General features: G+C 39.2%; 2 protein-coding genes and 1 long non-coding RNA gene across 9 annotated transcripts; 2 read left to right on the top strand and 1 right to left on the bottom strand.

Moving 5' to 3' along the window:
* Window positions 1-4,671: 4,671 nt before the first annotated feature.
* LOC116782653 lies at window positions 4,672-5,947 on the bottom strand. Its single transcript, XR_004355299.1, has 3 exons — window positions 5,872-5,947; window positions 5,645-5,740; window positions 4,672-4,784 (listed from the first exon to the last, which is right to left on the bottom strand). It is a non-coding gene; the product is annotated as an uncharacterized LOC116782653 (long non-coding RNA).
* Window positions 5,948-14,785: 8,838 nt separating this feature from the next.
* On the top strand, window positions 14,786-37,413 carry LOC116782651 (interleukin-1 receptor type 1-like). Of its 7 annotated transcripts, XR_004355298.1 has the most exons (14): window positions 14,786-14,896; window positions 16,288-16,369; window positions 18,051-18,315; window positions 19,281-19,423; window positions 21,213-21,447; window positions 23,028-23,217; window positions 24,146-24,320; window positions 25,521-25,586; window positions 27,398-27,518; window positions 30,411-30,556; window positions 32,114-32,257; window positions 32,549-32,713; window positions 34,146-35,054; window positions 37,133-37,413. XR_004355298.1 is itself a non-coding variant. In XM_032679488.1 (13 exons), exons 4-13 carry the CDS (start codon window positions 19,363-19,365, stop codon window positions 34,520-34,522), a joined length of 1,677 nt encoding a protein of 558 aa, XP_032535379.1. In that variant the 5' UTR covers window positions 14,786-14,896; window positions 16,288-16,369; window positions 18,051-18,315; window positions 19,357-19,362; the 3' UTR covers window positions 34,523-36,377. The 7 variants fall into 7 exon arrangements, 6 of the variants coding, with proteins under 6 accessions (XP_032535379.1, XP_032535376.1, XP_032535374.1 ...); XM_032679488.1 differs by lacking the exon at window positions 37,133-37,413 and having other exon boundaries at window positions 19,357-19,423; window positions 21,216-21,447; window positions 34,146-36,377; XM_032679485.1 differs by lacking the exon at window positions 37,133-37,413 and having other exon boundaries at window positions 19,357-19,423; window positions 34,146-36,377.
* Window positions 37,414-49,509: 12,096 nt separating this feature from the next.
* Window positions 49,510-65,297, top strand: LOC116782570 (interleukin-1 receptor-like 2). Its single transcript, XM_032679348.1, has 11 exons — window positions 49,510-50,058; window positions 50,641-50,829; window positions 55,536-55,779; window positions 56,089-56,275; window positions 57,064-57,226; window positions 58,903-58,968; window positions 59,561-59,681; window positions 61,752-61,900; window positions 62,266-62,409; window positions 63,781-63,942; window positions 64,414-65,297. Exons 2-11 carry the CDS (start codon window positions 50,817-50,819, stop codon window positions 64,803-64,805), a joined length of 1,641 nt encoding a protein of 546 aa, XP_032535239.1. The 5' UTR covers window positions 49,510-50,058; window positions 50,641-50,816; the 3' UTR covers window positions 64,806-65,297.
* The last annotated feature ends 5,996 nt before the right edge of the window (window positions 65,298-71,293 follow it).

Here is a 71,293-nt window from a genome sequence, read left to right as displayed (position 1 = left end):
TAAATGTTTCATCTTGGCTTTTTTTCTTTTTTCTTTTTTTTTAAAATACCTTTTTCTGTAACTTCCTTACAAAATTTTTTGTTTCTGTTGATTCTTGCTTATTTCTCTTCTATGTTTTATATTGCTTTTCTGAGAAAGCTATGCACACATGGCAACTGCTCCACTCATATCCTCAATTCTTTACAAGTTCAAATACTCCTTTTCGCCTCTTCTTTTATACATCAGGTTTGGGTTCCCATTGTCCTTTTCTGATTCATTTAACCCAACTCCACTTGCTTTCATCATTAGGAGAAATTAGAGACTTTGAAACTAAAATACCATAAAATATTCAGTGTTGACAGCTCATTTATGAAATGCATTTGAAAAATATGGAGAGATGATGTCAGATGTTAAATGTCAAATTCCTGCTTTTATAGAAAATGGAAAATTCCCCAATACAATGTTTAGGAGAGTCTTTTAAGGTTTAGCAACCTACAGTACTGAATATTTCAGCCTTTACTGAACATGCTTCATTGCTTCATGGCTGTTAGTGCTGAGCAGGCAGAACAAGTCTGCAGAACAATAGGACCCTTCAGTCTAGGAAGAAAAGTGGGCATTTCCTGTATTTACTTTACTACTCAACAATCAACACTACTATTGAGAGAGGGAAACTTCTCTCCTTGGCTGTCCATGCCCATCCTACAGCTGGCAAGTGGGCATCAGTAATCAATCTGCATGAGTGCACGGGGGACTACACCTGGGCCAGAGGGAAAGGAGTGGAGGAAAGGACTATATGGCATGTCTCAAAGAAGAGGTTGAGGGATGTGGCTGTGCAGCAGGAGACCTGGGGCAGACTGGGCATGGAGCCTAAGACTTAGAAGTGAACTAACTCCTGTTAAGGTTAGATCAGGAGCAAGTAGTTCATACTCCAGTGAGCAGTTTGAAGGAATAACAGAAAATAGCAAAAGGGGGTAGGAAAGAGAACCTGATAAAGAGAAGAAATTTGGAGAAGCTCATGGACTAGCTGTACTATGGGAGCCTCCAAAAACAGGGAGACTGGAGGCACCTACTTTGGAGGATGAGGGAATGAGATTATATATGAAAGTAGACTATGGTCTGGGTTAGAAGTCAAAGAAAACAGAGACTATGACAAGAAACTCCATCTCACAAGACTGAGGAAGTATGCCAAAAGGTGGCAGATAAATTTCATGTAGATAAATGTAAGGTAATATAAATATAACTAAAAATAATCTAGCCCATGAACATAGAACTGGCATTTATAGCTCAAGGAAGAAATTGTGGACTAACGTGATGAATGCATTTTTGCTCTTCATAGCTGCTGACAACGCTGACAAGGAAAAGAAGGGCATACCATGAATCTGCCAGTAAAACTTGGTTTACATATTTCAGGTATCTTAGCATAAGGAGAGCTATTATCAACTAAAAAATAAAAATTATGAAAGGCCAAGCAAAGGTGAGATGCATGAAACTCAGGTAGTACAGGTTGCTTTGATCTCTTCAGAATAGGGGATGATTGAGAAATATGATTTTAGGAATGAAAAGGAGCATCTGCCCATGGGTCCCAGCTGCTAGTCCTTACACAGGTCACATTCATTTTGCGTATGTGGACCTAGAGTTGAGCATAGATGTGAACTAACTTTTATGTATTGCAGACAATCAGGGAATTAGCATCCTGTTTGACCCAGATTGAAATACTTTCAAATATCTAAAAATGTGGGACTGAAAACTTGCAAGATCTGCAAGTGCTGATGATACTTTTATTGTTTATGACCATAACAGTTCTTCCCTTATTGAGTGTTACAGGGAGAGGCAGGAAGCCTGACCAAACACAGAAGTATAAGCACAGTGTGCTGGTACCTTTTGAGTAATGTTCCAGTTGCAGTCTAAACTGCTTTAGTGCTGCAGTGATTGCTACTATGCCCTACATTTGATGTAGTAGACGTGACTGCCTTTGTGTAACTCTACTTGTGGCTGAAAACCTCTTGAATGAGAAATTCAAAGAGTGTTCTTGTGATTTCCATGCAAAATTACTCTTACCATGAGGAGCTGTTTTAGTCTGCTTTTTTCAAGGTTTCCAAAAAATATTTATAAACAATAAAATTATGGGTTTAGTCTATTTTTCCTAAGAATGTCTTTCAAAGACTGTTTTTCAAGTAGCCACTGCAATGAAAACGGAAAAGGCCATCAATCTTTCATATGTAACTGATTTGTAAACAGTGTGTTTTGGCCAATTTTATTTTAATGTGTTATAACTGGCTGGCATTAGGCTTCAGGGCTCCACCACAGGGAGTTACAACGACAAGAATAATTAATACATAGTACCATGAAGGGGGTTGATAGAAACTCTGTAAGAGTCATCTCTTTTTAATAATGTTTAAATTATTCCTTTGGACAGAGATCTTCTATGTTCCATAGTCATCTAAGTTTATATTTTATAAAGGAAAGTTACCCAAATCCATTCAAAAATTTCTAAAATTATGCTAAAGAAGAAAAACACTGCGTCTTCATGCTTTAAAGTCAGGAACAGAAACACAGTCAGGGATGTGTAGCTTGCATTTCTCTGAAGTGGTGTATGGATTTGGTCAGCTTATAAATCATTGCATATTTTGTCTTACACATGCTCATATTTTCTGAGTTCCCAGCTAAGCCTTTTGAGTTTTTTTTTTTTAAGATATTTTATCTGATTTCAGTGGCGGAATGAAAAATAAAAGCTAGACACGATTCCAGTATGGGGAAACTGGAATGCTTTATTGAACACGAGAACACAATTTTAAAGGCATCTGGGGCTGGACATGTTAATGAAGGGGACAATCTATGTTAATTGGGGAGTTACACAAGTTTTTACTGTAATTTCCAAATAGTTAATTTTTCTTCTAGTAGGATTACATGGGTGATAGAGGGATTACAGGGGTTTAGACATGGTTTTAACAATCATCTCAAAAAGTCCTTCCTTAATTCTGCTTGGAGCCAGGTTTATATCTCCATGTTGCACATCAGCAGGTCTCAGGACAAGGGTCCAAACTTCTTGAATCATGAGATGTTTGTCGGCCTTGTTTTCCAAGGTTTGTGATTCAACTTTACTGAGCCTCCTTTTGCTGAGAGCTGGTTTTGGGCTCCTACAGATTTCTGTCTATGCTCTGTAAGCTTGCTTTCTGTGCCAGGAGAGAGGAAAGAGTTATTGCAACATCCTCTCCATAAGTCATTGATGCCATCCCTTTCCAGAAAACCTAGAAAATCATGGATCTCAACTGCTGTAGATACCAGTGCAAGGAAGGTGAGGAGACAGCCTGCAATTGCTCTGTAGAAGGCCAGCTGGGGCTTTGGGCTAGTTTCTCCCCCATGTTCGAGTGCCTCTGAAAGCTGCCCTAAAGAGTAGCTCCTTCGTAGCCATCTATCAATGCCACCATACAACTGCTTCACATATGCTTTTTCTTTTCCCTTCTTTTCTGCTGTGGCTTTCCTGATGACCCCTAAGCCTAAGGGTCACAGGGAGGTCCAGGGGAGGAACCTACTGGGCACAGAACTCCCTGGAGGGGCAGGAGACCTCCTGTGAGTGGGGCACAGCCTGCTAACCATGCTCCTTCCCCTCCTCGGTGCTTGCATTTGAACACCTCACCCAGCTGGTGTAAAAATATGTCAGATTTGTAATGTTTTCAGTAAACTGAAACACGGCCTTGAAAAGCTGCTCTCGAACAAAGCAAAACAAGCTTTGATAAGCTTCTGCTAGGTAAAAAAAACAAGGGAAAAAAAAAGTTTTGCAACTTGTAAAATCTGTGCACTTAACTTTCTAAAAAAGGAGATAGGGTCTGTTCCATGATGACATCTGTGTTGGAGACAGTTTATCTCAAGTACATATTTGGCTTCTTTCCTTTATCTCTGTCCTTTCATTTGCAGTCATTTATATCTTTTGCCTTATTTGCTCCTCCTCCCAAGTATGCCATCATTCTGCAACTGTTCCCTGCAATGCTGCTGAGCAACACAGCACAAATAACACACTAATGAAGGGTGGGGACATAAAGAGAGCACTTGTGGTTGAATCATGTGAACAAAACCCACTGTTTCCAGTTTGCCTACATGTAACATGAAATTCTACCCTTGGTGTGTCCTTGTTTAAGACAAGAAAACAACAAAGTGCTGTAGTCTGACTCCTCTTCCCCCCCTTCAGGCTGACACTCAAGAAATTGAAATCAGGAGGACATGAAGCTCGCTCCTTCTCTGGTGGCATAAGGGAAGCTGGGAGTATTCAGAACTTCAGAACTGGTTCTTCCATTTGCTCCAGGGTGGAAGAGATGCTTCCTCACATGGTATCACCTTCCCAGTTCTGCAAAGAGTGGCCACTCTTTGACCTGGAGAGGCCACTTTGTATGTGTGAGGGAGACTGGTCATTACAGTAAGATGAACTTTTTAATGCATCTTAAAAAAGCACTAAAAAAACACAGCTGCTTTGTCAATTTTAATTCACTTTCTAACTCCATGCTTAGTACTCATGAGAGGTTTATATTACCAGTTTAATAGCTTACATTACGACCAGCTCAAACTACTAGTGTGATTTAGAAAGCTGGAAGAGTGGTATTGAAAAAGGCCATGAGCATGGCACACTCTTTCAATTCATTTTTCCACCATTCTGTCATTCTGGACAGCCCCTAGATATTCCTCTGAGTTTACCTAGGTACAGTGTATGCTTGGCCTGGTGTGCTCTGGATGATGCCCTCCATCTATGCAATACACCATGCTTGACGTGGTTATGGTCTCCACAGACTGGTGAGCTGGTCTGAAGGATGGTCCTGGCAGGAGTCATAAGATGTACGTTAAACGTATTCAAAGAAATCTTCTAATCTTCTTCCTGGGGAGGCTTTATAAGTGGCTTCATCTCCCTAGTGCAGACTACGTGTCACCTTGTCACAGGTGAATTGTTAAGAAAAGTCCTCATTGTGGGGTTAACTAAAAGGGGCTTATTAATCATTAAACCATGATGAAAGGATAATTAGGTGATGACAGAATGAAAATTAAATTTCAATCAAAATAGTGATTAAGCAACAATTGAATGGTAATTAAACAATGATGTAATAACGATTTGATGATGACGTCACAATTATTTAAAATATGGTTAAAATGATAATTTAGACAGCTGTCAAACACTCTACTACTTACTACACTTCTAATTAAGCTAGAGAGGGATATATAAATGCTGCTAGCATACAGTAAACTCTTAGGCCTAATGCAAAATATTGCTTACCTTGTTCTAGATATGAGATCCTGGGTCAGGGATTTCTCAGACTTGAAAAGTTACCTTGAGAGGTGTCTCTCCCCAAGAGGAGGTCACTGCTGAGGAGCCTGTTGCTGTACAGGATTGCTCAGTAGGTTCAGGGAGGCTACAGGTATTTATAGTATCAAGTGGCTGACTCATAATCAATCCCCCCATTTGGTGCGTGTACTGGAGTGAAGCTGTCGCAGTTTTACTTTTGTCTAGTCCCAGCTCAGGCTGGTACCATTAATTCCTGGTAAGACATGGCCTAGACTCCTTAGTCCCTGAGAAGGCCTTGTAGAGTTCTCCTGGCTTGCAGAACAAGGCTGTTTTCATTTCAAGTTCTGACCCCCGAGACACCTGACCACAGCCCCCACAAATACAATCCAGTAAACATACCAGCAAAGAAGGTGTCTCAGTCAGAGTTCCAAGACATCCCTGATAAACTCAGTTGAAACTTCCTTGATGGGGAGTAGCGGGCAGAACAAAGAAACCCTGATGGGTGCAGGACAAAGAAACTGTGACCTTCCAGGAAAACAGGAGTCAAACAACAACTGTTCCAGGAACAGATGTCCTACACACAGATATTTATGCCATAAAGGTGTAAAAAGTAACTTGCTGCCTACCCAAAATGAGCTTCTCTGCAAGAGGTCTCCTGGACAGACCGGTCACTTGCTGGGGATGCAGCATGGAGTCTGGGGCTGACTCTGGACTTCGCAGTGTGGATCATCTTTATTTGATTAGACCCACTCTTAAGAGAAGTTTGGTCAGTGTCATGCTGGTAACACCTTGCATAATATATTTATAGGTATGCACACAGGTAAAGGTTTGTAAGTATGTATTTGTTTCACTCACTGGAATACAGCAGTAACTTCTAATATATCTATATTTGCTTTACTCCTGTAATATATATACTTGTTTTCATAGTAGTAATTTTGAAATGACTTGTAGCATATATTTATATGTTTTTACTACTAGCAGTTTTTGTAGTAATTCATAATAAAGAAATTCACAGAAACCCTGACCTCTGTGTCCTTGCGTACTCCAGAATTCTGAGAACCTCATGGTCACCATCTTTCACACCCATGAGTCAGCTAAACCCCACAGGTTGTGTCCATGACTGCTGCAGTACCATCACTGGAACCTAGAGAAAAGACAGAAGACAAAAAGAGCACATGGAAATCCAGAGAGGGAAAGCATTTGAATTAAAGGAATTTCATTCATTTTGGAACACAGCAGCTTCCTATGCCATCTGCAGCTGTATTTACTGTGGGTGGAGAGCTGGCTTTGATTACCAAAATCCAGGCAAAATATTATCCTTGCCCAATAACTTGATAAACACAGCACCAGTATTTTACTGTAACTTTCATACCACAGGTCAGGCGCTAACACAGTAAAGCAAGGACCATGGGAACAAAGGTGACTAGCTGGGTAAAAGACCACACATAACATTGTTTCCTCTACTCCTATAGCAAGATAGTCCTCGAGTGACTGCCAACAGGAAAAATGAAGGAATTTTAATGAAATTCAGCAGAAAATCTCCCATGGCTGTTGAAAATAACAATATCGGAGCTTTCTTTCCCGTTCTTTAATTTTTTCTTTTTCTTGATTTTTTTTTTCTCCCTATCTTCAAAATGCCAATTTATAGCCGTAGTCCATTTGTATTTTATAGCAATAAAGCATAATGAATATCTCCAGGGGAGAGAGGATGATGTTAAGTGGGAGCTGGGATTGCTTAACATCACTGTCAGCATCTGTCAACTCATTTTTAAAGGTTTCACTCACAGAAAACCAGCTCATGAACTGCTTCTGTATTCCACATTACTGTTTGCTTTCCTTTGTTGAGGAAAACCCAGCACTTCAAGCAATGGAAAGTTTCATAGGGGAACAAAAAAAGCACCTGAGGATATTTCTGGAAGCAACATGAAATTACTATCTCAAAACATAATGCAACCCGTGAGGGAAATTGTTTTCCTTCTCTTCTGTAACATATTCCAATAAAAGGAATTATCATAAACCAAATGATTAATTAAAAAGCATAAAATGTATTAGAGATGCTGTAGGCTGTTCAGCCAGGTCTGAAGACTGGGTTCATCTCCAGTGTAGACATCCAGAGTACAGATAAATTTCTATGGCTGAGATAATTTTGAAGCAGACAGAGGGGAGCAGGTCAGAGGACTGCTCCCCACAACTCCTGCTGACCACAGATGGATTGTCTGCTGAGATGAACCCTGTCCTAAGTGCTTAAGTCAGGCTTTGGGAAAGCCTGACAGATCTGGGATCTGAAAGTCCTGAAGAGCTTGCCATGAAGGGAAGGTTATAAAGAGGAATGCGACATGTACATCCAGGGAATGGGAAGAAGGAAGATATAAGGAGTGTGGCAGGGGGACACCGACATCTTGGCAGAAAGAAAGCTGAAGACTGTTTTAATTTCTGCTGCGGGCTGTAGGATGAGAATAGGATTAAGGAGAAGCTGTTGTGCTGTAAGGAGTTGGTCTCCTTGGGGTAAGATGACAGAATTGCAAATTACTTTAAAAAGGTTTGAGCTAATGTTTGTGTTTGAGGTAGGTGTGGAAGGAAAAGGAAAGAAGCAAAACCATCTGGGTAGTGTTATGTGTTGTGAGTGCTGCTGATTACTAAAAGCCTACTGAAAAAATAGTTGTGGGTGATCAGTGTGCTACAATGAATGACAGGAATGCCACAGGGAGGGGACTGTCACAGGTAAGATTATTTTTGTTTATATGCAAGAATGGCAATGAAAGTCTGCCTCATAGGCTTTAAATATATCCATTTTTAAGGCTGATAAATCTTAACTAGAGCTAATATACTAGCACTGAGCAAAAGCTATGTCATGACACAGCCATGACAAAACCATTCTATTTAAAATGGTTTTGCTCAATTCCCTCCAGTTTCCCACCAGTTTCTACTTCTTATTTCAAATTGGACTCTTTCTATTGTCCTTCCTGTTTGCACACAGCTCCTCTTTTTGCAACCTACGTTTATGGTAAGGTAGGTACACAGTGGCTGCAAAGAAAAATCGTTGTGCCAAGAAATGTATTTTAGACTTTACAACACATAATCATATAATTATGGAATGGTTTGGATTGGAAGGGTCCTTAAAGATCATGTACTAAAGGATAGTGGATAGGTGTTATTAATAGAGAAATAACAAACTAGGAATAAGCATTACTAATTTTTGAGTTACTGGTAGTAAGTATGACACTACAGTTCCAGATGTGTTCACCACTCCAGATTACTTGAGCTTTTCCTAAGACTTCCTTGCAATTAGGTTAGCATCAGATCCCTATTTAGGTTGTGCGCAAAGCTTCTGATGACTAATCAATTAAAACCTATTAACAATGGCTGTACTGTTTATTTGTTACAACATTTTAGCAAAAACAAGGCTTCTGCAGGAGCACAGTGACAATGCCAGTACAAGACCCTGAAACATGCATCCAGCAGACAAAAAAACCCACTGCTTGGCAAAATATTAATCGAAGTATTCTGCCTAGTCTCTGGAAGCATTTGAGGCAGCACTTAGCACAGTGATTTATGTTCAACCTTGGAAAGTCAGTAAATTACCCTCCAAAGGCAAAGGGTACATGCTCCAGTCATGGGAAATCAACTGCCATAGATAATTAATTATTTTATCATGAGCATTATCTTCTAAACACTAATACTTTGATTTTCTTGCTTTTTAGGTGAAAGGGATGTCAAAGCTGAGGTAAAAATAGTTTTGAATTTTGTTTCCTATGTCTCATGCTGTTCTGAGCTTTTACAGTGGTTGAAGAAAGCAGCAGTACAATAATTTCTATGTGCTTCTAAGGCAACTAATCCTTCCTGCTAATCTAGGGTGAAATCACCAACATACCCTAGTTTCTCCTGAGATAAGAGTTCTATTTTTCAAAGCTTAATCCTCTGCAAGTTACTGCTTCTAAAGATTCTTTCTTTTTCAGTTACCATATTTCAGGGCCTTCTGCAACTGTGTGCATCCTTTTTGTGTTCTAGCAACTTGAAGAATAGTCTTGTACGGGTTTCCTTGGGCCATTTTGCTACTCTGGTTTACTTAGTGCTTTTGTTCATGTAATGACAGGACAAGGGGTAATGGTTTCAAACTGAAAGAGAGTAGGTTTAGGTTAGATATTAGGAAAAAAATCTTTACTGTGAGGGTGGTGAGGCACTGGAACAGGTTGCTCAGAGAGGTTGTGGATGCCCCATCCCTGGAAGTGTCCAAGGCCACGTTGGATGGGGCTCTGAGCAACCTGGTCTATTGGAAGGTGTCCCCACCTATGGCAGGGGGGTGGAACTAGATGATCTTTAAGGTCCTTTCCAATCCAAACCATTCAATGATTCTATGAATTTTAGAGGTATTCTAGCAAGATACTGGATTATCTGATTAGACATGCAGCCATTGTACAGTTTGTCCAGATTTTATTGTGTGAGGTCCCTTTCTGACTGAGTGAGAAGGCTAAATCTAGAAATCCTTTGCTCACAGTTCGAGGGTTTTTTGATGCATGTTGGCTCTTACTGTACAGTATTTAAGAATAATTTCTGAGCACACATTGTACAAATTAATGAGCAAATAGCAAAAGCATATGTTAGAGAGCTGGTCTATGATAACAGCGGACAGATCTTGGTCATAACAGACGAGTATGTTTTAAACTCTATCTATCTATCTATCTATCTATCTATCTATCTACTTATTTATTTATATATGAGGGATAAACTACTGCATCCATCTTACAGACTTTACTGAAAATTAATTACAGCCATTTCAGCTGCACTTCTGCTGACTCCAAGAGCTCTAACCCACAGAACAGGATAAGATCTTGAGGTGGATGTGTGTCAGGCAGAGATAGAGATTGTGAAACTTGATTTTCATTTCAATGACTCAACTACTTGCTAGTGAAGGTGTCACTTGCTTTGGTTCTGATGTGTATTGTTAGTGCTAACATATGTCTCCGCCTCAAGGAAGTCCTAAGGAGACAAATCACCCGGAAGCCATTCCAGGATCTGCCTTGAAAACTGTTTTGGTTCAAACCAGGACTACTCAGGTAATGTCAGTAATACAAGCATGGCTGATTTAGTGAAGCAGCAACGTGGTAAAGCCAAGAAAGTGGGGCTTTGAACCTACTTAGTCACAGTGGAAATCAACAAAGCTATATAGCTTCTTTGTGCTGAAGGCAAAAAGGATAAGTTCCCAATCACTATTCTCAGGAGGCATGGAAAGGAGTCACAGAAAATACAGAGAAGAAGCATTCTGTAAAGAAATCCACAGCGATCTTGGGTGGGCCAGGAGGAGAAAGGTGCTCTGAGCATGCATTCCTGGCTAAGTGTTGCAGCGACAGTCTCTTAAGTGCCAAGAACTCCTCTGCTTAAGCAGCAGTTGCATTTGGAAATGTGAAGAAGTGATTTTGATGTAGAACTTAAGAAATATTTTCTAGCTTTTTAAAAAAAAAATAAAATTAAACATTGATTTTTATTTTAAACCAGATTCCAAATGCTGTCTGTTGAGTTAACTGGTATATTCATGTTTCTCACTTACTTAAAATGTCAATTTGAGATCAGTTGTTCTATCCAGTATAAATTTGCTTCAAGTGCAGATCGATACACCTGATCAAATATGAACTATGCACTCCCTCTCTTTTCTGTGGAAATGCCAAGCAGTATATCTGAAAAAATCTCAGTACACGAGAACCTGTTCCAGGTTACTGTGACATGTACTAAATGGATCTGACATGCCTTTGCAGGAGTAACACGAAAAGCACTGAGTACAATGTGATGTGTGTGTCCTTATGTTTCTGTTGCTACCCTGTTCTCCCTAAGAAGAGAGAGTTTTGTACAAGAGGGTGTTAAGGGGTGGGATCTAGTAGGATATGTAGCTACTCAGTGTTGATTTGGACTTTGGACTTGGGTGACCAGAAAATCAACCACCTCAAGATTTAGGATTTTCTGGAATAAGGATCTTGGTGGCCACAACCCCTGTTGGTGTGCTAAAATAGGTGGATCAGACTGTAGGATACTCAGAACTGGTGTGTGTTTTCAATGATTTGTAGCTTATGGTGCTGCAGTAAGCTGTAGCAAGATTTAACTACGTATAAATAGTCTCTCTGACAAAAATTAGTGTTTCTTTCTTGCCTTCCACATTAACCCATATTAAACTATAAGTCAAAAGAGTCCTGCGCAGAACCTCAGTGGAATGACCAAACAGCCTTTGAATTAACTACTGTGACATAGTCACCACTTACAACATCGCTGATTGTTGTGTGGGGAGAGGAGCCGTACCTTTCAGGCCCAACTGGAACAACGCACTGTGCTGTTCTGAAGTTCAGCCAGGCCAGTTACTCCTGGATACTGAAGGACACAGACCCCTGTCTGGCTTCTTGGTGTTGACTGATTTCTGAAAAATGCAGTCTCGCTAGCAGCCTAGGCACCGGTCCAGAGGTCTGAGACCTGAAACATGCCTCAGAGGCCTACAGTTGGTAGCAATGACAGGCTTTTCCCAATTACGTGTTTATATGGTGCTTAGGTACACTCAGACAGTTGACTGAGTAATTGACATAATAGGTTAGGTTGTAAAACTCACCTGGGAAAACAGCTCTACGGTGGAAAACCAGAAATTTGCAAATTACTGCTTTCTAACTGGACTCTTACTAATGTTTCAGAATCAATTCATTCACATCACTCTTAGTAAACTCTAGGAAACATCCTCTGCTCTGCAAAAAATGCATACTTTGCTCCTGAGTCACAGTTTGACAGTGCTGACAGTTGCGTGCGTTCTTTTGGAAGTGTACTTTCAGTTCGTAGTGATTAGTTTCTCTAAAATGAGTGCCAGAGAGTACTTTAGGGGGGTTACTTTAAAAGTGTGGTCATGACAGATATGGGATATCAGATTTATGGATATAGACATGTGCACCACATTCTACAAATGACTGTTTTTTCTTCAACATTTACCAAGCATTCTATACATCAAATATATAAGTCATTACACTTCCTTGAGACTACTGATTTCTGGCATGCTCCCTATTCTCTTGCTACATGATGGAGAGCTTTCCTGATCGTTGCTAGCTACTGGGAGACACTTCTTTCTCTCAACCCTCCTGAGTCACTGTCCTACTCAGAACAGCTGGGCCCAGTTCATCACTGGATGGGTGTAACCCAAAACTGTGTATTCTATAGCCTTCCATGCCATTTCCCAGAAACTGTTGTCAATAGACTATTTGCACCCTCTGCCCAGAGCAGCCTGACTCATCAGGCTACAAACTAGGTGCTAAAAAACCTTCGAGATAGAAGGGTGGCCCATTGAGGAACCCTCTGCCCTGAGGGAATTACTGAGCATTCCTGCCTGAACTGGAGAATATATAATCTTGGAGTCTTGGGACTTTTTTAACCACTCGTGGGATCCAGAGGAAGACTGCAGGCCACCGCTCTCAACAAGACTGCAGCCACCACTCTCGACTGGACTGCAACCACCACTCTTCAACCAGACTGCAACCACCACTCTTGACCAGACTGCAACAGCACTCTCACCAACAGGTTTTTCCCTCTCCTTTTACTTTCGACTCAGGGGGCCCAACAAACACCACTCTGTTCATGCCCCAGGGTTGTGGGTTAAAACCAATTGTTTGTCTGTATAATCGTACTTACTGTATTATTTTATTAAATTGTTATTCTGATTTATAATCTCTCTTTTGAGTTGAGTTCATTTGCCCTGCTGGTTTACCTTTAAATCAGCACAGTCACCAACTATCAAACTTTGTGCAGCTTCATTTGAAGCATTGCAAAGTATTGGGCAGATAAACTCTTAGAAAACTCTATCATCTTTGTTCTTAAGATTGTTATGGCCTATGAAATTTCCCCAATTTAGCCAGTCACCTTAACACCCCTTGACTCAAAAACAGTGAAGGCAAAAGCAGATAAAAACAATTTTGCACAGCTAAAATACAGTTTGCAATGGCTTACAATCACACACAGCAACAGGAATAGAAATTTCCCTGTCCAGCTTAAAAAGGGTTTTCTCCCCAATTATATTATCAGATAAGCTGGTAAACATTTCACAGCTTTCCTCTCTGAGAGGTCCATGGCTCAAGCCAGCTCTTCATCTTGGTACTGACAACACAGAAGAAGTCAGTATGAGAATCCCTTATTATTTCCTTTAATTAGTGTTAATGAAACCAAGAAGGAAGAAAACTAACCTTTCCATCCCAAAATATCCCAAGCTTCCCACTTGGAAAAGGGTAATGGTTCTGTAAGTCTGGATTGGACATCTCATCTACCATTTAACAAGTAAAACATGCCTTCCCACATTTTTCCAAATCCTTAACCAAGTTGACAATTTGGAAATTTTTCAAACCTCAAATGAAGCTTCTTCTTACATTTCATTTTTATAATTCCTATTAAAATGTATGTCTACTTCAACTGGAATACAAATAAAATTAATGAATGTGGATCTTGAATAAAAGCAGAGACAGGGATAAGCAATTACTGAATAGCCTATAGTCATCTCTTTGAGAAGTGACTAAAAATAAGCTTACAGGAACCAAAATGAAAGAGGTGAAGACAAGCAAAGAGCAAAAAGGCTCTGAATTTAAAACTGTGGTCAAGGAAACAATTCCAGGGAAACTTCTCCCTGGAAAATTCGCATTTCTATGTTTGAATAAGTTTAGTTTTACCATCAGACCGAACAAGGAGAACTGTATAGAGTTTCTACATAAACCTGAAGGAACTATTGTTTGTATCAAAAAAGTGGTACCCTGGCATAAGGGAACGGATAGCACATCAAACCAGGAAAAAAGTAAACACTTAGAATCATAGAATCATAGGATAGTTTAGCTTGGAAGAGGTCTTAAAGATTATTGCTACTTCCGACTGGAGTTTACATGATGACGAGCAAACAGAGCTCTGCTCCAAAAAGAGACTGAGCAACTGCAGGTGCTGGAATATAGGAATGGTGTCAGCAGGCACTGACATTGCCTGTTCTGGTAAATACCAGACAGAAGTGAGTCCCTGCACTCAACTCGTGAATGGGGTGATGGATTTGTCAAGGACTGGTTCCACTTGTGCGACAATTTCCTGGAGCAGAGAGTTAAGTCGGTCATGCCCTGGATGCGCTGCGGTGGACGGGTAGATCTGTTTCTTTGAAGACATGAAATGTCTGCTCCCATCGGGTTGCCAAATGGGCATTAGCTCCACTCCGCGGCAAAGCGCATCGCTGAGCTGGCCAAAGGGCTCTCATGCTTTCTTAGGTCAGCTGGGTCAAGGCTTTCCATGAGTCCCGAGGGCAGCCTAAAGAAAACTGGTGTCCACATCGCGCTGAAGTCAGCTTGGCCGCCCCGGGGTCACAGCCTGAAGGGGAACTAAACCCAGGATGTGGGTTGATGCCAGGGAAAAGGGGGTCACCATGAGGACCCAGCTCGCCCTGTGCCAGGTGCTTCACGACCCCGGGGTTCAGCGGCGCTGCCCGGACACCCAGCGCCGCACAGCCCACTCCGGCTCGGGCAGCGGGCGGTGCAGGCGGCGAGGCGGGCGGCCTCGGGGCGGGGCGACGCGGCGGCCGCGGCTCCCCGGGCGAGGCGTGGTGTGCTTCCAGCCCGCCCGCCCGCTATGTGGAGCGGACCGGGGTGGCCGGCTGGACGCGGGGAGCAGCTGGAGGTGAGGAGGGGCGGGGGGCGCCGTGGGGGCAGCGCCTCGCTCCCTGCCGAGGCTCGGCTTCGGCTTGACAGGGAGGGCAGCGGGGTGTGGGCTGCGGCGGGGCCCGGAGGCGGCTGAGCTTTCCTTTCCCCGCGTGTGTCCCGTCGCGCCGTGGCCCATTTGCCGTCCTTTGGCACCGTGGGGAGCGGGCGGCGGTGGGAGGGTCCCCCCGAGCCGGCGCCCCCAGGGCGGTCGGGGGTCCGCGGGCAGCGGGGAGCGGCTCCTCGGCAGGTTTAGGCTGCAGTGGCTGATGGCTTCCAAAACCACCGACCCCAGCCCCTGGGTTTGTGTTACTTTTAGCCGTGTTTTGAGGCCGTGCGTGTTGCTGCGAGGTGTGCTGACACAGTCTCCCTACCTCTGTTTGTGGCTGCTGCTGTCCCGTCTTTCACGGCACTAAACAGCGTCCTTAGAAGTAACTTTTTTATTTTGCCTTTGTGTCCGCTCCCTCGTTGTGCGTCTAATTGTACAAGCCCAGGTACGAGTGCAGTGTATAAATAAAGGCTGTAGGAGTGCTAACGCTGCCACATTTTTTAAAGTACTTGTAACAGGAAGCGGGATAATGTTTGGCGTAAATCTTCTTGACCTAGTAAACGCGGCAGAAACTATTTCTGTATTTATTTATTGCATAAGGATGACCAAGAAGGGCTCCTTTTTTTAACTGTTCATATGACAAGAACAAGGTTTTGGGTGATGCCTGCAGAAATACCTGTATCAAACCCAGCAAGGAGCTGCTGCTCTAACAGTCCCAGACCTGTTCTGGCCGCTTCCTAGATAGCTCTTGGCAGCAGCCTGGAGAGCCATAGCTTGGTAGGAGTGAGCTATCCATTAAAAACTACTAAGCTGAATCGAGGTTCTGGTTTATTTCCAGCAGCAGCTCTTAAGTTTGGAGAGTTTCTTCAGGGACTCAAGCAAGCTGCTGGATGTGTTTTGTTTTTCTTCTTGGGAAATTCAGCATCGTGCTCTCATTTGACTTGGACGATTTGTATGTGCTTGGATCCTCAAAAAACAGGCTAAAAGGTCATGAACAAAAGTTATTTTAGAATGCAGAATCTTTAATTGAGATATTTTAATTCACATGTTTTAAATTAATCCTTAAATGAGAAATACATGTTACTTTTTTTTTTTGTAAAAAATATTACTGATTTCCTCTCTGCCTCTGAGAATAATACTTTTTTTTTGTTAACACTTTGCATCACTATTTTTGATACATACAGTTTTACCTGCATGAGCCATTCAGGTCCTTTTAAATACTTCTTAACAGTACTTTGAAATGATAATGAAAAACGATCACTTACTTTGGATTTAAATAAAAAATGGGTGACATTAAAATTCTTATTACTTTACAATAACAGGTATCAGAAGTTGAAATGACATAGAAAAGTCTTCAAAGAACAGACTGTGAAATTAACTCCTTCCACTTGATACTGAAAAAAGGTACTGTTTTTAATTTATTTGAATATTGATAAGATCTGCTCCTTTCAAGGTGGTTTGGATACTGTCATTGCCTCCAGTTTGAAGTGGAAGAAGGTAGCACTTCACTGTACTAGGGTTAACCAGTAGTGGCCAGTTATGTACAGCTACAGATAGTATTTTTGTTTCCTTCTTCCTGTTCATTGGTGAAAGTTGGGGCAGTACCTGAATTTGAAGAAATACACTTTCTTCAAATTCAGATTTAGAATAGTTAGTACTTATCTCAAGACTGAACTGGAATTAAGCTTGCAAAGACTGAACTGTTGCAGGCTTCTTTGTGAACATTGTTTGACTGTGTGTTGATGTAGCTTCAACATAATGCCTTGGATAATGAGTTTTCCTTAAAGGTACAACTTTTCTGTAGTTCTGCAACTTGCAGGATTGTTGGGAAGGGAGACATTTGAGGTCCAAAGTTACTGGTCATCACATCAGTGTCAGAATACACCAGTGGATAACCAACTTGACTGGTCTGATAACTGTGATATTTATAATCGATCACAGTCAGTTATAGATTCTGTGAGCTTCTTGAGAGTGCTTGTGCATCATGTTGTGTGACACAGTGTTTGTACATGCCCCTGTAAAATGATCAACTGCATTCTGTTTATATATTGAGTATGTTAGACAGGAAATTTGTGATCTCAGGAAAGTGGTAGACTTGAAACAAGTCTGTTAGAAATTTTAGCATGCTTTGCTGTCATGCTTTAACTGTTTTTTGGTAACTTCAGCCACAAACGTTACAAGTGGTGTGGGATTTTGTTTGTTGTTGGCTTTTTTCCCCTTTATTTCTTAAAAGATTTCATGTGCATTTTTCCTTCGAGGCCAGTAAGCTTTGAACTGAAAACAGTTTTCCAGACTATGTAGACAGTGTCATCAGTGAAACTGGAATTCTCTATACATGGAATTTTTGAGCTTCTATCATTGTATCCTGGGGACATCTCATAGTGCTGAGACTGGGATAGGAGGCACTACCAGGCTGAAGTTGTTGAGTATGTGATCAAACATCTGCTTTCTAAGCAAAGTTTGTTGTTGCACATTTGTGGATTTTGGGTAGTGTTTCTCTTTGTATTTCGTTTAAGAAAAAATGTAGAACCCTTGTGTGGTCACTTGAAACCTTACTGACCAGGATAAATATGCTCTGCATACTTTGAGGCATTGCAGCTGCAAAGTTAAAGGCTTCTTCCTGTCTTTATAGAAGTTTTAAACTTTACTGCTGCAATAAAAGTTGTGCTTTAGCATACAGTATTGGAAAGCCATCTGCTCTTGGTACTGGAGGCAAATAACGAGTGCAAAATGTAAAGCTGAACTTGTTGGATTGCTTAGTTGTTATTATCTTGCCCAACGTTTAAGTATTCTTTGTTTCCTTTTAGTGGTTAAATTAGTCTTATGAAGTTGCTTGCCACCTGTGTAATATTACGTTGTTTTTGACAGAAACTTCATTGTCCAAAGATCTTTGCTAGAATTCTTGGTTGATCTCTACTGCAAGTTTTGTTGTTGCTCTATTAAGTCATCTCTCTAGTGTAGGGAGAGGGATGCTCTTGCTTTTACATTTTGGATGTCTGTAGAAAATTTGGCTTTGTATGCGTATGCTGCTGTCCAAATGATGGGTTTTGTAAACTCCTTTTCCCCCCTTCTCTGCTTTTTACAGATAAACTGAAACTTCAGGAATGACGATCTGCTCATTGGCAAGTTACAGGAAAAGCACATATAAGGCAACTAAATAAAGTCTGTGGTATGAGGGCTTTGTCAGATAAACTGTCCAAAAGAAGTACATACTCAGAGGCTGTTATGTTAAAGTGTTGAACTCTGCTTTGTGTGTCCCTCCCTACTACCCCAACACTTCTACATGTGAAATGTTTCAGAAGAAGGAGCTGGTGTGGCTTATTTGTCACTGAACTACATTGGATATAAAAGTAAGTCAAGGCTGACTTTTTCAGGGAATATCTTGTTTTCTTTCTGCCATTTCTAGCTGGGTAGAAAGTAATATTAACTAGGACCTTTGCAATGAATGTTTTGCAATGGACTGCTTCAATGGAAACCAGTTTGTTTTAGCGTGAGAGGCAGCAGCACACAAAATAGTCAGAAGCTGAGGAAAGACACGACAGCTAAATGCAGACCTTAACTTACAAGGAGCTGTCAGAAGATAAAGGATTTAAGTGTTTCCCAGCTGGCTGACAGTAGAAGGCTTGGAGAGATCTCTGATGACACCTTGCCAAAAAAATGCAGGTGCATCTGAGAGGGGAGTAGGACTTGGTCAAGGTTTAGAGGTTTCATAGAAGCCACTTGCAGGCCATGAGGGCAGTGTGTGTCTGTTTAGTCATGTCTTTGTTGGAGAAAACTGAAAACAAGACCTCAGGTGTGAAGTGAAACTACAATTATGGACACTTTTCTTTTGTGTCTGACCACAGCAATTCATATTAGCTGCGGTTTCTACACATTCGACTTTAGATGCCACTTTAAGTGCCAGGTCACACTAAAGTTAGGGTGCTTATAAAGAATTGTAGGTTATCTGCTCTTAAAAGCAGTGATGCCTCAGTCATACAAAAACAGTTCAAAGAATGAAACTTCATACATCTCTCTGATTGTGTCACTTGTAAGCATGTGGAAAGACAATCAAGCTTGGTTTTTAAATTATGTGGTATAGCTGAAATCACTATGCTAGCATAATTCTTCTGTGCTTCAGGGTTGTGGGGGGTTTTTTTAGTTAACTATGCTGGCAAAAGATAATTATACTTTATGCAAGAATTACTCCAGTAGAATAGTTATAGTTCAGGAAAAGTTCTAGTAGAAAGCTGAAGACTGAGCAGCTTACCAAATCTATTTTTTCCCTCTGCAAGATGACTAATGCTTCTTCTGATTTTTTTTTTTTCTTTTTTAGAAGTAATGCAGGGTGCAGAGGACAGTGCAGCTTGAACAGTCTTAACCCAGCATTTGAAAAAGCTTCTGTTTTGCAGCAAAATATGACACCTGTAGTTTTGCTCATTGGTCATCTCATTCTACTGATACCTCTGTTCAGTGCTGGTAGGTTACATACTTCGTTGAAATTACTATTTTAAAAAAGAAAATCTGCAAGAGATAAGTTGTGTATGTTTAGTAGGAAAGAGATATCAAGAGCAAGTAGTGGATCTGGGGTTTGTTTTTGCTTCAGTGTATTAAAAATAGCTGAGTGCCTCTTCTGGGATTAAAATTGCATGAGGGATGGCATGGACAAATGGACATAAAAGTTTTTAAATCTAACCACATAAACATAGGATACTGAGGCTTTGATTAGCCTTTCCCATTTTCTTGTGAAGAAAGTCTAAAATGATTGGCTTCCTTGACTTTGTTAGCTGTTGAATGCCTTAAGAAACATGCTGTATCTCTACTCCTGAAAGCAGTAGGGCTGAGTTTCCTTTACAATTAATTAGTAATATTTTTAAGATAGGCCTATTTTTTCAGTAAAGTTCAGAACTACATAAATTAATGATGCTTGTCTTGCTACTCTTGGCATAAGCACTTTTATATTAATGTCTCTGAATTAGTTTAAGCTACATAGAGACCTACTTGGAGATCTTTAAATTAAGTGGTAGTAAGATAGTGATACTGAAAGGATTGCTGAAGACTTTTTTTATTTTGAAATGGAATCTGTTGACTTTGTATTTATACAGTCATTCAGCAGATTTTTAAAATCGGTTCAGCCAGATGTTTTGCAGTTTCATAGGAATTCCATGTTGCATACAGAATCACAGAATGGTTTGGGTTGAAAGGGTCCTTAAAGATCATCCAGTTCAACCCCCCTGCCATGGGCAGAGACACCTTTCACTACACTAGTTTGCTCAAGGCCCCATCCAACCTGGCCTTGAATACTTCCAGGGATGAGGCATCTGCTTCTCTGGCAAATGTACGCAGAAGTTAGAAAGTTTTACAATCTACTTTATAGCCTAATGGCTAGCTCTGTGTTAAAATGGTATTCTCCAGTAAGTTTTTGCTTGCAGATTTGGGTTCTTGATAACTTTTTGCAGTATCTGTCCTACTTTCTCTGATATTTTTTGGCTGATGTTTAAAGAAATGCTTGCTAGGCTGCATTATTGTGCCATGTCAACTTGTTATAAAAATTCTGTTTATGCTGACCTTTTATATGATGTTCAGAATAATGGGCCTTCTGCATAAAGGTGCAAATATAGTAAGGAAACAATACGTTATAGTCAAGACTTCTTAATCTAAATACTGTGCCTTTCCAGATTTTTTTTGTATTGTAACATGTTGGTTTACAGACTTCTTGGATGTGTTGAGGTCTTGATATCATTCCATACTGTCTTTGGCTTCAGGTTAAGAAACACCTGGTTTTTTTAACCCCTGATTTGTTTTTGGCCCCACAGTCATAATGGCCAGAGTAGTGTCAGGAGCTCTATGCTGCTAGTGTTTGCACTATGCTTTACATAGGTAGTATTCACATTAAGAATCTGGAAATTCTGCAAAAGTACTAACACACTCAAATAACAAGGACACGACAGGTGAGTTGGGAAGCTTGGAGTTGCCTGGTGAATCCCATGGATCTAATACTCTGGTTTGTGCTGAGGGTGTTGGACTTGCATGTGCTTGTTACCGAATACCTTAACGGAGGGAAGTTGTGGCATAACCTTGTAAAATGTGTGTTTATGTCTTCAATCAGAAGGTGCTAAACAAAAAATAATAACCTTGTGATGTTTTAATGGTAAATTGTTACAGAAAGTTTATTTTCTAATTCTGTGTCACTTGGAATGGATATTGATACTTCTAAAACATATAAGTGTATAGATTAAAAACATTGATAATTTTTATCTTTTTTTAGTAGAGGAATGTGTTCTTTGTGATTACTTTGTGCTTGTTGGAGAGCCTACAGCTATTACTTGCCCCATTATTACACTGCCAGTGCTTCACTCTAATTACAATCTGACATGGTATAAAAATGCTAGTGCTATACCAATAACTACACAGACAAATGCCAGGATCCACCAGCGAGAGGGCTTGCTTTGGTTTATTCCTGCAATGCTGGAAGATTCTGGACTTTATGAATGCGGTGTAAGGTAAGGAAGGAAGGATGGAAACAATTGGGTTGCTAATGCTTGCAAGTTTGATAATGTATTTGTGGAACTTGAGCATGCAAAAGTTTTTTTGTTTTAGGTAGAATGCTTAAACAGTTAAAAAGCACTATTTCGACCATGCTTTATATTTCTGCATGATGCCTTTCTCTTCCACCTATTTACCATTGCAAAAGTGGTTCATACAGAAGACTCTTTATCTTGAAGCATGGTAACACTAACAGTGTGAGGATTGCTTGTTTGTTTGTTTTGGATGAAGCATAAGGTCATAGGAAAACATCTTCACTGCTTCAGCTTTTCCTGTGTTCAAATTGCTGTTTGATACTGACAGATCAGAAGAACATTTTGTTTTCTTCATGGGACATGGCTAAATGGAAGAAGGATCTAAGAGGAGCAAACTCTGCATTTTATGCAGTATCACCACACACAGATTTTCTGGAGAGCTTAGCAGCTTTTTGCGAATCTTATTAGAAATTTACAAATTAAAAGGCAGAAAAGCTTTCTTATGATTTATTTTAAAATATTACCAATTGTTACTGGGCAAAAATGAGAATGCAAATCAAGAGCAAAGCAATGTGCTGGACAGCTTTAGAGACAGTGAAAATGATGTGTCAGTAATACTACTCAAACAATCTGAGTGCACAGAGAAGAAATAAAGGGAATAGATTCTTTGAAAAGAATCTTTATCTAGCTTTTTTTGGTACTTTAAAGCTCTTGCTGTATCTACAGCTCAGATTAGTGCACTGGGCTTAACTACTTCGGGTTGTCAAATCTTTTTTATAATGGTTGAAATGCACTGTGTGCTGAACAGGAAATTAATTTTGGGAAGATAGACAGAAACTGTTCCTTTCCTCATGGTCTTGCCACAACACACTGAGAGCAGCCAATACAGGCTTTTCAGGTGGCCCAGAATTTGTTTTAGTAGTGTGTAGTTATGTGTAGTGGTGTGCATACAGTACACCAGTTATCTTGGAGGGGTTTGAGTTGTGAATGTAGTAACAGTGATCAGCAGAAACTTCCAATGTCGTGGGCCTTTGCACGTTCCTTCTCCAGAGCTGACAAATGAAGCTGAAATTGGAAGTCAGAAGACATGCAATCCTCTCAAAGCTACCCAGTTATATAATTTTAATTTAGTCTTTCCTGCTATGCTTCTAGTTGCTTGAGCTATGAGATGTGTTCCTGTGGGCACCTCACATCCCTGGCTTGCATGATGTCAGCAGGACACAAAACTTGCTAATGTTCAGTTGTGTTAACTGTAGGCAGCGTTTTGTGCATCAGTCACTTAAACCTTAATTGGAGTTCTGAGAAGTCCTGACATCCCCACTGGTGCTTCCAGAGCAGACCCCACTTCTGCTCACAACACAAAATCAGAGCTTATTCCCATCTGTTGATCTGGAACGGGGGTGAGGGGCTGAGGATGGTATTTATGAGCTAGGAGGATACAGCAGGGGTGTTAGAGGCAAGGCTGGTGAAGATGCTGAAGTCCCTCTCTGTAAACTCCTTGACTTGCTGGAAAGCAGGAACCTTTCTGTTAATGACTGTCTTGTCTGCTGTTCTGATTACAGGAGCCTTAACCACTCTAACAAAAAAACTATAAATTTAACAGTTTTTAAGAACGATAATGGCTTGTGTTTTAATGGAAAAATGAAGTTTGAACAAAAAGTGATGAGCACAAATACTGGAAAGATTATATGTCCTGATCTAGAACAATTTAAAGATGAAGACAATAATCAACTTGAAGTACATTGGTATAAGGTATTTTGCATGTGTATTTCATATATACAAGATACAATATGTATTATTTAAAATGTCTTGTGGAGTACTTGGGAAAAGCTGCTTTTGGAAGGGAAGGTTTATTTTCTCTACAGTTTGAGCAAGGCATGAGTGTGAATAAGTTTTGTGAAAATCTGGTTTATTTGATTATTTTATGTAGATAATAAGTTTTAAAACTTGTATGTTTCTGTAAATACAAGGCTTTGGATAATTATTTCAGTTTCTCAGAATATTTGGCATGTCCTGTCTGTTGACCATGCTGTGGTATTCTTATGCTGCTTGCTTTGGTTCTATGAAAATACTCTGTAGACTGTGCAAGCTTAGAAACATGTATTTTGTCTGTGTTAAGGTAAAATTATAAAGTAGTTCAGCTCTTAATTCTGATGCTGGTATTAAAGCAGCATCTATGGGCCATAGATGTAAAATAACCTTGGTGCTGCACTTATACATCTTTTGAGATGAAGGGTTTCTCCACTGCTTGTAGGTCAAGGAAGAGAAGGAAGTTTTTCGCTGTATTCACATTGCCACAGAAACCCAGACAACATAAGGCACTGCATCACAGTGAAGCAGGGATGCAGGCATGTATTCTCATAAACTCTGCTACATGCATAATAACTTCTGTTATACCTGAGATGGATAACTGCCATGCTATTAATGGAGGCAGTGAACTAAAGCACAGCATTTGAAAACTGAAAGGATTGGCTGCAGGGATTTTTTAAAAAGTGCAAATGGAGCAAGATGTCATCAGGCTTCATGTTAGAGTGTAGTGGTGCTTGAATAAGAACCCACATAATGGCTTGCAAAGAAGTCAGTATTTGGCAAGTATTTTAATAATCAGTAGAGTTCAGTAACTTATTCAATTGTCAGGTTTTTAGTTCCCTTAAGTCACAATTACTTTTGCTGTATTTAGGAGTGTAAGTCTGGATTTCTTGAAGACAAGCGACTTCTTTTGGCAGAGGGTGAAAATGCTGTCTTGATTCGTAACGTAACTGTGCAAGATAGAGGAAACTACACGTGCAGTATGGTGTACACCTACATGGGAAAACAATATAATGTTTCAAGAACCATAAGTCTGGAAGTTAAAGGTGAGTGCCTGAGGTTATTCTCTTTTTGGCTCTGCTGTAAATATTTGTATGCAGGCATAAGATACCTGGCATATTACCTTTCAGCTCTGTGAAATTAGAGTTGCAAATCTTCTTTAATTAATTTATTCCTGAATATAAAATTAAAATACAGTGAAGGACGTTGCTATCCTTAAGGATTGCTTTTGGGGAAGAATTGTCATGGGGAAATGAGTATTGCGGGCTTAGGAATGAGAATTAGAGGAAAGGAGTGGTTACTGGGGTGTGAGGGCATTGTTTTTGCTGAAACAAATAATGGACCATTAAATTAAATACATTTTGAAATAGAGTATTTTTTTCTGAGACTATCACAGCAAACCACCTTCTTGCAGCCCTGCTGGTGAACTTGCTTACAGAGTTCACTAGAATCTCGGTTGATGGGAAAGGAGATGTGACAAGCTGTATAAATACTATAAATTAAATCTTGCTGTAGAAAGGATTGGCTTACCGTTGCCACTTAGTTGTGCTTTCCTGCACACAGGATGTGGAACTGGCTGTCTCACTCTCCCAGTAGTGTCCTTTATTGCTGTTATCATTGTGATTGTGTCTTTGTGAGCAGTATTGCTGGTGACCTGACTAGTAACATGGTAGTAGTCCTATCAGAATAGTTGGCTGGAAAGAGCATGTACATCTTTTTAGATTAAATCAAAATTCTGACTCAGGCAGATGATATAAGAGCAGTGGGTTGTTAGCAGCCAGTCTAAACATGATGCAGAATGATACAATTCCAGCCCAGTTTAAGCATGTGTTTATTTAAACTTTTACTTAAATAAATATTCACCTTATCTAGGAGGTCATTGATACAATCCCTCTTCCTCTTCCTTATCCATCTCTCTGAAAATGTTAATTGCATTTTTTGGTTTTGTCTTTTTCTTGTTGTTTTACTGGGAGTTGATATAAAAGTAAATTTGAGAATTTATTTTTTAAAGTATTTTTAAGGTAAGCTAAAGCCTTTTGTTAACTTGGGAGCTAAAAGAGAATAATTTGGAGAGAGTACAGCAAATGTCTTACGAGATATTTCTGTTGCAAATTTGAAACTGGTAGTAAGTATGACACTACAACAGTACCAAACAATAAAACCAAAACCACTGTAAAACTGTCAGTTGAAGTAAGTTGTGGAACTCTTCCTGCCTGAAGTTTTTGATTTTTCTTTGTTTTGATTAGAAAAACCACCACAGATAAAACCAGAGTTTATTTATCCGAAGAACAATACAATTGAAGTAGAACTTGGTAAGTACTGACTATTTAAGAGGTTATTAAGTAAAACAAAGCTCCTGGTCTTTGTGAAATAACCTGTGAACAGTTCCATGGACTTCAGCAAGACTGGAAGATTAACATGTGGATTGAGGATATCTGGAAGACAGATGAGAGATGATAGAACATGATTCCCGCAAGTAGTTTGTTGGGGGAAATAACTATGTGCCTAAGATTGGAGTATCTTGACCAGCAGTGTTGTGTGGGATGAATTTATTTATCTGTTTATTTATTTATTTATTTATTTATTTATTGTTATTGTCATCTGTCCTTTTTACCACATCTAAGTGTCCCTGTCTTAATGTATCTTCAGTATCTGTGGAAATATTGCCCCCCTGTTACATGGGGACTAGGTGAGACACTTTACAAGAATTTAAAGGAAATTGGTTGGTTTGTTTGTTTTAAAAAGGCATTGCCATTCAAAAGTAATATTCTCTGTCCAGTACCTTTAATGGGATACTGGAAGAAAAAAAAAATAAATCTTTGCTCCTATTAGATGTCTGGCTGTAGTGCAGAATATTTAAACACCTGCATGAACGTGGAAACAGCTGTGTGATTTTTGAATGAGAAATGGCAGGAGAAGGTTGTGCAGAAACTTAACAGTAAATTTATGAATGCATGGAAATGGAGAGCACGGAACATGCATTTGAGGGTTTTTTTTCCTTTTGAAGAACTGTGCAACACACTAAACCACATCTTTAGAAAAATTCATTATCATGATGGAAGGACAGGAGGGAAGAGATTGGGGAGCATCTCTGATTTCTATGCAAACTCTTGTTCAAGTAACTGCTTTGCATGTAAGGTAAAGGTTTATTCCATACTTTCGTTAGAGATTATTCCTTGGTAGAAGCATCTAGATCTGATGTGGTTCTAGGAAATGAAACACTAAGATCTTTACATAGGTGAACTGAGACAGCCCACCTTCTCCTATCAAATCATAACTTCCATGGTTAAAATACAGAAGGAAAGGAATCCAAGAAAGCTGCTTACCTTCCTGTACGTGGAGCTCTCTGAGGTACACTGGAAACAAATATGTTTTGCAGCTTGATTTGCGTAATACTGAGGCATTCTGTAAGATCTGGACTCTTGGTGGCAAAGGACCTGAGTGATAGGTGAGCTTGCTCTGGGAGTAGAATGTGACAATATTCAGAAACCATCCCAGTGGACAGTGCTGGCCAAAAGACTCTGATGTGGAGTAAAAATACGCATGGTCCCTAAGAATGGGGTTCAGCTCCAGGGTGTAGTTGTCTGCACGTGGGTATCTGCATATGATCTAGTGTCCTTACCCCATGCTGTTATCAACAGGGGCTCAACTCAGTTGCCTACGCATGGAGTGCTGTTTTGAGCAGTCTGGCTACTCTAGCAGTGCAGATTTCTTGAAGATCTGGAGTCCTGTCTGACAACTCCGTATAGATACCTTGGATGTTGCCACAGTGTGTACATGCAACTGATTTGAGTCCTGGAGATCTTTCAGTGGAGTCTGGAGAGCCATTCAGTTAAGGTATCTACTTCAGTGCGTGGACTTCAGCAGAGCTGAACTGTGTTACTAGCTTAGACATCTAGCTTACATGTAGATGTGAACATTTAGACACCTGCATTTAGGGTGGAATTTATATCCAGGTCTTAGGCACCCAAACTTGGATTACAAATGGATGAGTTCTAGGACTCTGGTTTTCTTAAGGTATTTATTTTTTTTATATCCCTCCTGTTCCCAACTGTTCTTTCATCACTTGATCCTGCTTCTGTTACAAAACCTTCAGTTCCTATGTTTAAATGTTTTTTCGTAGGCTCTCATGTAGTTATGGAATGTAATATATCAAGTGGCATAAATGGCTTAATTCCATTCTGGCAAGTTAATGATGAGGATGTTGATATCTTTGATAAAACCTACAGGGAACAGTTTTATGAGTAAGTATCCTTATACATTGAATTATAAGTGCATTTGCAAAGCTGACCTCCAGTCAAATGTCAGTAGTCATTGAAAGACTGATTAGAAGTCTGCATCAAACACAGTATATTCTTTTTGCTTGGTTTTTAAGAAATGACATTGACATTTTATTATAAATACTGATGTATTTGATAAAAATGTAATGAAGCAATCATATGGAGATTTTTATAATCCTGTTGTGAAATATAATTTTGTAATACTTGCTTATGCATTTGTTCTTAGGCGATTTTTTTTTATAATAGATTAAAGCCCTTTATCCTTAATATGGAAAGGATAGATTGTTCCAAAACAAAAAAAATCATCAAACTTAGTTTTATTTGTGAAGTTGATTCTTTTCTGAGTACAGACACAGTTGCTAATCCTCAAGAACACAAAGCAGAAGCTCTTGTTGTAGGACAGTTAGGTTTGGATTTTTTATGTTCAGGAAAATAAAATTAAGATGGTAAAAGCAGCAGTTCTTTAGGGAGAGCAGGACTTTTCACTCAGTAACTGGTCTATGCTGTAACAAAATGTGGATGTACTCTTTGCTTTCTCATTGTATCAACCACTGCTGTTAAACATAACCCTTAAAACCTAGTGCGAAGAAGAAAAAAAATCTCAACTGATTAGTTCACATTCATGGAGAAGCATTATCTTCTCCACCAAGTGCTGTCACCAGTGCAGATTATGGCTAGAGAGTTAGGCAGCAGACTGCTTTTAAAATTACCTACTTCATTCATCTGTATCTGGCCTCTACTTTGTCCTCAGGTTCTTTAAGGGGGAATTACTACTTTCGTTATAGATCTGTATACTTCTTGTTTGTCTATAAATGTCAGGGCCCCAGTTTATGGTCTCTTAAGGCACAACTAAATCCATTATTCTTCAGGACATGAAATTTCTTACCTTCACCAGTGTAGCTGTGTGTAACTGTTTATAATGGTAGTATCTTCAGCTTCTTCTGAAACCTTATTCTGCTCTTAAACACATCTTCCTGGAAAGCATTTAATATATTTAAATTAAAGCACTTTTCTCTTAAGATTTGTGGCTTGCTTGGAAGTGATCTCCATTTCTAATCACTACCCTGCCAGATAATTTTCCCATGCCAGAGATGGAGATGTGCAAAATACATCCTGTGCAAGTTCAAAGCAAGTTATCCAATATCAGAAAAATTATTTGCAATATTAATGTTTTATTTCATAAAATAATAGCAGTTCCTCAGCAGTTAAATTTGTGAAGCATTCTTTGTAGCAAACTACACTGTAGCCATGGCCAACAAAATGGACTTGAGGCTTACACCTAGGAGGTAGTTCCTGTGCTGGGAGGAAAGTTAGAACTGACTCAAACAAATCCAAACGTGTTGCAAAATGATGACGTTTGTATTGGCATCCCATGACAGAATTTGCTGGCAATTATTTATGTAACAGAAACTGTTTCTTCACGGTATCCTGCAAAATGAGTTCTCTTCCTTGAGTACATCAGGTAATAATATTACTTTGATATGTACAGTAGAATGCCAGTTTGTATGTACCTTCCCATTGAGGCCTCTCTCACCTTATTCTTGTTAATCTATCTTAGAGCAGGATGGTTTTAACAGGATATCATACTGTATCTCCAAGCTTTTTGTGGCAATGGCTGTCAGACATAAAGGTATTATTGCCATGTTTGTTGTCATTTCACACAAGGGTGAATTTTGTTCATCACTATTTTCGAAGGTGGTTGTCACCATTGACTGTGAGCGGTGTGGGCTTTGGGAGTCTGTTAGAGTGCTTAGAAAGGTCTCTGCTTCATCATCTGTGTAAAAAATCCTAGAGGGTGATTTTTCTCTTGTCACTTTTATTACTAGGTATTACTGGTTTATATAGTCTTTCATTCACAGAATCATTCAGGTTGGAAGGGACCTGTTGAGATTGTCTAGTCCAACTCCCTTGCCTGGGCAAGGCCAGATAGAACAGGGTGCTCAGGGACGTGTCCAGTTGATCTTGAATATCTCCACAGGTGGAGAGTTCACAACTCTGGGAAACCTGTTCCCGTGCTTGACTATCCTGATAGTAAAAAAGTGTTCAGATGGAATTTGATATGGAAAAGTGTTTCAATTTGTGCTCATTGCCTCTTGTCCTGTCAGTGGGCACTACAGAAACGAGCCTGGCTCCCTCTTATCCACTCCTCCCTCCCATTGAGTATTTACGCACATTGATGAGATCCACCCTGGGCCTGTGAGCCTTCTCTTTTCTAGGCTGAGCAGTCCCTGCTCTCATATGACAGATACTCCAATTTCTTAACTTTTCACTTCCCTGCACAGGACTTGCTCCAGCAAATCCATACATCTTGTACTGGGGAGCCCAGAACTAGCCTCACTGGCTCCAGGTGTGACCTCACCAATGTGGAACAGAGAGGAAGGATCGTTTCCCTTAACCTGCTGGCAGTGTTTTTCTTAGTGCAGTCCAGGATGCCTGGGGTCTGGTTATCCCTCCTCAGATGCAGGATTTGCATTTTACTTTGAACTTCATGAGGTGTTCTGTCAGCCCATTTCTTCAGCCTCAAGGTTCCTCAAGATGGCAGCTCTTGTATCAGCATCCCTTTGAGCTTTGTATCACCTGCAAAACTTCTAATGGTGCACTCTGTCCAACTTAGCAAAAAAAAAAAAACCAAAACAAAACCCCAAAAACCCCAAACCAACCAAGAACCTAAGATCTTCTCTATTCACGAAGCTGTTTGTTAAAGAAGTCTGCTTACTGTGCTTCACTGGCTTCTGAGGTTTATAAAGTTAAAAAACGAATGTTCTTGTATTAGTGGATAGATGAATCTGTCCCATATTAAGTACAGATACTCGGTTTCCATACAGATGTTTCTTTTTTACCCCTTTTTAATGACAGAGAGGGGTTGCCTCATGGACTTGCAGTATCTGGAACAAAATTTAACATTTCAAAAGTGAAAAAAAAGGATTATGCTCACAAATTTTTCTGTCACTTCATATATGGTTCTCAGCAATTTACAGCCTACATCAAATTGGAACGTCCAGGTAAGAGATCTCTTCTTAATAAAATGGTGACCAGTATACTTACTTCTCAGTTGGTTTGACAACACCCTACTTAGAGCTAAAGCTGTGTGATAAAGGGGGCAGTGCAGCTCAGTACCTTTTGTGAATTTTTTGCCATATTCTTAGCAAAATAAAAGAAAATAGCACTTTGATTTGCTTTATCCTCTCACATTCAGTACTTTAGAAAACAATAATGAAAGACTCCGATTTATTTGAAGCAAGTAGGAGACTTCGGTGGAATACTTTGCTTCATTTGACATAGTTGTACCTAAAGAAGCGTGTGGATCAGAGGATATTGTGTGTCTAGAAGAGCAGTGGAAACGGTCACTTCTTTAAAAGAGCTGGGTAGAAGACATAGCTTAGTATGGAACAGACTGTCAAAAGAACATGAGTGTGTATGTGGACCTGGTTGTTCTGTTCTATAGTAACAAATAATGGGGTGAGATTGCTAGGAGAAAGAAAAAGAATCTGTATCGTAGGAAAAAAAATGTAACAATGGTAGTAATAAATGAAATAGATTGCTTGGATAGGTTACAGACTTTTCATTACTGACTGATACATGTGCTGTGTTAACCACTTTCTAGACAGGCTTATGCATGTAGATTGAGAGCATCCTGCCACTTGGAGACCCCGGTCTGGTGCTCAGAGACTAGGATAAGTTTGACTTATTCCTAGCAAGCATAAATTTTTCTTTTTAGTAGATGAACTGAAAGATAAAGTGAGCTTTGAAAACTTAAATGCAAGGCTGAAGAAATTAATTCTTCTTATTTCAAAACAGATACACAGACAAGCAAATCAGATGTTATAAGTACACTTTTTTTTTTAAATTTAGCTGCAGAAGGGCTTCTGGTGAGCTTGTTTTGATTTGACTTTGTCAACTGTGAGCCAATCCCCTGACAAATGTTCCTCCCAAGCTTACCTCTAACTGGCTGCATTGTAAATAAATCATTGACTGAAAGTGGATCTGAGCTCTAACTTACTACATAACTACAATTTCTTCATAAAGATTATCAGAGTAGGATTTAAACTCAGAAATTCCTTAATATGCATTAACTAAAAAATGCATTTTGTGGAGGGTGTTTGTATGAGGACAGTAAATAAGAAGGGTCAATGACAGGTCACTGAAGAGGCCAGAGACGACTAGTTGGTCTGAGGAGAATAGCATGGTCAGGAAAACACCTTCCCACCTCTGACTTCCTTGCTTTCTGACAGATAAAATTTTGTAGAAGAATTCTCACTCTACTGCTGTGCTGGGATATACATCAGTAGTTTATTTTGGTGTTTATTTTGGTGTTTGGTGAAAAGTAGCCTCTTTCGTCACATTGTTAAGGTATTTTTTTCTCTGAAAGATTAAAGTAGGCTTGTCAAATAACAGTATTTGCAGAAAGCACACGTGAAAAAGATTCACCTCTTCATTCATTCCTTTTTTTTTTTAAATATTTTAAAGGCTAAACAGTTTTGCCCATTTCTTGTCTTCCCTGATTCTAGTTTATAACTGTACTTCGTTTATTTGTTTTCTTTTATTCCACTCTACTGCAGCACGAAACATTCAGGGTTACTTAATTGGAGCAGGAGTTTCCTTGGTATTTTTAGTATGTTTTACTCTCTTTATCTACAAGATCTTCAAAATTGATATTGTGCTTTGGTATCGGGACTCCTGCCATCCTTTCCTGGGTAAAAAAGGTATGTTTGTGTAACAATCCTGACTGTTGTATTGAGCTTCCATCTTCCTTTGCATAGCAGTGAGTTAACTTCAAGGAGTGTGATTGGTCTTCCTTGGAAGTTTTGAAAGGATAATATGTTTTTAAGATGTTTAGAATTAGTTCAGATAACAAAAGCATGATAAACAATGATTCAACAATTTCTGGGGTGAAAAGCCCCAGAGTTTAGAGATTTTTGTTTGTCCGTTTGTTTGCTTGCTTGCTTTTGTATCTTTAGAATTCATTTTTATATGTCCTATTGCTCATTCCTTAGTTTCAGATGAGAAGATCTATGATGCTTATGTTCTGTATCCAAAGAACAGAGAGAGCTGCTTGTACTCATCAGATATTTTTGCTCTGAAAATACTTCCAGAGGTCTTAGAAAGACAGTGTGGATATAACCTCTTCATATTTGGGAGGGATGATTTACCAGGAGAAGGTAAGCTATCTGAAGACAAACTGGACTCGAGTTTTCTTGTTGACCTGCAAATACAATTGAGAAACAGGCAGTCAGGTGATATTCTAAATATCTCTCACCATCAGATGAACCATGATTCTCTTACTCACTTTGATGGAGAATGAGAGATACAGCACCAGGTGCTTCCACAACCTCTCTTTATCTCAGCCTAGACATCTAGAGATGGAACAATGCTGAGGGGAAGAGGAGTTGAAATTTTGATTGTGAATGATGACTAATGGCAGGAAACATGGAAAAGTAGGTCTCATGAGCAGTGTGAAAAAAGCCTATTGCTTTGAGGTGCCATTTAAAAGGATGATGTCTCTATTGTTTCATTTTTATTTGCTTTAAGATTTGCTGTCAAACGAGCAGGATGCAATAAAGGATATAATGGATGCTTAGACAGTGCAGATAGAAAAAACCAAAACTACACCAAGTTACCAGGAATGATCAGCTGTATCAAAGACTATTTGTCCCTTTTAAAAGTTCTTAGAAAGCCTTCCCTTCCTTACAAGACTTAAAAATCCTTGTGGATTAAAAATCCTCGGTGTGTATATGTGCATCAAATTTAGTATCCAAGACTGAAAATTACAAAGCCTATCCCACTGACTGCTTCCGTGAGGTGAAATGATTAAAGGCTTCTGAATCCTTCGGGTCTTTTGACTTTAAAAAGATAATACTGAGACTGAATAAATTTGAAGAGTAGGCCAAAACCAAAAGTTTTTATTTAAAAAACAATTGTGTATGAACCTACTTACATGAGGTGGTCTGTGGATACTCTTTTTTTTTTTTTTTTTTTTTTTTTAATATTTGGAGGATTTTGGTAGTGGTTTGAGGAGGAAGGGTTCCCTGAGAAGTAGAATTTAAACTGCTCCTTAATTTTTCCAGCTTGAAAAAATGCAATAATCTGTTCTCAGGGTTGAGCCATATGGCTTTTGTGTGGTATTTACCATATTTTACTGTTTGAGACTTAACTGACTGGCATGACATTGAAGGGAGGATTCTTTTCTTTCTCTTGTACTTACATCTAACAAAAGCAGATGAGCATATCAGAACAGGCTGTTTAAGGTAAAAGGTCCTGTGGTTCTGGAACTTGTTTTTTTGCATTTGTACCTATGATGGCAATAAAATGGCATTAGCAAGATAAGTAGTAGATAGTTGGCAGCTCTCCTTTGTTTATGCAAAACAGGAAAATACACATGCAGTCTAATGGGGTCACATTGTTGCATTGGCCAGATCTCTAGGGTTGGCTAACCCATAACGGCTTGCATGCTCGTATCCTGTCCCTATTTGTGATGTAAAGTGTGTTGGCTTAAATATCAAACAATGAATGAGCCAGCTGCAAAATGTTGGTAACATAACGTAGAAACATACAATCTTATTTTTGCACAACCTCTTTTTTTTTTTTTTACAGCTGTGATCAGTGTTGCTGATGAAAAAATCCGTCAAAGTAGAAGAGTGATAATTGTTTTAGTACCAGAGCCCTCCTGTTATAGCATTCTAGAAGATGTGTCTGAAAAGCAGCTAGCCATGTATAATGCTCTTATCCAAGATGGCATTAAAGTAATTCTCATTGAACTTGAAAAAATACAAGATTATGCAATCATGCCGGAATCCATCAAATATATTAAGCAAAAGCATGGGGCTATCCGATGGAAAGGGGACTTCTCAGAAAGGTCTCACTCAGCAGGTACCAGATTCTGGAAGAAAGTGCGCTACCACATGCCATCCAGAAAAAGTGAATCTTTGTCAGGATTGCATTTGTTACCAAAAGACTTGAATTCGCCTTAAATAACAAAAGGGAAATGACACTTAATGACCAATTCAGTTCACGTAGTTGGTGATGGACTGACTGAAAGTCACACGCATCTGTTTTGTGCAATCTTATCCAGATTTTCTTAAGTGAAGGTACTACAGCTTTATCTACAGATGTGAATCTTTTTTTTTCTTCTGGCTGGATCAACAGAACGACTTGAAATATCATCAGTAGCACATGTAGGAAGCACACAAGTACTTTTCCAAGAATTGCACTGTGATTTGGTGGAATTCTCATAGTGTTGAAAATAGAAGGCAAAGAAACTATCAAAAAATCCCCAGAAAACTTGTTGTTTTACAAGTAAAGTCTGGATATGAAGAGAATTATATTAATTATAATCATGATATTATGGAATGGGCATGGTTGATGCCAGTAAATATTTGTTTCATTTTTTTTAATGGCACAAAACTTTTCTTTGTTGCAAGTTTGTTATTTGCCTTGTTCAGTTTACTGAAAGATAAATTCCCCTGTGGTACTGCCTCAGTGTGCTCTCGTCCAAGATACAAGGTAAGAGACAATCCCAGCCCCCCCAAAGTGCCGTTGAACCTGAAAAAGCATACTCTTCTCTGGTCTTTTTTACATTTTAAAGAACGGTGCCATTTTTAGTCACTTGTCGCATACAGACATCAGAAAAATGCCTTTGTAATGGTTTTTTGAGTCAAAAAATTAATCTCCACTGGACTTTTTTTTTTTCCAATTTAGTGGCTTAATGTATTTTTTTACCCAAGTGGAACAATTGGCTAATGACACAAGAGCCTCTCATGGGGCTACAGGATGATTGACTTCGTCTGCCTTACCTGAAGGACCACATCAAGGGGCTTCAGGGCACCCATTTCTTGTGGGTTGCTGGTGCTGAAGGAGAGCAGATCTTTCCTCCTGTTCCTGGCCAGAGGGCTGGCTCTAGCATTTGTCAGCTCTGAAAGCTGAAGCTGGCTGAACAGACTAATGTGGCAGAAATTGTCCTTTTCCTTGGGTTAATGTTCTCCCAGATTAGTGTGTTCCTGGCTCCCAGGGGGTTTAGAGTGCAGGCAGAGAAGGTGATGAGACCATGCTTTTCAGCTCCAGGTATTCTTACAAAACAGAGTTAAAATAGCATTGCTGCTCCAGTACTCTTTGAAGTGAGAGAGAGAGAGAGAGAGAAATGCCCTGTGTTACCCCCTGCAGCTGCTTGCCTTTGTCCTTTCTTTCTGCCCTGATGATGTAAAGAATCAGCGGTGACTGTGTACTGGAGGCTGCAGTCACAGTTTTCCAAACAGCTGTTTGGGACATGAAGTTGTTAAAACTTAGTGTGTATGTTGAATCCTTTATCTTCCATTTTAAAGGTTTTTTACAGTATTACGTATCCCACAGCTGTTAACTCTGAAGTTATGTTTGACTTTTGTGTAGGCAGTGATGTAGTTTGAACCTTCAGTTCTTTCTTCAGGGCAGGGAATTGACTTGATTGATTAAAAAAAATTAATTATCAGACCTCTTTCATGCTATGTTTATAGCTATGAATTTTATAGAAACAGGAGATGAAAGCCAAATTGCCTGTGCTTTTCAGTCTGTCCTTGAAAGTTACATTTCTAAGCGATGAAATCTTGTTGTATATGGAAGCCTCAGGATTTGACTGTTACTACCTCTAACTGCTGCTTGCAACTCTGAATTCTTTTCTGTGTCCCTTGCAGCACTTTTTGCTCACCTCCCATTTAAACTCCAGCCTATCTTTTCCCACGCTGTTCCCTTACCTTGAAACAAGCAACTTACTGTTATATTGAACTCCATCACTTTCCAAACTCTCCTTGAAGGCTGTTGCTAATACAGTATTAGGCAGAAATTTTTCCTTTGGTATCTCCACTTGTTCATCTGAAAAAAATCCATGTTCTGCATCCTTCAGCAGTCATCTGTTCATTTGGACTTGCTTTTTCTTCTTTCACAACTCAAGCATTTCTCTTATGCCTCCATCCTCAACCAAACAAAACTGATCCTTGTGTTCTGTCTGATAAGTGACACAACCAGTGGAAATGGATTCCTCTCCCACCTAAGTTGCTTTGCTTGCCTCACTGTATGCTGGAAGCTTGAAACTCTGACTCTACAGACAGTACCTTCTGAGCTTTGAGTTGTGTATGTGTTTGGCCAGAATAGAATAAAAATCTCTTCATTTCAGGATAGGAGGGGAAAAAAGTGCATTTGAAACATCAGACTATTTCAAACTGTCATGGTACTGAAATGCCATGTCTGTATAGACCAATGCAAGTCTCTTCTCATTCTTGTTTTAGTCATGAGAGAAGTGTCAAGGGAGGATCAGTCCTAGTCATGAAGTACCACATTCACTTAGCTGTTGCACACAGTCTGCTTTCAAATATGCTATGTGTTCAGTGGCAGCCTGTTGTAGGGTAAAAGAGCCTTAAGGTCCATCTGAAGTTATGAGAACCATCTGAGCAAGGCTGATTGTTATGGTTCACATAGGAAAGAAGCCATATGGTTTGGTCACAGAACTCTTCTGTAAGAAGATCCCTGTATCAAATGTGAAGACCAGACACTGTATGGTATTTGTGCTCTGCGGACTAGGGTGTAATACTGACATTGTGCTTCCACCTTGACAGCTCATGGTATGCAGTCCAGCCAGTGGAGTTCCAGCAACCTCAAGCCTCCTGAATTACTTCTGCTGACTGGAATAGATTGAATGGAAAACTGCCACTTGTTATCCCTACCTTTAGGGATAGGAAAGTTATTTTACTGAGCCAAAATACTGGTTTTTAAAAAAATATTTCTTCCTTTTGATATACATACACAAATGATGCTAAAGTTTTCATGTGTGCTATGTAAAGGCACTTTGAAGAAAGGTGCATTTTTAAATTCAATAAAGGCACTACATAGTTTTTTCATACGGCACTGTCGTTTTTTCCCCCCTCTCATTCCTCCACTGAAGCGTGCTTTGGGACTCAAAGTGTCTTAACAAGACTGCTGCAGTCATCTTCATTCAGGCTGCTGAACCATTGGCTTTATCTGGTCGTGGCACAACATTAGCACTAACCACCTTGCCCTGTCTGAGCAAACAGGAGCTGTGAGCTTCGCTCTGTTATGTCCCATGCTCTCCTTGCAGCAAGGTGAAGCTAGAGCAGCTCCAAGGTGCTCCGTTGCTCTCTGGGACCAGCATGGTTCCCAGCAGTGTCCCAGTGAACAGTCTTCTGCTGCAGCTCCTCCAGAGCTGGGGGGAAATGCAGGAGACCTCAAATGGAGGAAATGTGTGAGAGGCACCCTTCTCTGCTTGACTCCTGGGGCAAGTGCCAACTCTCATCTGCTCGAGGAAAGCCACAGCCTTTGCAGTGGGGCTGTAGGGACTGGTCTGGCATAAAACTGCATGTTGATTTCATAGGGGCTAACGTGCTTACCATAGGGTGTAAAGCATTGTTTCCAGTCCTAATAGATAAAATGGTCTGTACTTTTTGTGCTCTGATTGTTTTGAACTCCTCGAAAGCTGTTACTGGATACCTTCTTCTAGTACAAGTAATGCCAGCTCTGTTTACTTGCTCATTTAATACTGGACTTGTTTTTTCGTGCAAGATAGGTAAGAAGATAAGAAAGCCATTAGAGAAGTTCTGTGTAACTCTCACAGTGGGGAGGTTGGGGGTTTTTTTGAGTCCAGGAACTTCTTTTAACATCTGTCTAACCAGCAGCAGTAAGTAATTCTGTGTTTGCGTTGTCGTGTGAAATCTCCAAAATGAAGTGTTTTCAAGACCTGTATTGATAATGATTTTCATTCTTTTCAGGCCTAATATGTATTATACATCTGTCTAACCCCAGCAAGGGTTCAGGCTGTAAATTAATGTGTGTTTGAAGGTCCCATGCATTTGTTGCTTCACCTTAGGAAGGGGATCACTGTAAGAATCACTTCCATGCTGGCAGCAGCACAGCATAAATTCTTTTTAAACAGGAGCTGGTAGATGACTTGCTGTTCATTCCCCACCTCTTCCAAGATGCAGCAGCACCTTTGAACTAAGTCTGCCTACTTAGAGATTAAAAGATTGGGGTGGGAAGAATCAAGTCAAAGAAAATCACTGTTCCCTGATAATTGCACTCAGCATGGTATACTGCAAGAGCTGAAGCCAGCCTGACCAGCAGATTTCCTGCCTGGATTAGAGGAACACTAGGAAAGTGGCCAGTGCTGTGACAAAGCCATCCCATGTGAATTTTTCAAGTCTTACACATTAGCTTAGTCCCATCCTCCTCAAAACCATTGCAAGCAAAACTTTACATTCAGTAAGGAGAATAAAGATCTCCATGTGAGGTGAGTAAAGCTAATGTAATTCATGGATGTCTTCTGGGTAATGAACTTAAAGGAAAGCACATTAACCAAACTCAAGCCTCTGGATGAAGCAAGAGACAGAAAGTGGGTTGGGGAAAAAAAAGAAAGCCAGTGACTTCAGGAGGACACTAAAGCAGACGTCTAGAGAATCAGTCTAATTTCTGCACATAAAATAAACTCAGGAATAAGATTTTAATGGAAGGTTATGATGCTTGTGATGTAAAATTTGCAAGTTTTCTTTATTAAATTTTTGTGTTGTGTGTGTTCCGTGTTTGAATGTTTGTCTTGCAAGAGCTTTAAAGAGACTGTTCAGCACCTACACACTTTTTTCTGTAGTTTTGTGCTTGCTCTTTTTTTTGAAATTCTGGTTTCATTTTGTTCTAATGAAATGGAAACTTCCCCTTTCTAAAAATATAGAGATGATTTTAACACGGCATTTTATAAGTCTTATCTAGTATTTGTAGAGAACGGGCGGTCTCTTCTTACTGATGGTTTATAAATATCAGGGCCCCTAGGGCAGAAATAAACCTTAACTGCCCTCCTTAGGGCCCAAGAGTCCCACTTATCCCTGTGTTGTATTTTTAAGCCTAGCTGGAACTAAAGCACCATGTAGTCACTTGCTCAACCCCCCTCTCTGTCCCCCCAACCTCACTGAAATTGGGAGGAGAATCAAAAGTAAAACGTGTAGTTTGAGATAAGAACAATTTAATAATTGAAAACAAAGTAAAATACATTAATAATGGTAAATAATAATAATAATAATAAAAAAGGAAAGAGGAAAAAAGCCAAACATCAGCCCTCACCCCCCTTCTGGGTAACTTCCACACTTACTTTATATACTTGGCATGATGTTCTATGGTGTGAAATATCCCTTTGGCCAGTTGGGGTCATCTGTCCTGGCTCAGCTCCCTCCCAGTTTTCTTTTGTTAGCAAAACCCAAAACATCACTATGTTTTGTACTGACATACTCTCATTCTGAATCAGAACTACAACACTGTACCAGCTACTGAGAAGAAATAGCTCTATCCCAGCAGGAACTAAGACACCCTGCTTCCTTCCTGGGGCCGCTGGGATGGAGCTGCCAGCCCTTGTGGTGTCCTGACAGACGGTGAAGTGTCTATCAAACAAACTTTAGCTTGACTTGGTGCAGAAGTAATGTGATGAGAAGGAGCTATCCAGAGCACATCCCTGTGAGAAGGTGTTATGGTTTGTTCTTGCAGGTGAAGACTAGGAAACTTGAGCAAGTATCACACAGAGGAGATGTCTCTTTCCCTCTCATTTTGTTCCCAGATGCAAGAAAACAAAACAAACCAACCAAAATAAAACCCAAACCCAAAAAAAACAACAAAAGCAATTCTTCACAAAACTGAAATGGACATTGTGGTAGAAATTCAAGAATACTTTAGTGTTTCAGTTCCCAATCACCGATGGGGCCTTCTGTTCTGATTTTGACAAGGTTAATTTTGCTGTGACTGGCATCTGTCAGGGATGAACATCTCTTAAAACCTAAAGAATTATGCTAACTCCATAGTGAGAGATGTTTGAGCTAAGTTATAGTTCCAGCAAAGCTTTTTAAATTAAAGGTGATTATTTTTTTTCTTGGTAAGTTCTCGATTGTTCTGCTTTTTGTAGAAAGCCAAGAAGAGATGGTGACTGTGCTATGAGCATTTAATTGCATACAGGAGGTTTGTGTCCCATTTTGTGAGCATGCATCTTCCTGGAGATGCCTTGGGAGCTGGAACTCTCTTAACCCCCAGTCTGTCATTTGATAGACATACATGGTAATCTTCAAATGAGTGTGATGGATAACTACCAGACTTATCCGAAACACCTTCCAGTCATCAGCAGCCTTGAGAGAATAACCCTGATATGAAGAACATTGCTCTACTGATGCAGAGGACCCTAGGCTCTGACTGACCAGTAGGGACAAGTAACCTGACTGGCTTGCCCTTGCCCCCTCCCAGGTCGAATCTCACACCAGCTCACACAGTTTGCACACTGGCTCTGGTGCAGTGCCAAGGGGAGTGCTGTGCTCCTGCACCTGCCTGCTCTGCTCAGTGGTTTTACTGCAGGATTCAGTTTTTCAGTGGGTATGAGTGGTTTGTCCCAAGTTATACCTGATCGTGTTTTGATCCTTTTGTCTGAAGTTTCTTACATGATTAAAAAAACAATAAATAGTGAAGCCAAACAAATGAGAGAGGGGAGGACAGCAGCAGTAATTACTTTTTTTTTTGTAAGATTGCTTGCTTTGTGTAGGTACATCAGACAGCAGAGAATTTGCTTTTGAATGCAATACTACCAATACTACTTCCCTAACGTGGTGTACTGGTTTCATTAGAAGTTAATGATAAAATAGTATTTAGGAAAAGGATGAAATAATATAAATGTGACATACCAAAATGTTTACTCAATGGCTTGGGTTTTTTTTTCATTACATGACAAGCTGTAAAAAAATATGTTTAAATGTCTTCATTATCATCATGTCTAGGCTTCGCGAATGAAGATGTGGGAAGGACTCTACCCACACTTGCTACAAGCACGCTAGTGGCTTAAAAAGACCAGTGTGAGATACACAAGTCCGGCTGCATTATCAGAATAAGAAACCCTTAATAAAAATACACAACTGAGCTTTATGCAGTGCAACACAAGTAACAGATGCAGGTCACTGTGTCCTTCTCAGCTTTGTAGTTTCAGCTTCAAAAGTGTGTTTTCAATATACAAAAATTAGTTTGAGGACATTCCTGTATTACCTCCTTTAACTCACTACACTTCCTGATTCAGGGGATACTGTTCATCATGTAGAGCAGACCATTTTTTCATGGCTGGGCTTCGCGAACGAAAATTTGAGAAGGGCTCTACCCACGTTTGTTACAAGCACGCTGGTGGCTAAAAAGGCCAGTACAAGACAGGCATGTCCAGTTGCAAAAGGCACAGCAGAAAGACTCCTTAGGTGGTATATTCTGCAAGACACGATTCTTTCTGCGCTGTCTTTTCTCCTCAAGAGTGATCCTGCGTGCGTTCTCAAAAGCATCAGCAGCGTTATAGATGGTGTGTCTCCAGGACTCCGGACTGGAGGCCAGAGCAGACCAGTTATGGTGATCAATATGGCCAAGGCTGAGATGTTGTTTCAGGGAGTCCTTGTATCTTTTCTTCGGGGCTCCTCTCTTGCGGCAGCCGGTGGCAAGTTCACCATAAAGCAAGATCTTAGGGAGGTGGTGGTCCTTCATCCTGGAGATGTGCCCTGCCCAGCACAGCTGTGTTCTCAGCAACATGGCCTCAATGCTTGGGACTGCTGCTTGTTCTAGTACAGATGTATTGGTCACATAATCTGACCAGTGGATGTTTAGGATTGTACAGAGGCAGCGTTGATGGAAATGTTCTAGGAGACGCAGGTGGTGGCAGTAGATGACCCATGATTCAGATCCATATAAGAGAGTAGACAGCACTATGGCTCTGTAAACACTGATCTTTGTACTTTTCTTCAAGTGTTTATTCCATCATCCCTATATCACCACTGGCGAATCAGAGCTCAAATCAGTCCAGCAGTTTAATTACCTAGGCAGCCTCATCTCCTCGGATGGTAAGATTAACAACAGGTTAGCAAAGGCATATAGTGCCTTTGGAAAGCTTCATAAAAGAGTTTAAATGTCTTAGTACTTAAAAATACTGCTGGCTTCTGTTATAATGGTTTTTGTAATGATCAATGATAACAACACTGACAACACTGAATACTGTGTGTCCTAATCAGTAGTGTTTCAGAGAGCAGAAAGAATACTTTGTCCATTCACATTACTCTGAGTGCCTCTACTGAATTTTTAATTATGAGATTTATTTTATGTTTAGACATAAGGGGAAATGAATAGTCATATGATTTTTTTTATAAACAGTAGTGTAGATGAAATATTTTAAATTATTTAAATGCATTGTGATTAGATTGAAACAATAACCATTTTCTTTTCAGCAGAAAAAAGTAAAGGTGTTGAAAGTTCTTTGGCTTTCCTTGGAAGAGAATCCAGTCTGCAGCCAGGAGGGAGTCATGAACATGCTCTGCCTAGGTCTTCAGCAGAGCCCCAGGGTTCCAGCAGAGCAGAGCCCATCCAGGTGACAAATGGTCAGTGCTTTGATAGGCTGAAATGTTATAAGAAGTTCCAGTGCAAACCCTCGATTAACATTGAATTAAAGTTGCCAGCCCCCATTTCCCACTGACCCCAAAGGAATAAACAGCAAAGACCCATTCTGTCAGATGCTGGTGCTTCTTTTTTCAGTCCCTCTTTCCAGACTCAACTATTGCTTTATTTACCCAGGAGCCCTCAATGTTGTTCATTCCCTGAACAATCTCTGTTTTGCCTAGGCTACCAGTGTAAATATAAATATTGTTACAGTTCCAGTGTTATGGATTTTTTCCAACAAACCACTGCTATGACTACAAACTTTGAACAACTCGTAACAATTCAAAACAGCTGTTTTCAAAAGTCTTCCTTTAATGTTAGAGAAATGTTTTCAGTTGGATAATTTACATAGATCTGCAAAAAACAACAGGGAGTTACAGAAACCTGGAAGCTGTATCAGTACCATGCTGGTCTTAAAACCAGATGATTAATCAAACAGTATAGGATGCTTGTAATGGTGCTTGCTTGTTTCTGGCTTAAAAAGAAAATAATGGAAAGGTAGTAGCTGGATTGAGATAATGAACTGATGAGAAGATGAGGTACTAACCAGCCAAAAGTGTACTTTGTATTTTTTTCCTTTTTTATTAACAGAATAATTTGAATACTTGTCTACTACATAGGGTAGGTATTTCACAAGAAAGCTTTATTTAATCTGAAAAAATATTATTCAGGTGTTTCTAGTCACAACAATGCTTCCTCCTCTTCTTTCCTCGTCTGTAATAATTTTGTTAGATCTCTTAGGGATTTTTTTGGTCAACACTATATTCAAACAAAGCAGCTCAAACAAATAGAAAGATATTATAGGCACAAAGAACAATAATGCAGATGCAGGCCTATTTTTTTTACAGTTCATTTGAAAACAGATTGTCACCCTATTATCTGCTAGTGAAATTTCTCGATTAGTGCTATCCCACTTCTTTTGTAGATATTTTTAGGTTAGTGCCTTTTTTCAGATAACATTTTGTATTTGCATCTTCGGGAAGAAAATGAGCTTATTTTTCCAAAAATTCATATGATTGAAATTAAACTTGGTAACTATTTAATGTATCTCTTCCATCTACAGGGTATAATGTTACATTTTTCTATTTCATGATGCATTTATTGTGATTATTCAGATTTGTTCTTATTAGAAAACCTTTTCCATACTCTTCACAAATTCTTAGGTTTGCCTTTGTGTTCACAGACTAAAAAAAGGGTTCTTTGATTATGTGTTTTATGATATATATACAGAGGTAGGGGTTTGTGTAGGTCTCCTGCACAGCAGAAGGAATTTCTAAGTTTTGCCTCTGTGGAATACTGAGAAACTTGCAGTAGAAGAGCATAAGGGAGAACACCAGAGAGGAGACATGTCTGATGGGGAACGTACAAAAATATTCCTGTTAGAGGAAAATTAGTACAGGCTGGCATCTGGTAGAAACTTGCTTTAATGACCTACAGTGAAGTTTTTACAAAGATGCTGGAGTAATTTCTTGGCTAGTTTTAAATAACAAAAAACACCACCATAAGTGGGAGATTTGACTTTATGAATTGCCCAGAGAACTCCTTTTAGGAAGTTAGAGACCTACATTTCTGTAGGTCCTACATTTGCTTGAAAGTTGCAGTGACTAATGCCATACTTTCATTATGTCTTTCTTTTCCTTTGCTGGTGTAGCTCAAAATTCTTGCAGTTGTTTGGTTGTAGGACTCCTTGCACCAGCATTTTTAACTGTTGCAAGATGCAAGTATTACTCTACACGTTTTAAAAGACCAGTGTTGGGCCTTGGCATTGAATCCTGTCATCTGCCTGCAGAAAGGGGCTATGCTTGTGTAATCACACAGATTAAAATGCAGTATGCAATCCCTGGACTGCTAAGAACTTTTTAACAAAGTAATTGTGAAGTTTTGCAGGAGATGACCTCATAAAGAATTTTGTTTGGTTATTTCCATGTAATCTTTTTACCATCTAAACTGTAAGCCCCTGCTCTGCCCTCCAGTTTTTAGAGGACTTCATCTCTGACCCCCTAGGCTCAATTTTCTGACAGTTTTATATGTATTTGATTATAAATGCATTTTTTTCTTGTCTGTGACCAAAGCTTGGCTGTGGATACCTGTGCAATGTGTATATATGGCACCTAGAAAGCCTGAGCTTGGGAAACACAGGATAGGAAGGGGCTTTCTCTGCCCTTTGGCTAGTTCATTACCATCTCAGGTGTCAGTTATATTGTTCTCTCTTATCATCCTTAATCCTAACAAAGTAGTTCATTGGTATCTACTGGATGTATCAGTGGATCAGTGGTGTCAGAGTCCTAAACAGATGTATGTCCATGCAGAAGTTAGTGACTCACGTGAGAGCTGATGCAATTAGGTGCAGGCCTGAGCTGTGCTGCATGCACCATGTGGCTGCAGGTACACCTGGAGCCAGCTCACCTGAATGGAAAAGCCTTTAGGCAGCTCCCACTGCTCTGAACTCTTCAGTGCTTGCAAAACTTGCCACAGATGGGATTTGCAGGGTGTGGCATGCCCTGACTAGAGATCTGGCTGATGCAGCTCTGTGTTCCCAGCATCTGAAGATACATAAGATTTATCTGTGCTATTTCTTTTTACTTTCTCAGGTTATCTCCAACAAACCAAATTTTAATCAATATCCCATGGAGTCTGAGTGCCTTTCTCACTATATATATAATGAACACTTGAATCAGTGCACTACAGGTGCCTTTGGTACTTCTCTAACTCTTTTGAAAACAGTAAACCTGAATTAAGGCAGCATTTCCTATTTCTTTTTTTTATTTAGAAGAAATAATATACTGGTGAGTCATAGGAATCTTGACACACAACTCTTTTCCTTACTCTGTGACTGTGGATGGCAAGTGGTTAGTTTTGTTTTTAAAATTAAAAACAATAACACAGTGGTGTAAATTCTTAGTGCAGGAGGAGTTCATGGGTAAACATCATTATGAGCCACACTGCAGGGTCACATACTTCTCTTCCATCTGTTGTGCCACTGGTAAATTATATAGGAAAACTCCCATTTTTTTGTGCTGACAGGACTAATAAAAATATCAATATGAAGACAGTGGCTAATCCCCATGGCAAGTTCCCTCCATGACAGTAACTACTGCCTCATCTTGGTCTTTCCCTTTTCAAGTGTCTGCTGTCATCATTTGTTAGCTGGCTTCCCAGTCAGCCTTTCACTTCTGGCCTTCTCATGATAATTAGTTACCATGATGAAGGCAATAAGGATATTGAAATAAAACAACAGACTAATGTGATGCAACCAAACACTGCAACATTACTTTTGTATTTTCAATTTCCAATTTTCCACTCCTATTTTCATCTTTCTGAATCAAAAGGTTTTACATACCCCGCTGATTACAGTGTTTTTGAATATTTCTTCCTCAATAGATTTTCTGTTCTTAAACTGTATAATACGTAATTTTTATGCAGTTTTAACTGTGCTTAAGTAATTACCTGCAATTATATTTCTTGATAATTTTTTCTTGTACCTTTAAAAATGTGTACATACAATGATAATCTTAATGATTTCATCAAAATTATCTTGTGCAACAAAGCTTAAGGTAAAAATGGTAGAACAATATACGTAAAGGACTTTAAAACTCTGTTAGGTTTTTATTTGCCCTGTTTAGTTTCAGATGAGAAAGATAAATGATGTGGTCGTAACCAAAAAATAAGACTGTGACTTATTTCTGTTTGCCCCAGATATACTTCCAGATGCCTTAGAGACATGGTGTCTTAGTCTCTTTTCACACAGAAGAGATGATTTCCCAGGAGCAGGCAAAACCCAAGACTGCTGAATTCTATAATTTCCTTAAAAAACCAAGCAAGTACATTTGCTACTCCTTGTCAGTTGTCTTAAAAAAAATCAGGGCAAGCATTGCCCTGAGTTTTGCAGGTTATGTCAGTTGGTGTGGAGAACTTGGTGTCCACACAAGGCATGTTTCACAAGCCTTTATTTCAGACTAACTGCTGCCAGGCGCTGTTGATAGATTACCCAAATAGCTGGAGCTCATCTTCAAGTTTTGCCTCATCTGAAAGGAATTTGTTTCATAGGCTTGTTTCATAGGATTGTTTTGTGATACAAACGCTCTCTTGAGCCAAACAAAAAAGCTTATGCAGCCACACACCCAAACAAGATGAATATATGCGAAAAGAGAAAGTTGTCAATATTGTAAATTGGGGAAGTAATCTTGAATGCTGGAACAAAACTACTGGATGATGTATGAAAAAAAGAGGTTTGTGGTAATGAAAGGCAATGGTCTGAATTCATTCCAGGCAACTTCCATCCTATCCCTACCTAAGAGAATGCTCTCACTCTGATTTTCTAAGCATAACTCAAAAGGATTGAATTATTTTTCATAGGTAATGTGCTCCCTTCATTGGCTGTATAACATTTGTCAAATAAATAAAGCAGATGCATGCCACAGTCCAATGGCAAAAGGACTCACAGTGATACCTTATTTAGCAAATACATTTTGGAAAAATGCCACATACCAAATGCTACTCCCAAGTTCAGTCTCTTACTTTGCACAGAAGCAGTCTTCTTTGAACATCTCAGTTGCAGAAAGATAAGGCACATCATGATCATTGCTCTGCTGCAAGATGTGTTCAAAGATGAACTGTAGAGACCTACCTGTGCTTACTACAGCAGCTCATTCTATCTTAGAGCTTTATGAAACAAAATACTTTTGACTGTTTGTGTAGATGAAAAGCTTCTTGGTTTACTTTGAGGTCTCCCTGGTGACCACATCGAATGTTCACGTAGACTAGTGTCAATGTCCATTTTCCTTGGACACTTCTCTGCTCTTCCCTGCAATTTTTGTCCTGTAACTGCCATGTTCTCTGTATTTTTGCTGTCTCATGAAATCCAGCCATTTCAGTTGATATTCCTTCAGCTTTACTATGCGTGTTTTTTTCTGAATTCTGATTCACATCAATCAGTGAATAGCTAAATGATTGAATAGTTCTCATTTTACCTATTCATTTTGGTAATGTTTTAACAAAGTCTTTCATACCAGAAACATTTTTACTGGAAACATTTTTTTACTATTAGTAGTATTATAATGAAAATTGGAGAAAGAAACAAAAAAATCCAAATGACCACAACTGCATACAGCAGAATCTTTAGTGTGTACATCTCAGAAAGAAGTCTTCAAAAGTTATTCTTTTTTTTTAAATCAGTGCTTCTAGAACAATGTAGTAGAACACATGGAACATCTCACTTGTCTTTATGATAATCAGATTTAACTCATAGCTGTTGATGGTGGTGCAAAATAACACAGAAACTAAAAATCTTGCATAAAATTGTTTACCCTAATGCAAGGAGGTCACGAGAAACATTTCCAAAATGAAATATGGATATAAGTGGTGACTGAAGAAAGACTAGCTGACTGCCTAAATCCTGCTGACTTTCCTGAACCACAAATGAATTAATTCTCTGTGTACCAACAGCTTAGTGTCTGGAAGTGTTGCAATGTGCCTCCAGCCAGCACTACTTTGATGGAGGACAGTACATGCAGGCATAGCAGGATGTAATCTCTCATCTTTGCTTATCTGTGGCCACCACAAGGTAGGCAGGATGTTTGAACATGTTTCCATTTGGCAAATATAATAGTACCAGAATGTGGAATGAAAGAGGTACCAGGAGTAGAATGAAAAAAACAAAGTAGAAGGGGCAGGACATGTCTGGATTATTCTCCACAGTTTTTGCAGAATACTTTTAATTTGCCTAGCAAATGTGTTTATTATGTGTTTTTAACAATAATGAGAACTTCTACCTTGATAATTCTAAAATGTCTGATTCCTGCCTATTTTGGGAGGAACATAAGAATGAACTTTATCTTACTATCTATTTCAGTAATTAATAAACAACTAAGTGTCAGTCCAGGCTTAGAAATGCCCATATCCTATTCTGTGTTTAACAAATTACATTTGAGGAACTTGTGCTTTGAAAAGCTCTGGCTCTAGCTGTGGTGTGCAAGTGAAACAAGAGGAATAAGAAACAGCAGAACCTGGCCAATATACTGTTCCCAGAACAGCCACAAGTTAAGTAACCTCTATAAAATGTCAGGACTACTTAGTAGCTCTCAAGTTTGTAGGTAATAACTCAGGGGCTAAATGAGACTAAACCTGTAAGTTCAAGCTTCAGAGCCAAACATCTCAGTGACAGGTGGCAGTCTGGGTAACTCAGACCAAGCTGCCAAAACAGGCTATTGAATAAGCAAATAAATCAGCTGATGTCCTTGAGATGCTCCCACCAAGAGCCTCCATAGTCTCGAGGGGCTCTTTGTCTTCCAGGAGTACGGTGTCTTCGACTAGGGAGGTTTGCAGCTGTCCGTCCTACCCCCCAAAAAACCACAAAAAACCCCAAACCAACAAAAAACCAAACCAACCAACCAAACAGCCAGTCACGTCAAATCTCGCAATCTTTACTTGGAGGATTTCCTGGGGCGGAGGCTGAGCCCAGCCCGCTGCAGCGGAGGGCTGGGGAGGGTGGCTGAGGCTTGTCTCCGTCAGCCGTGTAGCAGCCTGGGATGGCGTCAGCCAGCCTGGGATAATCCGAGCAGGAGATTCGTAGAGCTGCGCCGGTGTTCCTGCTTTGCTCTGACGACCCGCTTTTGTGGCTGGGAGGTGGCTCAGACCCAGATGGTGCCATCTGGGCGAACTGAGGGCTGGGGACAGTTTAGGAGTGGGAGTGAAACCTGTTGTAAAAGGTCAGCGCTTTCCTGGCTCGCTTCCTGACAGAAAGCGTGAAAGAGCCTGTTCTCCGCAGCTGGAGCTCGGCCCCTGACTGTGGCGGGCGTCCTGCGAGCCCACCGGCGTCCCGCACCCTGCCGGGACCGGCGGCTCCCGCACCGTCCAGAAGCTACAGCCCCTTCCAGCGTTTCCAGGAATACGTCAGAATTTAAACGAAGGGTATTGAAGAATGATTTCCTGCCGTACCTGCTGAGGGATGCCAGCGTTTCACTGAAAACCGGCTACCGTGACAGTCGCAGTGTTGTAACTCCATCCCGGAGTGAGGTGGGGGGGGAGGCTAACCCAGGTCTTCTGCACCGGCTAGGTAAGTCCAACGAAATATTTGTAATCGTTTTCTCTAGATCAAAAGTGAGACATTTGATTAAACTCTCTTGAAGAGGCATAGTATACTTTGCAGTTAATAGAAGCGTTTAAGGTAATATGAATATATAGTGGGGTTTTTTTATAATTTTAAATGTTCACGGGCTTATGTAGCAGAAATAGTGTGATACTCTGACTTGCTGTTAGTTCTCTCAATACACGTTCTCTCATACAACACAGGACTGTTGTATGTTTTAATGTCTGTGCTTTTGAATAAGATATTCAAAGAAATACTGCCACAAGTTTGCCAAAAACAATGAAATCCATGGTCCTTTGAAGTTCTGAGGAGACTTTTTTTTTTTCTTAATTGAGTAGATCAACTTTGAAAGGACTAGAGAGCAGAGGAAAAGATGGCTATGCCAATTTAATGACAGATTTTAATGAGAATTTTACCTTACTATGTGTTTTCATGGATATTGTAATTATAATTCAGGTGCATGTATCATCAAAAACCTCTTTTGGTTGGTTGGTTATGGTATGTTTTGGGGTTTTTTTAACTTAAACTGATAAAAATATTTCCTTTCAGGGTGAAATGTTATGGACATGGCTCCAAATACCTGGGATTTTTTTTCCCCTCCAGAAAATTTGGGCAAAGATAACACTAGCTGAATTTTGTCATGAGTGGGCAAACTCTACAGGCTGGTTGCAAGCTCAAGATGTGGACAAAATGACTGGAAAAAGGGAAAAAATTACCTGTTTATCATGGCGGAATGTGGTAGGAAAAACATTTACACTTGACTCTGCAGTCATACGTTTGTTATTTTCATCATTAATTATGTGAATGCATGGACAGACCAGAGCCTAATTTTGCTGTTGTGTCTACCTTCCACAGAAAGGGAAGTTTCTCACTGTGAAAAATAGGAGACAAGGAGGAGTCTTCTTAAAGCAGTTTGTGTGCATGGTTTTAAACAAGGCTATATATATTTGCAAGTCCTCCATGTTGAGAAAAGGGCAAGTTATATAAATTTAAACAGCTAGAAAGAACATAGAAATTATAGAGAAGCAGGATGCTGGAACTTTCTTTCCAAATGTGGCAAAATACTACTGCTGCATCTGTTGAATCTACTGCTAGGGCAAAAAGCCGCTTCAGAGAGCTCATGTGAGACAGAACACTAGGGTAAGGTAATAGAACAGAATTTATGAAAAAACAGTGTTTCAGAGAAGTCATAAAAGAATTACCTGGTCATCTTTAAATTATTTCCATTATAATATTTTCATCTTTTCAAAAATAAAAACTGTAGATTTTTTAGACTTACTGTCTGTCACAATTAGTGAAGAAAGTTGTAGGCTTTGTACAAACATACATAACCTGCCTTCAGTGATTTTAATGTTTCATGTATTTCTATACTCAGCTTTCTTGTGGGACTCATTCCTTTTAACAGCTAGGCAAGAAAAGACATGCCTGGTAATCTGAGTGGAAATTTGCAATGAGGGAGGAGGAAAGAGGAAGGAAAGACAGAAGAAAGCAAGAAGGCACTGCAAGAAGCAGTGTGGATGACTCAATGTATGGCACACTTCTGAGTCAGCTTGGTGAAGTAAGACACAACAGCTGGAAGTGTCATCTTTTACTATTGTAGAAAATGGTGATCAGCTAAAGACGCTTCACAACAGGATGGGGTTCTCCTGCTCATCCTTTAGTTTGAACAGTTGCATTTGTCCTCTCACAGTGCTGTGAAACACTGTGGTAGGCTGAATAGAAAAAAAGCAGTAAGGCAGATCAAGTTAAGGAACAGCTTGACACAGGCATGCAACTAACAGATCCTTCTCCAATCACAGTATGGATCAGAAGACTACTAAAGAGTCCTGATAATCATTCTCAAATGTATCAATAAGCAGGTAAAACATAAATGCTTAGATTTTCCAGTGAAGGAAGATCACCACTGGAGTCCCAAACACATCTTCTGCTCAGCATGTATTTTTAATGATCCAGACAGAAGGAAACTGTTGCAATGGCAGAATTTGCCAACAATACAAAGCTATTCATGCTAGAACATGAAGGTGTAAATTGCAAAGAGTGGCAGAAAGATGTCACGATAGTGAATGACTGGGTAATAATAGCATAAGAAATTTTTTTTAGGTAAATATAAAGAAAATTTAAAATGAAAACATATGGCCAAAATCCTAACATCACATGCTCAGCAGCTGACTGGGTTTATCTGATTCTTAGCACTCAGTGACGAGGTCTTGGAATTTTACTTCATAGGCCCATGGAAATATCAGGTCAATAGTCAGTAGTCCTCAAAGAACAAAGAAGTGGTTAGAAATTATTAAGAAAAATCAAAAAAACCACAATAATTGTTTTAGCTTATAAATCCATAGTGCATCTATGTTTTGAAGACTGTATGCAAGTTCTGTCCTCTCCTCCCCATTTCAGACAGGCTGTAGCGTAACTGGAGGCAGTACAGAAGTGGGTGGCAAAGGTATTTAGAATTATGAAATCAGATTCCATCTCAGGGACAGTTAGAGAATCTAACACTGTAGCTTGGGAAAGCAAGAAGTGGGAAGGCGTGTGCTAGAGATGTTAAAAAAACCTGAGTGCTTAACAAGCTGAATAGGAAATATTTACTCACTTTTTTTCTTCTCGTGTAATAATTAGGAGATGTCAGGTAAAACAAGCAGGTAAGAGGCTCGATACAAGTCAAAGACAATTCCTGTATTTCATGTGTCCTGAATTAACTGTGTAATTCCTGTATTAACTGTATTAAATTTGATTTTAAATTGTGGAAGTTTATATTGGAAGCCACTAATTGAAAGTTTTCTTTCCATTTCTGTAGGGAAACATGACAGCAAAAACACTGTTTTCATGTAATATTGCAACAGCATTTCTGTCTTTAATTATTGCAAGTAAGTTTATTGGCTATGGAAGGTTTTGTTCTGAAACTTATTTTTTTTCACTCAAGTAATAAACTTTCTGTGAAAATGGCTGTATAAGTAAAATCTACATGCATGCCAGTGAGTTCTTTTAAACAGTTCTAAGAGTGGAGACCTCTAAAACATTTGTGTTATTTCATATAGTATCTTATCACAGAATCATTTAGGTTGGAAAGGAACTCTTGAGATCATGTAGTCCAACCTCACTGACATACCCCAAGGTCAGCTAGAGCAGGTTGCCCGGTACTGTGTCCAGCTAGATTTTGAATATCTCTGCAAATGGAGACTCTATGACCTCTTTGGGCAACTTGTTCCAGTGTTTGATAACCCTTACAATAAAAAAAGGCTTTTCTTGTGTTCAGATTGAATGTTTTGTGTTTCAATTTGTGCTCATTACCTCTTGTCCTCTCAGCGGGCAGTGCTGGCAAAGTCTGTCTCGTTGTTCTTCGTTCCCTCCCATCAGGTATTTACACACATTGATAAGATCCATTTCATCATGGCTAGGCTTCCCGAATGAAGATTTGGGAAAGGCTTGTAACATTTGTTACAAGCTGGTGGCTAACACTCTTCAAGCCTTCTCTTCTCTAGGCTGAAGAGTCCCTGTACTTTCATTCTCCTCAAGTGAGAGATGCTCCTTTCCCTTAATCACTTTTGTGGCTATGTTCTGGACTCTCTCCAGTTAGTTCAAATCTAGGAGGTCCTAATGCACCCCAGGACAGTGTTAGCCTTTTTTTGCCATGAGAGGGAGTATTGGTGGCTCATGATCAGTTTGTGGTCCAGCAAGACCCAAATGTTCTCTGGAGATCTGCTTTCCAGCTGAATGGTCTCTGGCATGTGCTGGGGCCTATTACACTATTCCACATTATTAGCATTTAGTGGCAGAAAAGTGTTATCAGTTCTTGTGGCCACGGCATTTCATAACCATCACAGTTATTGTGGGGCATTCAATACAGATACCTGAGGAATTCAAGGTTTGGATAAGTAATTTGGAAAAGATTTATGGTGAGGTGATGCAAACTGTGGATGACGCAGAATTATCCTATGATGGTTAAAACTGATGTTCACTGTGAAGAGGGTGTCTGGATGTCAAATATTTTAGTGATAGAATGTCGGTAAGTAAAATCAAGTTGGATGTGAAGAGGCATGGAAGGGTCATGCACCTATAGCAGAAGCATGTGTACTGTATGTGTGTGATGTGAGCATAAAGTTAATTGATAACCACCTGGGAAAATGCTACTTTGATGTCTCTGGATGCTCTTTGGAATCATTAACTCTGTCATCAGTGGTGAGCAGAAAAGCAGAATTTTTGGAAAGCAGCAGAGTAGAAAGCAGAAAGCTTCATTATGCTACTCTGTTTACCCCATGGTAAATGTGTACCTGTTGAACCCTTCATTTCTGGTTATTCCATCTCAGAAAGATCATTTCAAAAAAGGTAGAGAGATGAGTGACAGTGTCATCTGATATGGGATGGTTTTCATATGAGAAGTCACTAAGTGAAGGAGGTAAAGAAAAGAAACTCTGAGGTAAAGAAACAACTGAGGCAAGATGGGATGAAGATCTATAAAATTGTAAATACCATAGACTAGGCAGATGTGAGAAAAATTACCATTCATCATAACAAGAAACGCATGATACCCAGAGAAATTATAAAAGCCAATGAATGGTTTTTAATGCAGAACATAAGAGGAAAGAAAGGGACTGAAAGCAAAGTATTACTGTATTTGTTGTATTCTCCACTCTTGCACATTTGGCACTGGTTGTTATCAGTGCCAGGATTTTGGGCTAGACAGACGCCTGCATGACTCTGTGGCAGTTCTTATATTCTAACAAAGCAAGGAAATTTAAGTAAACATAATACAGACTCAGGAAAGGGACCATGGTATCCAGAGTTGGTCCCTTTTTGTCATATTGCAAAAAGAAACTCCAAAAAACCCTAAGCCGAACTCATGGTATTGCTCTTTTCCTGTATGAGTCTGTTTGTGTTAGAAGAAAATAGCTCATTGGTGATTGCAGTAATTCATAAAATGAAGGGTGAGTTGAAATTTCCATTGTAAACCTAATGTTTGTGCAACACGATGTTTAACTTCATTGTCCTCTTAGGACATTTGGCTATCAAAAGCATAGTCTGTTTTGAAGAATTACTTTGACTACAGTTAAGTGAAGTTAAAAATAAAGACCTTAAATGTGAAATTTGTGTGCATGTGCGTGTTTGTGCATATGCACATGAAACAGACTGGGGAAAAACATGTACTTTAGTAGTTTGCATCTGAAGCTAAACATGCAAGTCTGCTGCAAATGAAGACATACTACTGAGTGTAAATTTTGCATTCAAAAAACAGTATTTCATTTCAGTGGCACAACTGTATCTGTATATACCACTGGGTAGTACTCTCAGCTATAAAGATAAGGAATTAAAATTGTATTTTAGTAGTTGACTTGAGAATGGAGGTGAAAACTCCAATTAACTTTATAAATGTAATCAGGAAATAAGTTCAGTATATTCTTGTAGGGTGTTTGAGTTTTTCTTTAATATTTATCTCTTTCTTTTAGAGAAATGTGAAACCTACGATGCAATGATGGGGCAAATTCTTGTGCCTGACAGGCAGCCTCTTGCTGTTAACTGTTCACCGGAAAAGAGCTTGAAAAGTGGAAGCTACAACTTAACGTGGTATAAAGTTGGTAACCAGACAGCTGTGCCTAGAGACAAACTGTCTAGAGTGCATCAGCAGAAGAATTTAATTTGGTTTCTCCCTGCAATGTTAGAAGATTCTGGAGACTATGAATGTGTCATAAGGTGAAAATTAAAAAAAAAATTACATTTTTACAGAAATGAGTTTCAAAGTGAGTAACTTTTAGAAAGCAAGTCAAATTTTGAGAGTAAGAGAAATACTAATAAAGAAGAGATAGTGCATTCACAAATACTAACTTAGACTGGGGAATTTAAGTCTAGTTTTGGGTTCTCCTTCCTTATAGACAAAAGTAAATCTATTAAAGAAACTCTAGACTTCTTGTCTTCTCTTTCTTCTCCAAAAAGAATGCCGTATATTTTTGAGTTGCAAAATGTGCCAAATAGGTTAATTTAATTATGTTCTATTAATTGCAGGAATTTGACAAGCTGGAAGAAAATGTGTACAAAAGTAACAGTTTTTGAGAAGATTGATGGTTTATGCTTAAATGAAAAATTTGCTGTAGAGGAGGTGATATTCACATCATCATCTGCAAAGGTTGTGTGTCCACACTTGGATTTTTTCAGGAATGAGAAGGATATTCAGCCTGTTCGTTGGTATAAGGTGAGAATGTGGTGATTTTTACTGCCTCATAGCTGTCCGTTATTTAAAATAAAAATCACTGATCTTCGAAAATTAGAGCAGAAAAACTAAAGATTTATTGTAAAATGGAGATAAAATTATTTAAAAAAAAAACTGCAAGAGGATTAAGACTTTTTATCTTTAAAGGTGCATCGGTTTTTTTGATTAAGGGGGTAGAAATTCAGCTTAGATGTAGGAGCGCCGTTGAGCCACGTATCCACCAGGGGGCATCTGATTACCTGCCAGCGAAACACACTCGTAAGTTTATTGGAAACAGATTTAGTGTGAGATATCCGTTATGTGCTCAATATTGTTCTATTAAATTGTTATATTTCATGTGGTTCACATTCATTTAAAGGCTCTTTCTGTTACAAGAATGTAGTGCCTTCTGCGGAATTCCTGCCTCAGGCCCATCCAGTCCAAATGGTACCAGTAGTATTTAGGTTCCTTAAAAAATTAAGTGTAATTATTGAGTGATTCTTAATGGATGAATACTTCTACAAATCCTGACACTTGCATTTTACTTTCTTATTTCTCTAATATTGAAAGTTGTTTTCCAAAGGAAATGAACTGGGGTATCTTTGAATTAAAAACTCAGCTGAAATGAAGCAGCCAGTGCTTTTTATTCCACTGCCCTTGCCCTTCCTCAGCCTCTGCAAGGCATCCATCCCAATGCTGTGGTCCACTGAAACTTCAGATTGTATTAAAGAGAGACAAACCATGGAAATATACAGTGATATGAATTAACAGAGTTCTCTATACATTTTTAGGACTGCCAGCTGCTGAAAGGGAAAAGATTTGCCTTCTCAAACAGTGATCTTATAATTTTCAATGTGACTGTACATGATCAAGGAAACTATACATGTGAAACAACATGTAACTACAATGGAAAACAATACAACGTTTCACGAGATGTCAGTCTGATTGTAGAAGGTAAGTAAATAATTTCACTGTGTTTGTGTTCATAGACTAAAGCAGAAAAACCTAATCTGTGGATAGACATGCTTAGGGCTACTGGTTTTCACCTAAATGTGAGGGAAATAAATGCTGACTGAGGGTATTTATACTTTGTCTGTTGTTGATACCATGTTGAAGATTCATTCTCCTGTTCAAAGTTGCAGTATATCAAAGCTCTGCTGCCCAGACCAGCTGGCAAGGTCCCTAAACAGATGCCCTGTAAGGCTTGGTGGTGCAATGTTTTCTACTGTAGCCTCTATCCTGCCCGTCTTACTTCTTTGTCTTTTACATTATTCTCTTAATGCAAGAGCAATGAACTAAACCAGCCCAAATAATGGCAGAGTCTTTACTCTCTGTGTACTGTTTCCTTCAAACCTTTGTCTCTTTTGCTTTTGGTTTTAAGCTGCTCAGCACAAGAACTTCTCATCTCTGATATTGTATGTGTAGTTCAGTAAATCCTGATTTATGTTAGGAGTCACCAGCACAACAAAAAAATATGAAAGATGGTGTAGGTGTAAAATACGAAATCCTTTGCTAGCACAGCATCATGAGATTGGTAATGGATCACTGAAAAGACTGTGCTATACCAAGGTAAGCAATACAAATACTGTTTTTATATTTCAGCTGATGAAAAACATTTTAAGGTTTACTAATATATTTTATTACCATTTAATGGTCTCTTTTTTTGCTTGCCTGTTTTGTCTGTGCGCGTATATACGCATACGTATGTATGTATGTGTGTGTGAACATATGGTGGGAATATGTATCATATTTATATATCTGTGTGATATGAATAAACAAAATCTGAGGAACATAAGGTTGGATCAAATGAAATGATCATTCTGGACTTAAAAGCTGGTCCTAGAACTTCTCTCTTAGTGGAATTTTGGCTTCTACAATTGAGTAGAAATAAAATCATATCACTCCTTTGCCGTATGTGACTGAAGGTAGCTCAGTAGTTTTTAAAGACTCCAGCTGAGCAAGTTTATACTAAAATATAATTCAAACAATAATGCAGACCCCGTTTTCAGAATGGAAGGGAAGCATATATTTGGGACAATCATGTGTACTTTGCTAGGGGACTCAATGAGATGCTTTATGATTTATGTTTGTTAATCTGTACACTTGGAGAGTGTCATATATGTAGTCTTAATTGTAAACATCTAAAAGGGGTCACTGGTATTATAATTCCTTATAGATAAGGCTGTGGGAAGAAATTTAAGGCCTTTCACTGGAGTATAAAAATTAAATTTCTCCCTTAGAATAGTAGAAGTCTAAAATAGGTGAACTGTGGTCTACAAGTTCTTGGCTCCAGTTTGTATCTGTGGGATGGTGGGTGACAGATTATCCAGACTGTAAAGCAGCAGATATTTGCCCATACTCTTCTCAGCACCTGTGCATGCAATACTACAGAATTTTTGTGGCATGGAATAGCCAGTCCACCATGAGTGTGTGGAGATTTGAGGCATTACATTTTGGAAGAGACAGAGTGAAGAACAGCTTAGCTTCAAGTCAGAAGTAATGACTACCTGAGATATGATACTTTAAGTACTGAGTGATGTTTGTTATAAAATTGCTGACAACCTTGTCTGTAGAACAGACTGCAACTGCCCTAAAGGTTTTCTGAAAAGCACTTTTTTTCTTTTGGTTAGTGAGCCAACCAAAAAAGCCTCCAGAAATATCTTACCCAAGAAACAACTCTATTGAAGTGGAACTTGGTAAGTAGTTTTCTCTATGAGAAAGTATGAATTTGTATCATAGTGAAAATTTATACTCAAGGAGTGCCCTATTATGTGTTTTCTTGCTTTTGTCTTTTAGAAAAAACCCCAAAAAACTAGTTCAGTAACCAGCTCAATTTCTCTTTGTTGATCTCCCAAAGGAGGAATGTTGAGGGGTGAGAGGGAAACAAATGAGGTGTGTTGCTTACAAAGTCCTAGGGAAATTTCTCAGATGCCAAGAAAATTGTAGGGAACCCAAGTGATTACCTGTCCCATCTGTTGCTTTCCATGACTCTGGAAGAGATTCTAAGAACAGATCCATCTCAAATCTTCAGACAAAGTGATGCCTCAGGGGGAGACATCTTCCTGGATTCAGCCTTTTCCATCCTACCATTCTCTTTCTGGATCTGCAGATCACTGAGTATATAGACCCTCTGCTAGAGTAACTTTTCTGAAAGTGTTTGGTACCATCCTTAGCTGGTCTGTGTGGGAATCAGTGAACAATTCCCACACTGATATACAATTAGAGAATTGTAGAGACTTTAATTAGGCTATGGAAATTAACTCTTTATTTTGTAACACAATTTTATAGGCTCACAGGTAACAGTGGATTGCAATACAACAGGTGCTGATGGGTATGAAGTGTTTTGGACAGGCAACGGTGTGTATATTGATGTATTTTATATGAGCAGAATTTTTGCAAGTCCCTATGAGTAAGTATATTTTCAGACCAGAAAATACTGTGTTGGCAACCAAAGTGGAACTTTCTCCCTTTGGCATTAAAATATTAATCAACATTTTCCCCTTGCTTTAAATAGCATTCTTTTTAAAAACTCTAATGCTTGCCTTCCCCAATTCACTTCCTACTTTGAAATAAAAACTTGAAACATAGGAGGCACAAGGACTTCACATGAGATTGTGCTTTTTTTGGTCATTGTAAAAAATCTGTCTGAATTTCCAAACTTGGAAAAAGGTGTTTTGTTACAGTCTCATACTTGTAATACAGTAGTGCAGGCTCTGACCTGGCAGAGACCTCTTTTGGTTGGATCAGGCATGTCCAGGTACATTATCTCCGGACTGTCTCTTTTTTCTGTGTTCTCCTTTCCCTTCATATCTGCCTCTGTGAAAGGTCACAAGAGGACAAACCTGTGCTTTACAGGAGAAATTGAGATTTCCAGATTTAAGAGCCTTGAGTTAGAGAAATATAACAGAAATCAGCTGAAGAGCTAATGGAGGCATTTGTACTGAAGCTTAGATGGGTGAGAAAAGGAAGACAAATTTCCAGTGATGAGTTGGGTTTTTGGAGGACTTGGACTGAGCAAAGCATGAGAAGGGCAAGAGAGAGACAAGGTGGTGGTGAAAAGCAGGTTAAATGGAGTTAGTTAGGAGAGAAGAAATTATACCTGACTGGAAAAGCAACTTAAATTGGAGCAAGAGGCAATCTGAAGTTTTCTTAGATATTAGAGGTTGGGAACTAAAAATTGCAGGTTTTTTATCAGCCCTTATCTCATGGTGGTTCTGTGAATAAAAAAATGTGGTGATTTTTGTAAATTCTCAAGCACTATCTATGACCAAGAAACTGATGAAGGAATGAGAATGATATCTTCAAAGTAAGAATATAGTTGTGAGAAAAAAGCAGTCATCATAAAACAAAGGGAGAAATAAAGGGCTGAATTTTTTGGGTGCTCACGAAGAGAAAACACTGCATGAAAGTAATATATTATACTGTCACAAAGAATTGTAGTGCCATAAAAAATTGGGTCATACTGCAGAGGCACATGGTTACTGAATTGATATTGTAAAAGCAATGTTATTTTTTTACTTCCTAGAGCTTAAATGGTCATCTTTGCAACCATTAGTCTTTTGCATTAGTGATGTTGATTTATTCATTCCTGTTACAGTGTTAAAAGTAGTGTAACGTTTTGCTTAAAAAGTGATTCATATGGTCCTTTATATGCCCTTTATGGTATGTTTTAATTTTAAATTTTAAATGATAACTAGACTACGTTTTCAGGAAAGAAATTGGACTTGTTAGTTAATTTTACATTTGAGGTCTACGATTAACAAGGTAGTGGTATCCCACATTTTGCTGGTGGTTAAAAGTTTGTTTAGTTCACACATCAGTCACACATCACGGTACACAACTAACTGAAAGTTAGTATGAGTGGTTTTATGCCCTTGTACAATGTATGGGGGATAATCTGGGTCTCTTAATGGTGCGACCTGACACAACCAGCTGTTACAAGTCTGTTCTGATCCATAAGGTGAAGCACTGTTTAGACTCCAGTCCCTGTAGCTGGAATCACACTGTGAATTGGTGGTGTCTGCTGCATGTCACCACCTTTGATGTCCTCTTTGTCCCAGAGCTGCTGACCACAAGGTGATGCCTTGTTCCAGGGCCTCTTTCTGTGTCATATCCCATTGTGGAATCTCTCTGTCCATCTACTCTTACAGGGGTAGGGAAGTCTATAACAATGGTTTGCTTAGGTTTCTAAGGTATATTTTTGTCCTTTAAACTATAGAAAGCTTATATTCCTTTGGGGAAACACAGCTCCAGATGAGGTAATGTCTTGGTGTCTTGATGTTTTCCAACACGTATGCTAAACGTCAGTATGACTGTCTGACTGTTCAGGTTTCTTTCACATAATGCAATTGCTCATCTGTTGTGAAGTGTGGTTGATGTTTGCAGAAGGAAATAACCATTGTTGTGCTGCGGATGTTAGAGACGAAGCCATTCCAGAAAGGGCTGTGGTTTATGGTTCTATTTGTCACCTTTTTGACAGGGAAGAAACTTCTAACGATGGACGCCCTATGCATTCTGTGAAGCTAATAATTTCAGAAGTGACTAGTGAAGATTATGAACAACCATTTGTCTGTCAAGCTTCGAATGCCTTTGGGCAGGTTGCATCTTATATTATATTAAAGCACAGAGGTAAGAAATATTTGTTGTCTTTGAGGCCTGTGATTGTCTTTACTTCCCCAGAAGGTGCTTTGATACCAAATTCTTGTGTATCATTTCAGTAGAAGACAGGTGCATTACAGTTTGCAGTACACATGCATGTGGCTGTGCATAGGGAAAGAGTCACTGTAGTAGTGTATTTATCATTATTTGAAAAAACAGGTAAATAGAAATGAAAAATAATGTGAATAATATTAATATCATATGAATAATATCAATGAATAATAAATATGAATAAAATAAATTAATAATATTCAAATTTGTATTGCATTTGTGTGAAAGATCAGGTTTGGACAAATTCAACATTTAAAAAGCAATATTCTTATATTTTTGTGCAGTTCCTGACATACAAAGATGGCTGACTGGAGGGCTTGTCTCTTTGTTAATTTTAACATTTATTATTTTAATAATCTACAAGACTTTCAAGATTGATTTGGTGCTTTGGTACCGTAATTCTGTCTGTGCCCTTACAAGTAAGGAAGGTATGTGAACGTGACCAGGTATGTGAGTGTAATTACCCTATTGATTTTTTTCAGTTGCCATTGCTTCTGAGCAAAAATGGGATTATTTTGTGGAATGTATGTGGACCTTTCATGAGGAATTTTCAGATACACACAAAGACATTTTTGGGGGTATTTTTTCAGTCATATGGGTAAAATATATAATGCTTGAGGTAATAAAAGCTGTAATATTGGAGACAGTCATGGTGAGATAGGCCAAAAAGAATTATATGCCATTCCCAAATTAGCATGTTTTTTTTTTTGCTTTTCTGTAGTTTCTTTACATGTAGCTATATGGTCACTCTGATGATGAACAATAGGTGTCAGCAGAGCTACATCCTGTAAACTAACTGTTTAAAGATGTGCATTAAATATCTACTTTGAAAATCAGAGTAGTTTCTCAGAGATTAATTTTGTTGGTTTTTTTTTTGTTTTGTTTTGCAATTTCTCCCTTTTACCCACACTTTCCTTCTAAATCCTGTAAGTTATGATGTTTACATGCCAAAGAGAAAATTTGCTACTAGTTCTGTGTTCTTCTAGTTCTGTGATTCTTCTTCTATGTTTTTGTTTGCTGTACTGTAGACAAATACACTAAGGTATGGAAAATTTGAAATAAGCACAACATCATAGGTATTTTTTGTATCAGTGCTCAGAATTAGTCTATCTCGAGTTCCCCATAGCTTGAAAGTGAATGGATTACATACATTGATGTAGTTAATGTTTACTCATGGCTGTCCTAAATGTTTTCACAGAAAAGTAATTTCAGCTTCTGGTCAAAAGTTCAGTTTTTCTGGAACACTTAAATGGAGTTCTAATTTAAAAAAAAAAAAAGTAACTTGATGAGTTAAATCTGATTTTGGTTTGTTTACTTCAGTCCTGCTCACTATGCAGTTTTAACTCTCAAGACTTCAGCTGCCTTCTCACCTTTTCTTCTAGGTGCCTTTTCCCCACAGAATTATTACAAAAAAAATTGTCATTTTTCCATCCTCTCATGGTTAGTCAGAAGTGGAGATAAGTGCTGTTGAAATTGCTTTAGGAGACATGGTGAAGAAGGTCCTGTAAGAGGGCACTTTTTAATGTCCTGACACCTCTGGGGTTGGGAGCTCCTTCCTGCAGGCCCCAAGACTGGCATCCAGCTCCCCTTCTGTCTCCTCCCTTCCCATGATGGGAAAGGAAGTCGGATTCTGATCATCTTTCTTCTGATTTGTAGAGCATTTTAGTAATTTGAAGTTATTCTGTCAGATAGGTGAAATCAGCCCCCCATTATTGTTTTTAAACACACCAAAATGGAACTTTGCAATAAAGGCATTTCAGTTTTAGTTTTTTAATAGAAATGTTTGTGGTTCTTTTTAGATGGGAAAACTTACGATGCATATGTCCTGTATGCAAAAAGCAGTGAAGGCAAAAGTTTCTATTGTCTGGAGACCTTTGTTCGTAGAATACTCCCAGATGTTTTAGAAAAACAATGTGGATATAATCTCTTCATATTTGGAAGAGATGATTTACCTGGAGAAGGTATGCTTTAATTAGTAGAGTTAAAGTTGTCTTTTGGGACATTGTTCTCAGGTTCGAAGTTTATTTATGCAATTAAAACCTACATCTTTTGAAAAGAAAGCTGTATTTGCTTATTTTTAATGGATAATTTGTCCAATAGACAATTTATTTCTTTTTTTTTTCCTTACTGAAAATTTTGTTCCAATGTTATGAGGTTCTGCACTTTCTTTTTATTGATGAACAAATTAGGATTCAACAGTATTAATAATATTGTTGAGGTTTTTTGAATGATATCTCCTACTGGGGGCTGAAGAAAACTAATTTTTGTCAGCTATGTCATACAGTGGATCATGAATCATGAATGACAGCGTGAAGATCTTAAACCTACCAGTCCTCTGAGCTTCACATATGTGTAATTTTAAAACTAAGAAGTATATTACATCAGTTGTAAAGTTTCTGTGGAAACTTTGATCATTCCTTTATTACTTACAGCTGTAGTCAGTGTGGCTGATGAAACCCTTAAGCAAAGCAGAAGTCTGATGATTATTTTGGGATCAGAAACATCTAGTTGCTGCCTGCTAGAAGACACCTCTGAACAACAGCTAGCTATGTATAATGCACTCATCCGCGATGGGATTCAAGTGATTCTTATAGAAATGGATGAAATACAGGACTACACAAGCCTGCCAGAATCAATCAGATACATTAAGCAAAAACATGGAGCTATCCAATGGAAAGGTGACTTCTCAGAAAAATCATGTTCAGCAAATTCAAGATTCTGGAAAAAAGTGCGCTATCAAATGCCATTCAGGAAAAAAGTATCTTGTTCTGAAGTGTATTTATTGCCATTAACTTCGAACAATTCTGCAGCAAAGGGGAGTTAAGAAGCGCCTATTAAAATAATACTGAGAAGGTAATTCTGAATTGTGATGGTTCTTGCACAAAGTCTTTATATTACAAACTAGATGTTTTCTTTGAGATGTAAAAAATAGTCATCCCTTCCTTAAATTACACATTAAAAGAAAAACTCTGTGCAACTTTATTTCTGTTCTGGATTTTTGACAGTGACCCAATTTGTTGTGTTAGCCTTCATTAGATAAGAGAAGTAAATGTTATGGTGATGGTGGTACACAATTAAATAGTCATGGTCCACATGAATGTTATATGAAGAAGCAGCTATGAGGTCCATTTTTAAAAACTGAAACTGCAGTTGATAAATTAAAAATCTGTTTCTATCATCAGAATTTTCCTAGTCTTTCTGTTTTACTTCTTGTTACTTCTCCATGATTGTCTGACTTCCTCATTGCTGCAGGAAAGCCTGCACTGTGCAAGCCTTGAGGTCCCCTTCTGAGCAAAAGGCCTTATCCTTGTTTCTTTAAGGAGTTGGGGAAATACATGACATAGCAGGTATATTTAAAACTCACAACACTAAATGTGTTTCAGCTAAACCGTTGGTACCACATGTGTTCAACAAATTGCTTTTTAGACATTTGTTGAATAATTCTGTGATGTCTGTTTTTTTTTTTTGTTTTTTTTTTTTTAAAACTTAATCTCTTGTAATGGTCAGGAAACTGAAAATATTTCAGATTTTTTGAGAACTGGAAGTTCTAGAATGTGCTGCTACTCTGAAAACCAGAAGTTCTCATTCTGTGTCTCTAACTATGCACACAGAAATTCACTGAGAATCTATCAAAGGACTGTGCTTGGGCTGGGTTTCCTGAAGAGAGTGGAAAATGGCCAGTTCTGAAACATGACCAGATGGTAATGGCAAGAAATGGTATCTTGTCTAATTGTGAAAGAAAAAGTTACAGGCATGTGCCTATATCAGACTCCTTGGAAGTAGCTTGGTATTTCTGGACCCCAATCCATTGTTCTGTGTGCATCACCATGAGAAAATGGCATGCTACTTCCTTTTCAAGGTTGTCTGAAGCAGCAGGAGTTTTCATGGTCCAGCCTTGAAGAGCAGCATCTGAATGCAAATATGAATTCTCCTTGTTTTGTTGTTGTTGTTCTTTTCTGAAGTTAACTAGGTTCTTACGTCATGTTTATTGCTAGGATAGCATCTGTCAGTTGGTTCTCAGAAGTATGTATACTATAGAATATATTCTTCATTGGGCTGTATTCATGGACGAAAGCAAGATCCGGGAGTGGAAATAGATATTCAGAGTGAAAGATTTGCAATAGCATTTCATGGTACCTTTTCCTTTGAGAATGTCTAGCAAATACTCCTTAGGAGCAGTTTCTCATTCTCCTTGATGTGGGGTTCACAACTGCATAATTTTCCATAGCCTTGACTGACTTGAGACTTGTTCTGAGTTGTCACCATGAGAATTGAGAACAGGATAGATCCATCAGATGAGATACTGTTGTTATAGTAGATGTTGAATCAGTTTTCTATGTAAAAAATAAATTTAGGAACTTGGATAGTTTAGATAATCATTATTGCCAAATTTTTACATTGTGTTTAGACCTAGACTTGCTCAAGAAAGTTTTGAAAATTACATTTTCCTTGACAGATTTTTTTCATTTATGTTTGAAACCAGAACCCTCTTATTCTCCATGTTGAAGGGGAAAAGTAATAAAGAAAAGATGTTGAAACTGTGCTGGAGTTTTTTCAACTTTCTAATTCCATATGCTTTGAAATAGGATTTGCAGTACTACAGAAAAGTACATTGATTTGCATGGAGTTTTGCTGGCATTTTTTATTTCTTCTGTGAATGTACTGTTACGATTTCTGCCCGCTTTTTTCATAGTTCTTTTCAGAGGTTTGCTACAATATTCAAGATAAGCATTTTCTCACTAAATGAGACTCCTAAAGACTCTTAATTGAAGACAGATGAGAGTCAGAATTTATTTACCTGATACTTTCCAACAACCACATTTAGTATAATTATGTAGACATTTTAGTGCTCTTGTGTGAAAGCAAGTGTGGGTTGAGATAAGAACAGTTTACTGGAGACAACGAGATAAGAAAACAATATCAGCAACAATATTAATAACAAAAGGTATAAGATTAATAAATGATTTACATATAAAGCCCAAGACAATACCGATTGGCTCTTCCCACCATGTTTTCTCCCCACCAGAAGGAACGTCCTTCTCCTCAGAAGCCAGAGAGAGTCCCTTTCCCCTGCTCTGGCAATGATGTGAGGTGGCATCCAATAACATTAAGGTCCTGGCCACTTCCCCTCAGCCACGCCCCCTCCCAGCTGTTGAAAAAAATTAACCCTATCCGAAAGCAGGACAGTTGTTTATACTGACAGCAAACACAGTCTGAATGGTATGTGGTGTAAGATACATTGAAAGCATTCTCTGCACAATTTTTTACTTTTCAACCATAACCACACATTTCTTCTATTGGCTTGCTTCTGTCCAAGTTTATTTGGTGCTCCAGATTGCCCCATCCCTTCCTTACCTTGTGATTAACTTGTCTCAAATTTTCTAATTCCACTGTATCTTTCCATCCATACTGTGAGACTAGTGTTTTCTGGGAGACTTTCCCTCCTTTCATGATTTTCCTCCTATATCCCACATTCTTACCTCTATGGTATCTAGTGCCAAAATATGGCCTGCTTCACAATCTAATGTACACATTTGTCATGGTTTAACCCCAGCCAAGCACCACACAGCCACTTGCTCACTCCCCCACCAGTGGGATTGGAAAGGTAAAAGCTAGAAAACTCGTGGGTTGAGATAAAGAGAGTTTAATAGGGAAAGCAAAATCAAAGGAAAACAAGGAATTAATTCCCATGGACAGGCAGGTGTTCAGCCATCTTCAGGAAAGCAGGACCACATCATGCATAATGGTTAATTGGGAGGACAAACACCATCACTCCAAATGTCCCTTGCTTCTTCTTTCTTCCCCCTACTTTATATACTGAGCATGATGTCATATAGTATGGAATATCACTTTTGTGACTTTGGGTCACCTGTACCTGTTTCTCATGCAACCCCCATCTCCTCACCGAAAAGCAGAATAGCCCTTGGCTCTGTGTAAGCACTTCTCAGCATTAAAAAATGATCTCTATATGATCAATCCTGTATTCAGGTCAAATCTAAAACATAGTCCCACATTAGCCACTGTGAAGAAAAAGCAATCTAGCCAAAACCAGCACAACATCTGTGACTGTATTAGTTCATACATAGAGGCTTATGTGACTGGGAGAAACATGCTCTGAACCCAAACCCAGAATGAGCTCTTAAATGAGCTCTTAGGACCTGGTAGAGTCAATGCAATAGCCCGAGACAGCCCTGCCTGACTTAGTTTTGTTTGTTTGTTTGTTTTTGTTTGGTTTTTTGTGTGTTGTTTTTGTTTTTGTTTTTTTTTGTTTGGTTGGTTTTTTTTGTTTGGGTTTTTTTTTCCCTTTTAAGTTACCTCTGTATTGCATCCTAGAAGGTAGAACAGTACAAAGGCAATTTTACATTTTCCCCTTTTCTTGGTGCCTTGAGCTTCTGCTCAAGGGGGAAGCCCCTTCTGCCTTTTGTTCAGAGGCTATGGTAGCTCAACTAATACACCTCTTTTCATAGCTGCAGTTAACTTTAGGATGAAGCAGGCAGAATATAGTTAATGTTTATTAAATCTGTGCTGAGGAGAGACTTTTTATCCTAGAAGTACTAAGGAAGTATTACATTGTAGAGCTTAGGAATACACATAAGTAAAATCAACGGCTAGCAGCTTTACTCTGGGGTAGTTCCAAGTCCATGGTTTATTCAGAGATGCTACAATGCATGAACACAGGAGCAACAGGATTTCCTCCTCTCATCCCTACACATTATTCTCAAGAGTAAAGGCAAAGCACACCACTTGATATGTATGCTTATTGTCTTTTAAGTTAGGATAATATTAACTGGTATGTGATACATTTGTTGAGTCAAACTGAACATTAGTCACTAAAAGTGAGCTAGAAAGTAGTGCAAACCATTTGTTTCTCTGGTCCCCTCTAAGATTGCTTCCCATGTTGAAATCGATTGAAAAAAAGGAGTCTGATGTCTGCTGTGATGCCTGTTTGACTTCCTCTGACAGAGCACCTAGGTGTAGTGGTTTGGACTTTGTTTTCCCCCAGAGGATAAGAAAAGTGGTAGACCCCAAGGGGTGGAAACCCCTGGAAGTTTTGAAATTCTGTCCAATGAGCGCTCCTGCAAAAATGTAAGCATACCACAACCAAACGGAAGAGAAGAGTTGTAGTTTTTGGGTTAGAAGAAGCAGCCATGTTGTGAACCACGAGAGGAAGGGACTCTGAGCCCCTCGGGGCCTCTGGGCCCCCCCCCCCAGCCCCAGTTGGGGGCTACAGAGACTTGGAACAGTGTTAAACTGGACTATGTATCTGTAGCTATGAACTGGTGAATGGTTCTTCAATGTGAGCAGAGACAGCAGCAGCAGACCAGCACTGACCGGAGGAAAAGCGGCGGCACAGAGCCAAAAGATAAGAGAGCAGCAAAACAGCATGCAGCCAAGGAAGACTCAGAGTTGTTCAAGCCGAGGTAGAGAACTGGCAGCAGAGAACAGAACTAAGTTTTTACAGAGAGAAAGCTTGGGGGTAAGGACTGTAAAACTCCCCTAAGCCTCGTTGGAGATCCCTCCAAAAATGGAGGGGGTGGACTCTTACTGATTAGAAGTCCTAGATGGAGTAAAGGAGCTAAGGAGCTCGGTCGTCCTGAGAGCTGAGCCAGGACGGAGTGTGGGAGGTTGGCCTTGAGGGCCCTCCCTTGCTGCAAGCTACAAAGAAGCTCGCAGCCTGAGACAGGGCACAGAGGCCCTGCAAGGAGCTTGAATCTCCTGGAGATACCAGACCGTCACGAAGACCCCCTCTGCTTCGTGATATGACGTGGTGAAACGACCTTTGTCTGGGGTTACGAAGACCACGAAAGACCCCTCGGTTGGTTGACGACGGGGCTGCGAGGGGCTTGGGTTCCCCCTCGTGTGTGCTGGCAGAGATCCAGCTATCAGCTGCTGCAAGAAACAGAAGAGAGAGAGAACCTGCTGCCTTAGAAGATGCTGCTGCTTAGTGACTGCTACTCTGAAGAAGCTGCTGCCCTGAGAGACTGGAAGGGATCTGTCCTTCTTTCCCTCCTGGACTTTTATTTGGAGGGGAGAAGAGATCTGATCCATTGTAAATACTATATGTCATCGTAGAGATAGCTAAGGTTGTATATAATGTATTGTAGTATTTACTTGTACAGTCATTGTAATATATTCTCTTTCCCCCATTCTGAGTCTGGTTGTGTTTTGTCTGGAAAAACCCATCTCACATTGGGTTGAGATGTGGGGGGGGATGGAGCTAGGGAATTGGATTTTGGGCTGTCTCAAACCATGACACTAGGTCACTGTGGCATTACAGCTGGAGTTAGAGCTTTGCTTGACCATGACAGTGTTTATCAGGAGTTACTGTTTCACCACGAAGAAAGGTAGAAAGCTCCCCAACTCATTAAGGTGAATTTTCTGTTCCAAAAAGATTGCTTTTGAATTGCTGCTCCAGATCAAGTGACTTAGATGTATAAATTTTTCTGGTTCATTTTTGCAGCCAGCCACCCACTTGATCTTGCCCTATTTTTTTTTTTTTGAGCAAAGCAGTGACTGTAATAGGAGAGGCATTTTGAACACTGTCTCATTAGTTTTTTTCTTTCTTTTTCATTAAGCAGTTTCCCTAATTGGCTTTATTTCTGTTGGCAATTATTAAAATCCATGTTCTCTCTTTCCCTTATCTCACTTGCTATGTGTATCAGGGGAGTGCTTCCTTTTTCTACATTGTTTAGGGTAAAGCGCCCCAGTGCTGCCTCATCGCTCTTCTAATCTCTAATGCTGATTTGATTTTTTCCACTGTCTTGCTCAGTTTATCTACTGTCCCCTGAAAGATGTGAAGGGAACAAGTCCTTAAGAAGGTATTTTTTCTCTAATACACATACTGTTTGTTTGTTTTCTGTTTGTTTGGGTTTTTTCCAAATATGCATAACAACTATTTCTTGTGTGCCATGGAATTAGATGACTTGGACAAGCAGTTGGATTTGGAAAAAATTCAAGCTATCTATTCTTATCCTACCTCTCATTCCTAGGGAAGTACACTCAGACTTTATCAATTAGGTCTGTACTTTTAGGTAAGGTGTGACACAACTACATCATTTCAAATGGAGCATAGCAGAAATGGCAGGGAAATGCATCTTTAGGACCCTGGGATTAGCTCAGCTGGTTAGAGCATGGTCCCAATAAAGTCAAGGTTGCAGGTTCAGTCAAAGTATAGGCCTTTCACTTTAGAGTTGGATTTCATGATCCTTGTGGGTCCCTTCCAACTCAGCATATTTTGTGATTCTGTATGAAAATGCTACTGACATATAAAGGAGTTTATAAATTTACCCACTTCTGAAATGATGAATAAGC

The sequence above is a fragment of the Chiroxiphia lanceolata genome, chromosome 2 (genome assembly GCF_009829145.1).
Source record: "Chiroxiphia lanceolata isolate bChiLan1 chromosome 2, bChiLan1.pri, whole genome shotgun sequence".
Classification (NCBI taxonomy): domain Eukaryota; kingdom Metazoa; phylum Chordata; class Aves; order Passeriformes; family Pipridae; genus Chiroxiphia; species Chiroxiphia lanceolata.
The sequence above is the reverse complement of the archived record's forward strand: the minus strand, read 5'-3'. Positions and strand labels throughout refer to the sequence as shown.

What these genes read in the sequence shown, in the direction of transcription:
- LOC116782651 (XM_032679485.1), top strand. Translation starts at nt 19,363, where the DNA reads ATGACACCTGTAGTTTTGCTCATTGGTCATCTCATTCTACTGATACCT. An exon ending in TACAGGGAACAGTTTTATGA is followed by an intron (nt 27,519 to 30,410) that starts GTAAGTATCCTT and finishes TTTTAATGACAG; the next exon opens with AGAGGGGTTGCCTCATGGAC. An exon ending in TCCTTTCCTGGGTAAAAAAG is followed by an intron (nt 32,258 to 32,548) that starts GTATGTTTGTGT and finishes CTCATTCCTTAG; the next exon opens with TTTCAGATGAGAAGATCTAT.
- LOC116782570 (XM_032679348.1), top strand. An exon ending in AGCCTGTTCGTTGGTATAAG is followed by an intron (nt 56,276 to 57,063) that starts GTGAGAATGTGG and finishes ATACATTTTTAG; the next exon opens with GACTGCCAGCTGCTGAAAGG. An exon ending in ATTTTTGCAAGTCCCTATGA is followed by an intron (nt 59,682 to 61,751) that starts GTAAGTATATTT and finishes CCTTTTTGACAG; the next exon opens with GGAAGAAACTTCTAACGATG.